The sequence below is a fragment of the Leuresthes tenuis genome, unplaced genomic scaffold (genome assembly GCF_036924035.1).
Source record: "Leuresthes tenuis unplaced genomic scaffold, fLeuTen1.0.hap1 SCAF_22, whole genome shotgun sequence".
Classification (NCBI taxonomy): domain Eukaryota; kingdom Metazoa; phylum Chordata; class Actinopteri; order Atheriniformes; family Atherinopsidae; genus Leuresthes; species Leuresthes tenuis.
The window spans coordinates 16,010,081-16,071,028 of record NW_027325376.1 but is presented as its reverse complement, the minus strand read 5'-3'; the positions used below and the strand labels follow the sequence as shown (position 1 = coordinate 16,071,028).

Sequence of the window (60,948 nt, the reverse complement as noted above, 5' to 3'; positions counted from 1 at the left end):
GTCACCACTGGACTCTAGAGCAGTGGAGACGCGTTCTCTGGAGTGACGAATCACACTTCTCCATCTGACAATCTGATGGATGAGTCTGGGTTTGGCAGTTGCCAGGAGAACGGTATTTATCTGACTGCATTGTGCCAAGTGTAAAGTTTGGTGGAGGGGGAATTATGGCGTGGGGTTGTTTTTCAGGACCTGGGTTTGGCTCCTTAGTTCTAGTGAAAGGAACTCTGAATGCTTCAGCATACCAAGATATTTTGGACAATTTCATGCTCTCAACGTTGTGGAAACAGTTTTGAGATGGCTCCTTCCTGTTCCAACATGACTGAGCACCAGTACACAAAGCAAGGTCCATAAAGACATGGATGAGGCACTTTGGTGTACAAGAACTTGACTGGCCTGCACAGAGTCCGGATCTGAACCTGATAGAACACCTTTGGGATGAATTAGGTCAGAGACTGTGAGCCAGGCCTTCTCGTCTGACCTCACAAAAAATTGCCATAAACAAACTCCCAAAGCTTGTGGAAAGCTTTTCCAGAAGAGTTGAAGCTGATATAGCTACAAAAGGTGGGCCAATATCATATTAAAGCCTATAGATTAAGAATGGGATGTCACTTAAATTCATATGCATGTAAAGGCAGATGGGTGAATACTTCTGGCAATATAGTGTATACATAGATATATTTATGTATGTATGTGTATATATATGTATATATATATGTATACATGTATATATATATATATGTATATATATATATATATATATATATATACTTTTTTAATGAACTTTTAATTAAAATTTTATTGATTTTATATTTTTTATATGTTTTGAAAAAAATACGAGAGGAATGCCCTCTGTCCCCAGGAGAAATTACGTTTATGCCTGTCTGAACGGACTACATTTCCTATACACCTTGTTGTCATCATCGCGCATGCGCAGACCGTTGCAGCGACGGCAAGTACATTAGGACTGGACACGCACGGTCGCATGTTTTTTGTTGGGTCGGGTCGGTAGGACTGGAAAGTGCCGACAAAAATCCCGGGAGGGGAGCTAAGTGTTCTTGGATGTAACTGAAGACACTCGGGCTTTGGAGGGATTCTGTAAAAGAAACTTGAGACAGGTATGAGTTGTACGAGTTTAATTAGTAAAATGTGATATTTTCAGTGGGCAGAATTGTTGCCGTACAGATCTAGCTGGCGGTCCGTGGAGTTGACAGTATATCGGCGGCGTGGCTAGCTCCTGGCTAATGTTAGCTTCGGTTAGCTGTATCGTCTGGAGCGACCGCCCGAGTCCACCTCTTCCGATACTACCATAGTATGCCTGCTGCTACCTGAGCAGAGGCTCAGTGCTTCGCACGTTTTTCTCCCTTATGTGATGATAAAAGAAAACAACTGCTCTCTTAGAAAAGGCCAATTACACGCACAGTTTATCCTGAATTAACCGCGCGCCTCTTAAGATTTTAACCAGTTTGTGTGCGTTAAACTCAACGTTCAAATTACAGCTTCATACAGATGCCGCAGTCCTTTTGTTTTAAAAAAATGCGATATAAGGCCAGGTTTGACACATTACTTATAATGGCATTATAACCAGTTCTTTATATGTAATAACACTGGGATGTGGTCACCGACCGGTTCAAGCCAGAATTATTATAGCTAGCTTAATTGGCTTAGAATGTCAACTATGTGGCGGTTTGCATGCGACCATCGTTATCATCATCATGATCAGCTGAGCTTTTCTTGAGTTTATGGTCCGGACTAATTAGATTATTGGTGTCTTATTTGATAGAGATATATATAGATATGACTATGTTCTTGTCCCAGCAGCATATAGTTTACATCCACACTCCATTGAATCAGAGTAAGACGACACGGTCTCCTTAGTTTGATCTAAATAATTATTGGATAATCCAATAATGATAACGTTTGGGGAATGAGCTTTGATGTTTCGATGTCAAGTTTTAAATAAGATCTCAAATAATGAATTCAGAATGTCCTTAAAATGTGGGAAAGATGGCTTAAACAAAGAGGGAGCTGTTCAGGGAGACCAGTCTCGTATTGAGACAGGGTTGAGTTTTATTTGTTTCAGGTGCTTGACTAGTTCATGTGGATTCGGGGTATTTTTGTCATTATTTATCTTTGATACGCAATATAGCAAAGAAGTTATTGTTTTTACTATTTCTGTGAAAATGAAATGGCATGGAAAGTTGTTCAGTGCTAGAAAAGGCAGGAGAGGGAAAAAAATCAGAGCTCAGTGGTCAAAAAGAAGAACAAAATTTCCTGTTTTCATGTGTCACGTTGTGGCATCATTGCTTGGAGTTGAACTTTTGTAGCTTCTGTTTGCTCTATGCCTCTGTTAGTTTTTGTCTGTACCTTTCATGGCTGCATTTTAGCAGCAAATCCAAGAAAATTGCCACCTCCAAGTTATCTGGGTGGTCCGTGTTTCAGGAGGTAGAGCAGATTCCCATCCGTCCGAAGGGTATGGGTTTCATTCCCGGCTTCTGCCGTCCATAGTGGTTCTTGTGTGGGATTGTGCACCCCACATTGCCCCTGATGTGTGTGAAGGAGGGTAATGAGCTGGATGTAAAGAATAAAAAGATGCTGTGGACTAAGGCTTGTTCTTTGAAAGGCTCAGGGTCGACCAGACTAGAAAAAGCAGCATGTGAATGCAGACTGTTTGCCGTTTATTCTTTTTCACTCGGCCTCAAAACGAAGCACCCTGGAAAATCCTGACTAGTCACTGTGGCTTTTCCAATGAGTTTGCCAAATGAAGCTGGAAGTGTTCGTAACGAACCACACGCTCTCTTCCCTCGGTGTCTCTTTATTTTCGTGTAACCCGGCCTTGTTGTCTCCCCCTCATCCACCTCTGGATTTTGAAGGACTAGACTGTGAGGCCGGCAACAGAAAAAAAAAAGAAAAAAGAATGCTTTGCCTCTGCATGCAGGGGAGCCAGTATTCACTGGCACAACCGGTTGGAACCGCTCTCCTTTAATAATTAAATTATAAGCCAAGTTGAAAGAAAGAAAAAACGTGTGGTTATATGCAGCTGTACTGTCACTTTTCTCCCAGGATGAGAAGTGTAAACTGGTCCACTTAGAAGGACAACGGGGAGGTTTACGCGGGTGATTGTTTGACTAAGCTTTTATTTAAAGAGCTGCCGTGTTGTTTTAAAAGGATTATACTCAGGAAATAAACCATCCACAACAAGACATTCGTGTTTTGTGACATACTTAAGAACACAAGTAGGTGGAAATAAAAAATAATGTGTAAACATTTCGTTATGAGGCAACACGGGGTCGACTTGGGACAAACGGCGAAGCTTTTACCGTGCAGCTGGTGTCGACGCGCCCCTTTAAGAGCGCATGAATATGTTGTATGAAATGACAAAGGAAGTTTTGTAGAGCTGTTAAACTGAGAATGCACATGACACTGCTGTTTGGTGCTAACTGTTACAAGCTACTACTGAAAAGATCTTCTGAAAAGGGCAAATCAGAACGCAGACAGTCTGTGTGACATAGATGGAGCTTTGTGCAAATGTAGCGTTCTTTTATTTAATTCCAAGGTGCACCTTTTTATTGAATTGAATTTTTACAAACTTCTTTTTGTCTTTTTGTCTCTCTGTCTGTCTCTCCCTGGTTTCCTCTCCCTCACCCTGAACAGAGGCATTCCTTCACACCATTTTACCCTCTTCCCTGACTACGACCACCAATGAGCTCTAAAGCTGTGACGGGCATTTTTAGACCCACGGTGCTTGTCAGACAAACTTTAGTTCCGTTTACTCGAGTACCAGCAGGTACAAAGATGAGGTTAGTGCAGGCTGTGAGTGCAGAGATATAACTTCAATACGTTTTTAAAGGTTTTATGTGAAATCGCAAGAAGAGACGACTCTTATTATCTCGTGTGGCAGCTTGAAACTGTTTTGCTGTCTTTTGAAAGAATACAGTCTCTTTCATATGCTAGGTGCACAGCAACCACTTTGCTTTAATGGAGAATTTCAGCACCGAAAAAAGAAATTGTAGAGGCCGCTGTTACCTCGGCATCAACTGGGAGATAGCCTAGCTCGGCTCGGGTCTGCACAGCCCTGAAAGTTAGTCTGTGACTCCTCCTACCCCATCCCTCCTCTCCAGCATCCCACACAGTACCCCTCTCCACCCCTACTGACTTTTCCAAGTGAGCTGCCATGGCATCGGTGCGCTTCACTGTGACGCCTACCAAGGCGGAGGACCTGCCGGGGGTGTCCGACACGTCGCCTGACATCAGCTCTCGGTCGGGTGCCCGTGTGCGCTTCGGTTCCAGGGAGAGCGTCAATCGAAGCGACCCGCTCAGCGAGGCGTCCGCAGGAGTGGCGAATACAGGAGGAGGAGGGGCTGAGACGCCGGAGCACTTCAGCATGGACCAAGGTGAAAAACTCTCTCGTACACACAGACACAACATGCCAATGCGTCACGTGATGCCAAACCTTACTGAACACTGTGGTAACCCTCACAAAAATGATTAGGGTTTGTTTCAAACTGAAACAGACTTCCAAAAGTTTCAAACTTCAGGTGTGTTAGATAGCTGTGATGATTAAGTTCCTCCGGGAGGCATCACTGAAGGATAAAGTCTTTGGTCTGGACATTAAATGAGCATGAGTTTGTGTTTCTTTTTAATTTTACGTCACATCATTGTTTGTGGGTTTTTCAGGCACCTGTTGCCGTTTGAAGCTCTTGGCACCGTTTATTTTAAATGGGGATTATGAAGTTATGAATGGGGAAAAGTTCATTCATCTTTTATGAATCAGCTCTGCTATAGTAAATATGGGATTAACATGACTGATTAGCTGTTTTTCTTCCTAGAAAATAGTCTTGAGCCAACCCTCATGTCTTTTCATATTACAAGTAAATTAATTTTCAGTTCACTCCTGTAATATTTAATTGATCCCCAAAGGGGGGATTATATATCAGCTGTATAGATTAATGTTATAGATCTATTATTGCTGGAGATTGGTAACTGAATAAAATAGAATTAGAATCAGTTGACAAACTTTTGTCAAGTGAAAGTTTAGCAGTAAAAGAGCGAAGTGTGATTTAAATCTTCAGAGATCACCAGGAATGGGTTGCGGTGTTTTGTTTTTGTATCTTAGCAACAACCCAGCTGATGATGCCACAGAGTAGCAACGGTTAACACAGGTGAACTCTCTCAGTTGACAACATGGACAGCAACTCGCAGCCAACAGTTCAGCCTCCATAGTGCAGCGAGGCACCCTCCCAGCTACATACCTGGGCTTCCACCATCTGTTGTTAACAAGCTCCACAATCCCTCCTCCTTTACTGTTAAACTCCTGCTGCTTGTGTTATCTGAAAGCTGGGGAGAGAGGAGTTAGAATTGGTCCAAAAGGATGACACTGCCTTCTCTGTTGTCGCCAGGGCTCCTTTTCATTGGAAATGGAAAGCTCAGTTCGCTGCTCCCACGTGCAAATAACTTCCTTTTTGTCATGGTTCTGCATTAAAATAGACTTCAACCAGTGACAGAATGCGGTGCTGTTCATTAGTCAGTCGTAACATAGAAATATGAGCGTCCAGAGTAGAACCGGTGAGTTATGCTTTGCTCGGATGTCGGTGCTTCACTGGAACAGGTAATCAGCTGTGCTGGCTCAGGGTTTTCTAATCACTTGAGAGTGTTATTAAATGTTAATGACCGCCCGCTTATATTTTTGTGTCTGTACGACAAATTCCTATTAGTGAATATATATGTGAGTTCCCATTTGACAGGCTGATAAAATATCCAGAGGACAGCGCGTCAAAAACGTCGATTTAATGGAAACTGAAAGGAGAAGTGCTGTTTTAGAGCATTTCTTACGCGTTAGTGCAGCTGCAAAGTGCACTTTAAATGTGCGGCTCTCCGGGTCATGAAATTCTCGATTTGTTTTCGAAGTTGGAGCCCGAATCCGCGAGTGAGCAACAACTCAACTTCTCCATTATTACCGCGAGCAGATGCTGCAGACAGTGTTGATCTGAGCGTAGTGCAGGTTCCACTTCCCCCACAGCTGTTCTCTTCCCACCTACAGAACAGATGCAGTGATTCACTGCTTCAGTTGATGCTAGCTGACAGCAGAAACCTTTTCTCATGGACTCGTTCCAACAGGTACAGATGACTTGATAGTTAATGTAGTTTGAGATGCGACTGCCTGAGAGTCACGGTGGTTAAACAGAGGAGAATGGTTGACCGTTACCTTGTGACTAATTGAATTGTGCAGTTGTCATGTAGAGTGCAATAATCCACTTTCTGAAAGTATATAAGAATGGCTGTGTGGGTTCACAGGTTCAAAGGAGCAGTAAGTATGGTGAGCTGTAACTGTATTAGCTGCACTGATCCTCTTAAGCAGTCGCATAGTAGTAAGAACGCCCCACGTTCTTTAATAGGTTTCCATAAATAGAAATGGAGATGGTAAATCCGATTGAGTTTCATTCAGGCCGTTGTGGTGCTTTAGTTGTCTTTCCAGTGTGACCACCCCCCTCCTTAAAAAGTGATCCCTGCTTCTTTACACCATTAATGTTTCAATCTGAAGCCGTCGTGCATAAAGCCCACAGTCAGACACATCTGGTCCGGCAGCTTTCCGCTTCACCGATGCAGAAGCAGCCACACAGAGAAACACGGTGCTCAGGTGTGGCAGTCTCGGGCTCCGGTTTGACGGCTCACGCCCCGGACAGACAGCTGCGTTCCCTCGGGTTACGCGAGGTGGGAATATTTTCTTTCAGCAGCTGAGACACAGAGAGGACCACGGTGAGAACTCACAGGCGACTGTTGGAACCGTTGCCGAACTGACTGTGGGCTTCTGATAAGAGTTTTGTTGATACCAGCATGGGTATTTAAAGAATAATGCAGACTTTCTGTGTTTATCACTCGTGTCTGTTGACAGTGTTGCGGTGAATTACGTAACACTGCGGTTCATTGGCCCTGTGTTCTAACCTGTCTGGCCTGGACGCTTTTCAGCCAGACAGATGCCGAAAGATAAAACACTTCTGTATTTCTTCTTGGAAGTTCAGGCCCTGAAAGAATCCATTTTTTTATTTCTGCACGAATACATTTATATATAAACATATGTGGAACCTTTTCTTCACAACACACTATGAGCCTTACTCTTTAAACATGGCACTAGTTTGTGGTGAAGCAGTCGCTCTGTGGGTAAATGAATCACTAACCTCACGACCGATGCTTAATGTTTAAAATAAAAGAAAACACAGTTTTTTACAGCTTATAAAAAAGCATTAACTGATGTACCACAAGAGTTTGACTGTGTTTGTTGTAGAATGTCCCCCAAAAAAAGAGGAAATTCAGTCAATATTTGAAGAAGAAGAAACCATTTTGAGACTTAGATTCTAATTAGTTTCAGATGCAGAAAATCCCAAAACTGCCAGAATTCTGTATTTTGGAGCCGTGTAAGAGGTCAAGTCATGGAATGTTTTCTTAAGGAGTCATCAAGATTCCTTTGACCTTTGACCGGCTCTCCAGCAACTAACAAATAAAGCGCTAATGTGCCGACAGTGGTGTTATCAGACAGCCGAGTCCGCCCGGCCGAACAGAGAGCGCCTGAGCACTCGTGAACTCTGTGCATCTTGGCCGTCCTGTTCAGCGGGTTGAGTTACCTGGGGAGGTCCCACAGCTCAGCGTGCGGACACGTTTGTTTTCATGCTCCGAAACACGTGTCCTTATCGGCTTAGCTTTTCCCACCATGTTTCCACGGTCTGGAGTCAGTTTCACACTCGCTATCTTTGGCCAAGTGAAGTCAAGGACTCAACAGGTCGGGAAGCTACTATCTACCAGTTTTAACCCTTTGTTTCAGAGACTCTCATAACTACAGCTTTTGAGCCCGAACCCCCCCCATTTCAAAGTCAGATTTCAGTGCTAAATGAGTGATTCATCAAAGGAAATGTTTATAGTGCTGAACGAACAGAATGCCCTCTTTCTTCCTCATTTCTTGAGGCTCGTGCTCTGTGGGTCTGAAGTCATGTCGGCTTGTGTGCATTTAAAGCTGCGGGGAGTTTGCTGCCGTTAGCGTGGTGAAGCAGGAGGGGAAGTGATGTTGCTGACTCGGGTGCTGCTGATGCAGTGGTCTGTGCTGACTAAGCCCGAGCCGAACTGGTGACATGGTGGCGGTTTTATTACACTGCCTGTGTGTGTGTGTCTGTCTGTGATTAATAGTGAATATGTGCCGCCCAACACCATGATAACAATGTGCCCCTCTTTGAGCAGCCACGTTTCTTGCTCCATCAGTCTTTGCCATTGCTGCTCTCTTTCTTGCCTTTTGATTTTTTATTTTTTTTTCTCCCTGCAGGTGATGGAAATTCTAAAATCTCCAGCGTATACATCAACAACACCCATGGGATGGATGATGATGACTTCTACGACAGAAACTTGGCCTTGTTTGAGGTGCGAAATGATGCGGTCGAAGCACATTTCTAGTCACATAATTTTGTCTTATATGCTGAATTTGCTTCACTATTACTGTTCTTTAGGACAATATAAAAAAAAAAGTGGGGGGGGGGTCTGTTTAAACTGGCAAACAAACAGACAGCTCCAAATGCTCCAAATTATTTTCCAAATGGTCTGTGTCAAAAATAAGCTGCTATAGGCTTGTGGGTGCAGCTAATTTCAGCTTGAGTGTAGATTACGAAGTTCTCTGAAAATAGCGCCGTCTCTCCCCCCCCCCCCCCCCCCCCCCCCCCCCCCCCACTTCTTTATGGAGTAGCTGTTTGGTTCTTTGTCTTCTCAGTTTCCTCTTCTTTTACCCCCTCCATCGCCTCTTTCTGGCTGTCAGCGCTTTGACACCCACTTATTCTCAGCCTTTAGGTCTTTTTCTGTACCCTGTTTGTGCTCTTTATCTTCTTTCTATTCTTCCTCTCTGTTCCTTTCTTTGTTCCTGTGTCACCCTCTCCCTCCTTCCTTCTTCTCGACGGTTTCTTTTGCCTGCCGCTTGCCTCTGGTTTTCCTTAATGCTTTCCCAACTTGCTACAGTCCTGAACAATCATCCACCCCCCCCTCTCTTCTCACTCTGTTCTCTCCCCTCTTCCTCCTTCAACCAACAGGAGGAGATGGACACCCGACCAAAGGTGTCTTCTCTTCTCAGCCGCCTGGCCAACTACACCAACCTGACGCAGGGGGCCAAAGAGCACGAGGAGGCTGAGAACATCGGTGAGAAGAAGAAAGCCAGCAAGGTGTGCACGACTGCGTTTTTCCACATATTGCAATCTTAAAACTCCTCAGAGGAATTTGATGTGCAGTAAAAACCCATTTAAAAGAGTAGAAGCTCCCTAAAAACACACAAAAAGCAGAATATTTGTTTAGAATAAGGAGATTTCCAGTTAATCTATGACCGCAAATGTACTTTGTCTTGTTCCTCCTTCTGTAATCATAACCAAGATGATGTAATGGTGGTGCAGCAGCTGCAGAGCTGAAATGATGTGACTGAGATGACATGAAAGACTGCAGAGAGGAAATCACCACGCCTCTCTTTTTAGAAATAAGCACATCTGCTCATCAATCAACGATCATTGAGTTCCTGTCTAGACGAATCATATCTGCAACTCAAAGTACGTTAGGATGTGACCCCGGCGTGCACTGCAGCGCTCTGTGATAAAGCGCCTGCAGGCCTAGATAAGACAGTCTGTTGTGGTGGTTGAGAGTAATTCAGCCTTTCCACCCTGCTCTGCTGGTGCACCCACTGACACATTTGCCAGCAGACGGCAGAGAAAGTAAAAGCAAAGCATTTTTAATCTTCCCTTCTGGTCCCACAGTGTGTTCAGTGTAAGCATCACGGAATGACTCCCATGTGGTACCTGCTTAGAAAGATTAGGCTGAAACTAAAATAAATGTTTAAAAAAACAAACAAAAAAACAGCCGAACAGGGTTAGAAATGTTTGAAATGCACATCAGCAGCTACTGTAGGCTAACGTCACAGATACCCTCACGCTGCAGTATAATCTGTGCTCCTATGAGTGTGAATTATAGAAACAATAAAGAATAACCTGTGATTTTGTTCTCTTTTATATTTTGAACAAGGTAAACAGGGTTCTATCATGTAGGAAACATTGGGAAGCACTGCTTTGGTGTCTGTAATATGCACTTTGTTTAAATGAAAGATGGCGCTTGAATACACGTACGTAGATAATCAGAATCTCCAAGGGGAGACTTCTCATGGAAAGCAGAATGTACCGTGCTTTCGTCGGCCAATAAGTTGTGCTCTGTTCCCCTTTCCAGTCGCCACAGATGGGGACGTTCATGGGCGTTTACCTGCCTTGTCTGCAGAACATCTTCGGGATCATCCTGTTCCTGCGCTTGACCTGGGTGGTTGGAACTGCGGGGGTGCTGCAGGCCCTCTGCATCGTCTTCATCTGCTGCTGCTGCGTGAGTGTTGGTGTGTCAGCAGACGGGCACCATGACACAGAAAATGAAAGCTCTCTAAACATGGCTGCTTGTGTGCCTGTCTCTTCTTTCCAGACAATATTGACTGCAATATCGATGAGTGCAATCGCCACTAATGGAGTTGTACCAGGTATTGCTTCATCTCTACACCTGTCCTCAACATTCTCTCCATACATGTGGATTAAGGCTGGGTGATGTGGCCAAAAAAAAAGTAGATCTCGGTAGAATCGGCAGTCCGTGATATATGCATGTTCTTTTCTACCACCATTTGCTGTCATGATATCGATAATAGTACCACAGATTTGTAAGTATTTGCATTCTGCCTAATGTTGAGGGGTGTCGGCTGTTCTTCTCACAATCAGCCCATTTACACGACAGAAAACTGGACCTTAGAAATGCATGTTAGTCCTACCAGTATCGTGCTAAATCGAGCGTCTCAAAACTGGACTCACACACCCAGATGGGGTTGGAATCTGCATGTATACTCTTAGCTGAACTCAAAAGGAAAAACTAGCCCCTACAGAACCGCCATTCAAGTAGCTTAAAGACAATGTGTGCGCATTGAATTAGGATATATTTACATGTATGATGATCTGTCACAGAGAAGGTTATAGATGTAGTAGAATGTCTTAAATGTGTTCTCACAAATCTCACATACCTGGGTTTATAATCGAGACCGGAATGACGGCCGTTAAAGGCACACGCTGAGCGCGTTTTACGGTGCGACGACGTTAACTCGGACAGCATCTGTGCTTGGGGCACATGTGCACATCTCAGCCAGGCTGCTGCTCTACAGAGGAGGGGCGAAGAGGGGGTGTTTGTCAGGCAAAGTAGGCTTTCTTTGACACGTTTGCTCGAAACGCCATTGGCAATAACTTTGCTGGGCTTGAGCGGGATCTTAGAGGAAATCGATGGTGAAGAAGGAGAAGCTTCCCGGTCACGGGAGAATAAAGCAGCTCTGGGAGCAGTCGTACCGTCACAAATGTGCTCAGTGACACACTAATTTCTGCCACCAACCTGCGTTAGCTGTAGCATATCATCACAGCAGGAAAGATTTCCCCGTTATTCCCCCAGTTTCTAAAACTGAAACTGAGAAAGCAATTCGGACATTATTCCACCCTTACGTGCCTTAATAAAGTCCAGATTTATTTATTTTTCATGTAAGCACATCAGAGACGGTCTCTGCTGCCCCACTTCCTCCTCACCTTCACGCTTTTGGCTCCGCGAGAGCGAATCCGCCCGCGGCGGCTCACGATGCACACCCAGCAGACAGCTGGAGCCTTTTTCACGAAATACTAAAACGCAGCCGGCGAATACAAAGGCTGAGGACGTATACCGGTTCAGTTTGGGACGTCTGCATCCCGTCTTATTTCTCAGATGATCCACATTTTTATGGTGACCATTTTGAGTTCACCCCTCTGCAGATATACAGTGTGATTTGACAGGCTGCCCTCCCAGCTTCCCCATCTCATCTCCCAGCTGTAGCAGCACTGATAAAGTACATGTTTTCTTTTTCTTTCTTTTTTTTTTGGTTCTAACTAGTGTTATTTCTGTTTGTCCTGTCTCTCCCTCTGTCTCCCTCCTCTCTGCATGTCCACACATTTAAAAACCCAGGATGTTTATCTGCCATTGACCTTACCTTTCACAGCAATGTGTATAGATGGATATCACAAATGTGAAAGTAGTGTGATTCACTTATTTACTTATTTATTTCCCCCCATTTTTTCTTTTGCCTCTAGCATGTGACATTTTGAAAAATTAAACGTAGACTGAAAACGAGCGCTGTAACATAGAAAATGACTGTCTAACATGTGCTCTGGCACCTCATTCATTCCATGCTCTCTGTTTCTCACCTGAGAAGCTCCCGGCGCTCATGCTCTCACCATCTTGTCTCAGATGGTAGTGGATATTTTATGTCTGTGGTCTACTGTGGGTGGTGGAAAGAAAAAGGAAAAAGAAAGCGTTTGGTTTCTCAAATGCAGCTGGAGATCGTTCAACCAGTCAGATCTCTTCTTTTAAGCCACTGCAGCAGCTTTAGCGCGCCGGCTCAGGATTGGAGCCACATTTAAACCCACAATGTGACATTCTTGTGCCCATTCAAATGTTTTACCGAGTGGTTGCATTTTGGAAACCAAACACTGGATTCTGAGCTTTCAGTCGGTTAAAAAAGTCCTAATAAGCGAGTCCCTCATGTTCTCTGTTTCTCACTGTTTCACATAGTATCGGCAAAGTGAACGCTGTTGGGGTCTGCTCACTGCTGGACGTGTCTGAGCAAGTCTGCAAGAGGATCTTGAGCTCACTTTAGACTGGGTTTTGTTTGAAATTTGGCACGTGGGACCATTCTGAAACAACGATTTGACAAAAGTACACTTTTGCATAAACTTGACTCTCCCCCCCCCCCTAGCAAGCTGGGGACACAGAGAGATGACTCCACGCAGCCAGCGGGATGGGGGGGAAGTCATCTCTCTGTGTCCCCAGCTTGCTAGCTGGATTTGTAACTGTCGTGTGCGGACAAGCCGTGACGCAGGTTGAGAAATGCACCCAGACACTGTTGGAAGGGGTGAAATAGCTGCTACGCTGTGAGAGCAACCAGCCCTGATCACGCTCAGATTGCTTTGTACGCAGTGAGCACAGCCTAATCCAGTTCTCTGTGCCAGACAAAAACCAGCTGTCATGTGCCATTTGCTGATACCGTTTGAGAAAAGTTGTGCTCTATCTTCTGACTTCAGTGTGTCACGTAGAAGGTTGCTTACTTCTACAAGCATAGGATGAGTTCTCTCATCAGCTGTCCTCCTCTCTCTCCCTTTACCTCCAATATCATGTTACTAACCATCCACCCCCCTCTCTCTGTGTTTTTATGTCCCGTCGGCTCTTACCATATTCCTTTTCTTTTTACAATCTGTTTCTCCCCCTTCTACTGTCAAATTGTTCTCTTTTCTTCTCTCCCTCTGCAACTCCACTTCTTCCATCCCTTGTGAACCACCTTCCCTCCTCTTTCTCTTTCTCTCTTTTTTTTTTCCTCCCCCCCTATTCCCTTTCCAGCGGGTGGCTCATACTTCATGATCAGTCGCTCTCTGGGCCCAGAGTTTGGGGGAGCAGTGGGCATTTGTTTCTACTTGGGAACCACCTTCGCTGGAGCCATGTACACCCTGGGAGCCATCGAGATCTTTTTGGTAGGTTCCCGCTTTGTTGCTTTGGACAACACGGCCATCTTTGGCTTCAATCACTGCCCACCTTTTTGTTGTTGTTTTCTCAACAGCCTTCTCATGAGTTTGATGCACTTCCATGATTATTCTGCTTTAGATTAGCAGTAACAGTAGTAGGTTTCACTCTCCTCTCCTTTCTCTTCCAGCTGTACATCGTCCCTGAAGCTGCCATTTTTACAGATGGCGGGGCGGCCATGTTGAACAACATGAGGGTGTACGGCAGCATCTGTCTCCTCCTGATGTCCTTGCTGGTCTTTGTGGGCGTGAAGTACGTGAACAAGCTGGCATCCATCTTCTTGGCCTGCGTCATTGTCTCCATCGTTTCCATCTACGTCGGCGGGCTGGTCTCTGCCTTCCACAAGCCGCATTTTCCGTAAGTGTAGATCACACATGTCCAAAGATATCGCCCTGGCTAATCCTTTAGGTCTCACAGTTTTGATTGACTGCTGTTTTATTTTATTTTTGCAGCGTGTGCATGCTGGGAAATAGAACTGTCAACGGCCATAATGTTGATAGCCAGTGTCGGAAAACGGTGCTGCTGCCTATCAAAGAAACAGAAGAGAGATTTGACGGCAACGTCACGGTTAACTATGGTGGGTTGGTATTTTTTACTGTCAGAAACCAGGAGCCTGTTCCTGTCAAGTTACACGTTGGAGTTTCCTAACAAACACGATTCCACCTCTTAGAAAACGACACAGTGGAGCCAACCATCATCCCAACCCTCGCCCCTGTGGTGCTGGAGAAGGCCACGTCGCTTTGGGTGGCTTTCTGCCATTCTGACGAACTCAACGCCACCTGCGACGCATACTTCGCCGCCAACAATTTCACCGAGATTCAGGGGATCCCTGGTCTGGCCAGTGGGATAATTACAGGTAGAGTTACTGTTTCCAGTCGTTTTATCTCAGCTGTAATAATGACTGGTAGTTATGACACCATACTGGCCCCATATAGACACAAAACTCTCATCATAAATAGATAAAGAATGGTTTTATTTTGGTATATGTGCTATAATGTGCTCCTCACATGTATGCCTAAAAAAATGAATGCAGTGCTTGTTCTGCCTCTGCTTTGACAAACGTTGAGTTGTAGCTGGAAATAAAAGCAGACAGCCTGCTCTGAGCGCTGTGATAGAGGAGCCGAGTGTCGAGATGATGGTCGGGTTGGGTTTAGGAAGGCTTTAAACCACCGGCACCAGGGTTGCTCCCCACTTCTCACACACTTGTCAGGTGGGATGCGCTTCAGGCTGCCAGCAACCCCCTGAAGGATGCGTGGGTGTAGCTCACAGATAAATGCGTACTCCGATTAACTCTTGCCGACTCTTCACCTGATAGAGAATCTGTGGAGCTCCTATCTCAGCAAAGGGGACGTGGTGGAGAAAAGCTCGCTCAAGTCCTCTCAGGTCGCACAGCCGGTGCCTGGAGATAACCCGTACGTGTTTGCTGACATCACAACCTCCTTCACACTGCTGGTGGGCATCTTCTTCCCCTCTGTAACAGGTACAGACTTGTGTCTCTTTTGTCCTGCTCTTCTTTAAATTCAAATTCTCTTGTTTTAAAGGGCGACTGACAAACAGGCATATTGTCGTTTTTCTTAATTCTGTAAGGTATAATTTACTCAAAGCGGTTTCGGGATGACATTATTCCATTCCTCCTGCCTCTAACGACCGTCTTCTCTCCCACAGGAATAATGGCTGGCTCCAACAGGTCGGGAGATTTAAAAGACGCTCAGCGCTCCATCCCCATAGGAACCATCCTTGCTATCCTCACCACCTCCATCGTCTGTATCCTTTCATGACATCCAATTCCATTTCCCAGCAGCCTAATTGAAATAAAACACCGCTCACCAGCGGACAACACATTTGTGATCATGGCTACCTTCAAAACAAACCCCCTTCTGTCAGCTGAACAATACTTAAACCTAAATCCAGTTTTCCAAATGTTTTTTTTAATGGCATTTTATTGTTGAATTATTGGGCATTTTTTATCTGTTATTATCCAGGCTGTTGCTTTTTCTCATCATAGCTTTGACTCTTCATTTTCTGACTTGTTTTCCTGAGTGTTGTCCCTCTAGACCTGAGCAGCGTTGTGTTGTTTGGTGCCTGCATCGACGGGGTCGTCCTCAGAGACAAGTCAGTACATCTCTGTGTCTGTGTGGACCAGAGGGAGACCGGTTTTACTCAACGGTCTCGTGTAAAACAAACCAAAAGCTTGAAAATTATCATTTCCTCTGTAGGTTTGGAGATTCAGTGAAAGGCAACCTGGTGGTTGGGACACTGGCTTGGCCTAGTCCTTGGGTCATTGTGATTGGCTCCTTCTTCTCAACATGCGGTGCAGGCCTGCAGTCGCTGACCGGTGCGCCCCGACTCCTGCAGGCCATCGCCAAGGACAACGTCATCCCCTTCCTCCGGGTTAGAGATGCAGATAATCAGTAACTCGAACTTTAGAGAAATAAAATGGGGAATTTCTCTTAAAATAAGGGACAAGCCCATGTTGAGCCTTACAAATACATCTTCTTACTTCTATGTTCTACAGCAGCTTGTCCTGTGTAGATTTAACTAAGATACAAGGTCAAATCATTCTGTATATGAGCTTATGAGATAAAAAAAAAAAAAGTCTTGATCATTTAATGCCAGAATTAGTTTTAATTATTGCTATTGGTGCCTTTTAACCACCTCTTTCTGCTGCAGATCTGAAAAATGGCTTCCTTCAAGATCAAAAACCAAAATGCACCCACGCTTTGGCTTAATAGTAACATTAATGTCGATGAATTGAATTTTAGAAGTGAAATGAACTACACAGATGGTGCCAGTCACTCAGATGGTAGAGGACCATGTGGAAATAATGACAGCTCCACTGGTTTTATCCTGCCTTATTCACCCAGATGATTGGAAATTAGTCCCGCACAATCATCACAGTCAGCTCAAATAATTATGAACAAACGATAATTTAATCATTGCGACATGCCTGTGTTGCCTTTGACGTGCAGGATATTTATTTCATTCGAGTGGCTTCGGTTTAGTTTTTAGTTTACGCCGAGGTGATGGGCCCTCTGCTTTTTTTTTTGTGTATTTCCTGTTATTATATAATGACCCTGCTAATTATAACCGGTATCCGTTTGTCTCTGCTGTGTGTACAGACAGTTTGTCAATGCCAGCATCTTGGTTGGTGTGAGCTAGAGCCAAGAGGCCAGCATTGAAACTATTTGAACAGACAATTAGCACTCTGGAGTGATTTAGAGGGAATGGTTGCTTTACCTGTGGGTAAACTGCTCCTTAAAGTCGATGTTTTCACTCTCCCTGACTGCGTGTGTCTGCCAGGTGTTTGGCCACGGGAAGGCTAACGGGGAACCCACCTGGGCTCTGCTGCTAACGGCGCTGATAGCCGAACTTGGGATTCTCATCGCCTCTCTGGACATGGTTGCTCCCATTCTTACAATGTAAGACCCTGCTGCATACATGCGTATGAGAATAAGAAAGGAGGCGTCTTCTCCCTCCTGATGGGTCATTTTCTGTCTCTTCAGGTTCTTCCTGATGTGTTACTTGTTCGTGAACCTGGCCTGTGCCCTCCAGACCCTCCTCAGGACGCCCAACTGGAGGCCACGCTTTTCTTACTACCACTGGTACTAGCAAACACACACACACACACACACACACACGTTCAAACACGAACATACCCATGAATACACACACTGACGTGAACCTTTGGTGCTTGTCTGTCCAGGACTCTGTCATTTTTGGGGATGATCATCTGCCTGGCACTAATGTTCATATCCTCTTGGTACTACGCAATTGTTGCCATGGTGATTGCAGGCATGATCTACAAATACATTGAGTATCACGGGTATGTTGCCATGGAAATGTACTCTGTCCACATGACTGTACATTTACAGCACAATCTATAATTGCTTGAGTGTTGTACTTTCAGTTGAGTTTGTTTCCACTTTAAACTGTTTTGAATATATGTCGCGTCATGACATGTTTGACCATTCTGTTTGTTCACGTATGTGCACCAGAGCAGAGAAGGAGTGGGGGGATGGGATCCGTGGTTTATCACTCAGCGCTGCTCGTTATGCGCTCCTGAGATTGGAGGAGGGACCTCCACACACCAAAAACTGGAGGTACTGAGCTCTTGCTACAAAGTTTCTATTGGTAGTTGTTTCCAGAATCCCAAATGAACAGACTTTATGGCTTCAAAGAATAAAGAATATTCTGTTGTTCTTATTCTTAAAGAATAAGAACAGCAACTGTACGGTCCAAGATGTGCTAAATACATTAATGAATGGAGAATAAATGACAAAATCTGCTGAGCTAATCACTAAAAAACAAAACGCCTTCTGTTTGTGTGCAGTAATTTCCTAACGTGGAAACCACATCTCATCGATTCACACTTACACACACGCTCGTTTTCCATCCCTTTATTCCCAAGACCGCAGGTGTTGGTGTTACTAAAACTGGACGAAGACGCCCACGTCAAGTCTCCGCGCCTGCTGACATTCGCCAGCCAGCTGAAGGCAGGGAAGGGCCTGACCATCGTCGGCACCGTCGTCTCCGGCAACTTTCTGCAGAGCTACGGAGAGGCTCTTGCTGCTGAACAGGTTTGTCTTTGAAGTGGTCAGAAATTACTGAAAGGCTTTCTCATTCTGTTGATCTTTGGGTGAGGAAATGCCGACACCCGTAGCCCACGTTAACATTCAAAGCCTTTTTAACTTCTCTGTCAGACTCTAAAGCACCTGATGGATAAGGAGCGCGTGAAGGGCTTCTGTCAGTGCATAGTTGCTCAGAAGTCACGTGAGGGTATCAGCCACATGATCCAGTCCAGCGGACTGGGAGGAATGAAGCCCAACACCGTAGTGATGGGCTGGCCTCACGCCTGGAGGCAAAGCGAGGACCCGCAGTCCTGGAAGACCTTCATCAGTGAGTTAGAGGATGGAAAAGAATCTTTTTCTTCATAGGTTTTTGTTTATGAGCCAGCGGGCTAACTGCACTCCTCCTTTACCTTTCAGACACAGTGCGGGTGACCACCGCAGCTCATTTGGCCTTGCTGGTCCCCAAGAACATCTCTCTGTTCCCCAGTAACAGCGAGCCCTGCACAGAGGGCTACATCGACGTCTGGTGGATTGTCCATGACGGTGGGATGCTGATGCTGCTGCCTTTCCTCTTACGTCAACACAAGGTACTAAAATAACATCTTATTTTTTAAAAAAAGAAGAAGGGGGGGAAAACCCGGCCACGTTTTTTGTCGAATTCGTTTGAGCTCCTCTGTCTCTCCTCAGGTGTGGCGTAAGTGCAATATGCGAATTTTCACAGTGGCACAGATGGAGGATAATTCCATTCAAATGAAGAAGGATCTGGCAACTTTCCTTTATCATTTACGCATTGAGGCGGACGTGGAAGTAGTTGAGATGGTAAGCCTGCGAGGTCGACCAGTTCTTCCTGTCGCCTTAGTTGTAAAATCATGAGAACATGAGCTTTCTGCTCTCAGCTGCGTGTATCCTTTCAAATCTCTGAATCTGCTTTACTCTCCCTTTAAAGCACGAAGGGACCATTTTGAACATGAGTGTTTTTCTGCAGCGATAATAGAAAATTCTGAATCCTCCTGTCCTGTCCTCTCTCCAGCATGACAGCGATATCAGCGCCTACACCTATGAAAGGACTCTGATGATGGAGCAGAGGTCTCAGATGCTCAGACAGATGCGACTTTCTAAATCAGATCGGGAGAAAGAGGTAAGTTTAAGCTGAAAACTAGAAACAGCCAACATGTAGCTGAGAATCAAGGTATTTTCTGTGGATCTGTGCTTTTGGCTCTAGAACCCTAAATGCTCATTAATGGTAGCCAAAGAATGGCCAAAAAAAGAATGTACCCTAGTATTTTTTGAATCTTTGCATTTGGGGTTTGCCTCGCCAACACTATCCATGCATGAGTGTGTAATCCGTCTGCAGTACGCTGTAAATGTGTGGATAACAGCAATTGTTATTTTCCTCAAAACAAGCATCTGTGTTGTTCTTCTGCCTCTCGCCCATTTTGTCTGGTGTGTTTTTGAATGAGAGATAGAAACAAGCATGTGTGTTGTTGGTGCGCTAAAACCCACACGGGGTCAAATTGTTTGGGCTTCCTTCGGCTGAAGGGGGGGGGGTGTCCTAACGGACCTTTCGCACAGATAACAAAATTTACCAAAAGCCTTGCATACAAGCGGGTGCAGAAACCATAAATTGACCTCAGCTATCTGGCTATCAGGTTGTCCACCACTGGGATTTATAGCAGCCTCAAATTACTTTTGGAGTTCCTGTGGTGGCTTATCGTTTTACTCTATGACCCCTCCGCAATGTTTAGGGAATTATTAACCCACTAGGACTCCTTCTGCGCCGGTCACGTTTGGTCTTACTGGGTTAATTGAATCAACAGTCGTATGCAAGATTAGCCATAACACACACACATCTTGTTTGTGAATGTCGTGCATCATTTTTATTAGGGAAACCCTGGTAGCAGCAGCAGTAGGCCAGAGGCAGGTGGAGCTGCAAGAACTCAGGTGAGGTTTGTGGTTACAGTAAGATGGGAGGTCACAATCTTACACTTTGCTATTTGTAAATCATAGATGATGTTTTTAATATATTTATATTTTTCTGTCAAAAAGGTTTGGATAATTGCTCTGCCACAATACTGAAATGAAACTTCCCAAAAATGGGGAAGTTTTAATTTGATTGAAAATTAAATGGGAAAAAAAAAATCTATCCAAGTCTTAATTGAGGCAAATTGTCTAAATTGCAAAGTGGCACAATGATGCATCTGAGGTGCGAGCAGAGCAGAAAAGATAAGAGGTTATTTTTCCTTAAATCATCTGTAAATTGGCTCCTAAATCCTTGCCCACCCCCCATGGTTTCCACATAACATCAGTTTGGGTTCTGTCATCAGTCAGAGACACACAACAGAAAGCGACTGACATTGCAAGGTGTTCTTGTGTAACTAACAATTAAATCCAAGGACTTTATACCCACTTGGGACAATCTCCTTGAAGACACAAAATACTGACATGAAAAGATGTTTTCTGTTTTATGAAACTCAAACCCCCCCCCCATCTAAACAAAAAAAAGAAAAAAAAGCTGAACACGAGGACAGCAAGTCCTATTCAGCTTTTTTTCCCCTTTTCTTTCTTTAATTCAAATCCATGTCATCTCCTTTTGCCGCTGGTCCCCTCAGAGGGTACGCTGGAGTTTTGACGACGTAAGTTTACTTTGTATCGCTGCAAAGTAGTGTGAAGTAGAACAGCTTTGGCCCGAGTGCTCACCTCTGACCTTCTGTGGGAGTAGTGGAACCTTTCAGAAAAAGAGTGGATCGTGACAATAATCATCTCTATTCTATGATTGCATATTATAGAAATGATGGATGGACTCGTTCATTTTTGCAGTTTGACGGTCGACTTTTTTTCTTCTTTTTTTCCCCCATGAAGCTGCACATTCATTACAAGTGAGCGGCAGATCTGTCCGAGAACCACAGAAAGTACACCGAGAGAATTGAATCGTCTTTCATTGGAAGATTTCAGTTCTTTATATGAAGGATTCAATGAAAAGATAAAGAATCTCATTCAGTACTTTTTATATACAGACCCGGGTCAAATATGCTTCTTGATCACACATCTGTCTTCCACTAAAGTGGCTGACCTGAAAGAGCAGTTATCCTTCACTCTAAATAAATTTCAGGCAATCTTCCTTTTCCTTCTCCAACCCCCGGACTCTCGGACGCAGGTCTTGCTTCTTTTTTTTCTTTTCTTTTCTTTTTTTTATAGGAAATTTAGCTCCGACACTCCTGTGCCCCTTTAGTTCTTCCAGTCTTTATTCTAGAGTAGATGCAGAGTAGATGTGATCTTCTTTTTTTTAGTAAGTTAGGTGACCTTGTGTTGTCTGTAGGTGTATCTCTCCCCCAGGTACGGGAGTGCCGGAGTCCACACATCAAACATCAAAGGAGACAGAGACAGACAGGTACAAAGAGATAGACAAACAAGTGTGAGAGTCGGCAGGTCGTTGTTAAGAGGAGGGGGAGACCGCATAAGGTAGAAAAAAAGAGAGAGCAGGGTGGGACTGAGGTGGAGATGAGATGAAAGAGAGCTCTTTTGTGTGTCCGTGTGCAAACCAGGCTCAGCTGGTGAAGGACCGGAACTCGATGCTGCGTTTGACGAGCATCGGCTCAGACGACGACGACGACACAGATGGCGGAGAGCGAGACAGAGTTGTGAGCGGCGGCGGCGGCGGCAGCACCGAGCACCACCGGCGCGTTCAGATGACTTGGACCAAAGAGAAGACCTCGCAGTACAGAGCAACGCACTCTGGCTGCTCCACACCGGAAGGCTTCAGAGACATGCTGAGCATCAGGCCGTGAGGGGGAATAACACAAATGTCTCTAAGCTCACAGCGTAGTTGTGTCTTAGTTGGGGGGGTTAAATGTGTCTTGTGCTCTTTCAGGGACCACTCCAACGTCAGGCGGATGCACACTGCTGTCAAACTCAATGAAGTCATCGTCAACAAATCCCACGATGCCCGGCTCGTTCTGCTCAACATGCCAGGACCTCCCAAGAACTCTGAGGGAGATGAGAACTGTATCCTAATCACTGAAGCTGTTACAAGTTGTCTGTTCTAAAAAGTAACGCTCATAACTGGTATACATCTGCAAACACGCTTTTTATGACCTTCTCTTGTCAACAAGCACAGGTGTTCTTCCCCATTCAAAGCACTGGTGTGTCATATGGCTTTGAGATTGCATTTCTACCTGTTGTAGCAGGTTTCTACCACTTGGGGGCAGTATCAAAAGTAGGTGGAATAGTTGGAGGTGTGGGCAGCTTTGGCTTTTGTTGATGCAGTTGGTCCTTTAGCTTTGCCCTGCAACATGACATACAGAAGTGGGACTGGGTAAAGATCTGCTATGTGGTGGAGTGAAACTACTTGCTTTGTGATGAAACGTTGTTGTCAAAGGTCCCCTTCCTGTTAAAGCTAATTTTAGCCAGTCAACATTCTGCTTAGGTAGCATAGTCTCTGATGCGTACATGCTTCTGAGGGTCCATGACTGCGTTTACACTGACACTGCACAATTTACACTGCACTAGGCTATTTCAAATGCTTTAATTTTGAAACACTAAACTCTCGACTTTAGGAAAAGGTAAAGAAAAGCATGTATCAGTTTTCTAGCACTAAGAAGAAATACTTCAGTGTTGTTTTTAAACCTGCAGCATGATGGAAATGTTCGTTAACCCACTCACCAGACATGGAGTTCTTGGAAGTTCTAACTGAAGGATTGGAGCGCGTCCTGTTAGTCCGAGGTGGGGGAAGTGAAGTCATCACTATCTACTCCTGATTGGACAATCGCAGGAAGCCGGCGTTAAACAAGCAGCCAATCAATCGTCCAATACTGGGAGCAGGGAGATGATTGGATCTGGGGGAGGGGCGTTGGCCCACGAACAGAGACTGTCACTGACTGCAGCATCAGTCGTCACGCCCAACACCCCACACAGCCCTTCTCTTGTCATCTTTACACTTTTCTGTCATAACAATGATTTCCATTCCACAAATGCCTAGCTGGAATAATGCCAACACAATTCCACGATTGTGCAACAAAAAAAAACAGTGATCAGCTGTGTGTGTGTTTGTTTGTGTTCGTTTGTCTTTCTGTGAGTGTCATCATGAAGGATCTTTGATCCGTTGAAGAGACCAGCATTGGGTTGGCAGAAGGTGTGTTTGGGTGGTGGACTAGTTAATGTGGGGGGGGTGGGTATGAGAAGGGTCCCAGAACAGAGCAGTTCAGCTCCACTGACAAGACTCAGGGTTGCTTTTTTTGTACAGAATGTATTTTGGAAGCAGGTGTGAGCTTTTGATGTGAGGCCTGAGTGTCTGAATTTGTCCTTGAAGGCAAAGAGGAGCTATTTTTTATTTTTTTCTTCCCCCGAACAACCTATAAAGACTGGAAAAGTAAGGTCTAATTTAAAACCCACTTAGGCGAAAATGAATATCAGTGTCCTGACTTAAGATTTTAACAATTTAGGGGAACTCTAATTGATAAGAAGTTGGTTCGTTGCACATCACAGTTGTGTTGGGTCAGTGTTTCTGTCCCAGGATGTTTGCTGCGACCTCGGAATATGTTTTATCCGCATTTAAATTGAAGGAGCAGCCCCTTTTGAATTATTACCTCGCATTTGCCTGGATTTGCTGCTGTTTCTTAGAATCTGATGTCTCATGTAGAAGCCCAATTTAGGATTTTATTTCACTGGTTTTTATTTGTTGTTTACTCCCAGGAGAAAATAGGCTACCCATTACTCCGCAAACATGAAAAATGACTTACCGAGAGGCACATATCTTTAACTATTAAACCATCGCGTGGCAGCGGCCTGCTCCGACAGTGTGTGGTGTCAGCTGTGCGAAGGGAAATGGGTGAAACGAGGAGGAAGGGGTATCTTTCACTACGTTTTTTTTTGTTTGTTTGTTTGTTGTTGTTGACGTTGTTCAGTTCCTGAAAAACCAAAATTATATCAATGCAAATGAGTGCATCGGAGGTCGTCCTCGTGTCGTGCTGTCAGCTGGCCTGTGTCAGACTACGTTTGAATAGTTTTTGTTATTTCCTGACGGGGTTCTATCAACCTAAAGTACGTTTGTAAACTTGAGGTTCCACCTTTTTGGCTGTCGTTGTGAAGCCCTCGGAAAGGGACGAGCTTGGAAGTTGTGGACAGACTGGAAACTTGTGGAGTGGATAACTGCACTGCATGTGTGTCAATGTTTGTATGTGGATGTATGAATGTTACTTATGCATTTTGCATTCCTTCTCAAGAGAGCATTGGCAGTTTTGTGTGGTGTGAGCTTTTCCCCTTAAAAATCACTTTCACTGTACACCTGAAATAAACATGACATCCTGTGCGCTGTATGTGTATGTGTGTGTGTGTGTGTGTGTGTGTGAATGTTGAGCTTATCGCTGAAGTAAATGAGCATGTCCAAACTAGATGAGTTTGATTCCACTCTTCTGCTTTGTTGTCGTTGTTTTTTACGGTATTGTTCGAGGATTATTTTATGTTTTTACTTTCTACACATTGTTTTCTTGCTTGTACAGAAGAACAAAAAGGATCTTGAGTTTTATCTTCTTTTTTTTATGACATTAATATAAAAGTGAATCATAAAAAGTTTTTGCTTGAAAAAATTAGAATAAAAAGGCAATTTTGATTAAACGTATGAAGATTGTGTTGCTTTGAAAAGAATATGTCTGTTAGAAGTAGTAACAGATGAACTAAGCTTCTTTTGTTTAGTTCCTTGTTTTCTTCTAACTTTTTCTTTTCTTTTTATAATCAAGATGTTTTTTTTTTATATATAAATCTTTATAATTTATACCAATTTTGATTAAGAATACATTCTGGGGTCATTGCATTTTGCATCAGCAGCCAAGAACTTCTTCACTCTACCATCACTGGACCCAATGTTTTATTTATGGACAAAGGGCAGAACAGTTTCTAACAGATAGAATACGTTAACACAAAGATGAAACAATAGAGGTACACAAATGCATTTAAATCTGTTTCCACCCATATTTTTTTTTCATTGCTATGGGGTAATGTATCAAGTACTCATGAAAGACAAATAAGGAAACATTTTTAAATGACTCATTTATGACAAGTATACAATGACATACAGAAACAAGTCACACTGCCAGAAACCATTTCTGATTTATTTAAAGTAGCTTTTTTTTTTATTTCTGTGTAAAATAAGTATTGACAAAAGTCGTGATTTCCTACCATTTAATGACACGTTATTGCAATCGTTTCATTCAGTAATAATGAATACAGCTGCCACGCTATCTGACTTTTATTTTGGAAGGCTGGCTTTTTCATGAGTGACGTTACTTCCACACGCGCGAGCAATCCGGAAGCCGGTGCCATGTTGTGATATTTGAGGAAATATTTGAGCGAAGTTCACACTAGCAAAAGTGGGATTTAAAAACAAAACGTGAATCAGATTTCGGGGGTGAGCATGGAGGTAAGAGTAGTTGGTATTAGAAACTTTTGACACAATAAAATAATGATGTTGGTCAACTACAACACACGATCTTTGGTTGTCACAAACACAACAATGATGGCCTTGTTGGGAGCGGATGATCCGTTCTGACCTGATTAATTATTATCCCTTGATTTAATTGATCTATTGAACTTGATTTTATCCACTCTCCCATTTAGAGACAGACTGTAAACCCTGCACAGTAAAGATCCAAGTGTAAACAAGTTGTTCTAAGTGTGAGACGGTGTTTTGCGATGGTTTACCTTCACCACCATTCACCGAACCAAGCTGACGTTAAATGTCTGCCCACAAGTTAAGAGTTAAATCGTTAAATCGGCAACGGCACACAATTTCCACCTCAGCTTTAAGGATTGGTTTGGACGGAATTAAGGGACAGAACTTGGGAGGTGGGGGGGGGGATGTTCTACGTCAAAAGCTAAAATCAGTCGGTCTCCTAAACTCTGTTTGTTTAAGCATAATTAATGAGCCCTTTTGACTTTATGAAACTGTATGTTGTCGAATGTCGTACCCGGAAATTGTTAGTGCAAACAGTAAGAATATAGCTAAATTAATTCCGGCTTCGAGCGAATAGCTTAAGCACAGCGACGGGCAGCTTCCTGCCTTAGCTTTCAAAATAAAAGTAAGCGCTCGTCAAACTTTGTCAAAAGTTGTACTTCGGAGAGTTGGGGTGTTGTAAGAGGTATATATGTTTGAGCTTGAATGATTGAAAGCTTTTATTTAGTTTAATTGTACTTAGGAATTGTAACACAGATATAATCCAATTATGGTTCAATTTGAATAGTCATAAACAAACTGAAAATATTCAGATAAAATGATATGCCTTTTGTACCGAGCCATTAAAATTAAAAACCCTAATAGCGTGAGCAAGCCCGGATTAGTCATTTGCAGTTTAATTGCTACTCATGAAATGTAGTTTATATGACCTGAAATACAGTAAAAATCTAGTTACCCATTAACTGGTCAACATACTGTACACAAATTTGGACACAACTAACCATCTATTTTGAATAAGTAGGCAGGTCCAAACTTTAGACTGATACCATATGCTCTGTATAACTTGGGTAAGCTAATAGTGTTGGTTTTACCCATTGAGCTCTAGTTCAAAACTGGCTGAGCAACACAGGTAACTATTCAGAGGCCCTAGACTTTCCAAAGCCCCTGAAATGTCAGACAGTATACCAACTATAGTTGTCTGCCTCCTTCTCTTGCCATCCCCTCATCCCAACTGGTAGAAGCAGAGAGCCGAACACTCAGAATCTAAAGCTGTTTTTCCTGCTTGTTCGGCGTCTTACTTTTTTCTTCCTTTTGTCATCAAGTGATTGCTCCAAGGTAGTTGTTGGGTTTCTCGCATCATATTGCTGTTAAGAGCCTGCAACATGACCCTTAGTTATCATGATTTTTAATGCAGTTTGGTAAAGTATTAATGGAGGTGAATTGCAAAGTCCTAAATTACCCAGACAGCTCTGCAGCGTTAGCCACTCTTTGAGCGCCGTTGTGACGCTTCTGGATTCTTGCAAAATTTTGCAAACTCACGACCACAAGAGAACCCGTCTGTGTTTTAAGTGTACTAATCATCACCAGTGTCTGTCTGCTTTCACAGTCATCCATCTAATGGTAATCTCACATGAGTAAACCAAAGGCTGATTGGTTCAACATTGCTTGTGATAGCATAAACTCTGACCCTTCAGTTTGTAGTCTGAGGCTCTTATACACCCATCCAATGTGAAGAGCCAGGAGTGACATCATGCCGCTATCATTTAAACCAAAAAAAATTAAAAAATAGCGCTTGAACACACTGAAAAGAGGACTTCATACTGCTTGCCAGGACAATCTGCACCTGAGCAAGGGTATACAGCTCGCCATTGCTGATAGGGGCAGTAGTATATACGTTATGCAATAATGTGAAAAGTGTCGCTTGTTTTTCAGTAATGAAGACAAAATGAGAAGAGATTATGTGTAACATTATAAGGTGGTCATTAGCCTCCACTTGTCACTGCTGCCTCCTCTTGTGCACTCTGCGATCTGAGTGAGCTCTAGTGACAGCTGCAAGGGCGATTCTAAAAGTTGAATGGGCTGAAAAGAAGATGCCAGTGAAGGTGACAGGGCGCAAACACCAAAAATACAAGGGAGACAGTCGTTCACTGACGCTCCGCACACAATCAATAGCGGAATGTCGGCTTTTATCGATGATCCTTCAGTCTTTGCGATCAATACCAAAACGTATGGATTGTTAATGTTTTTTTGGAAGAGAAGAAAACCAGTACAATTGTTGCGAGTGGGGATCGCTTTTGTTCAGATTGAAGATATAGCGTTGGTCTTCGTTGGTTGTGGATGGGCTCTTTGAGCACGCGCTTTACCTCTTATGTGTGTGTCAGAGTTGAAGGCCAAAGGGGAACCCCTGCAATTAGGTTTTCCTGCTCGTGATGATGCACTCCGTTTTATCTTCAGCAATTATTACAATTCATTTTTCGTTTTTTTTTCCCCCATCTTGCCTTGTGTAAGAAAAGAAAAAAAAATATGGCGATGTTGTTTTATTTTGAAACCTCCATCGCTCCACATCCGGCATTTGCTCCGTTGAACATGACAGCTCCCATGTAGCCCATCCATGATCCGTGTATCGGGATCCATTGAGCGTCCTGATCCGGGCCAAGACCGATCAGAAACGGGAATTCGCTCCGTTTTCCTCCACCGTCAGACACCTTGAACCGATTACGGTCGTTTTCCACGTTCCGACGGTCATTAGCAGCCCTCCCGTTAAACGTCCACGGATGAGTTCGCTCGATGCGGCCACTGACTGAATGCTACGTTCGAGGACCGGCAGACAATCGGGCGCCAGGCTGGTGTTGTAGTGAGCACCGCAGCTTTGCGTCAAAGCCAGCTAAAGCTAAACCGTTGTAGGACAAGTCAGCAAGAAAGACGGTTAATAGCCACGTTGCCCCACCAGCTCGCCAGACGGCGGGCAGGATATTTTTGGCACGGGAGCCGGTCAACACATGTCTACTTCTTCCATTATTTGTGCCGAGACTGCTGTCGTTGACAGCTTTTGCTTAAGAAATACCACTAACCTTGTCACGGTGTTTAAGGGTTGGTTCTAAAAGCTATGCGAAACGGGTTCAACGTCACCTTAGGAATTCCAGGCAACACCAGAGGGAGGGAATTTCGGCTAATTGCATGACTTAAAACAGAGCTTGACAGCACACACATGAGGCCCAGTTGAAAAGATGGACCTGAATTTTTATTCGGATTTGACGGACGGTACCGGACAGCACGGCGGGGATCCAGAGTTTCTGGATCCGCAGACCTTCAATGGATTTGACTCTGACAACAAGGTGACTATCAGGTGGTGACGAGGCGCGGCGGACATTCTCTTAAGTGCTTAAGTTCAACGTCAGTGCACTTGTCGCTCGTGTTTTTATTTTATGCTACTTATGAAATACATATTTTTCTAAACAAAGCACCTTTACCGCCGAACGTCCAAGAAATCCATGAACATCTGTGTCTCATTAATCATCACTTAAGCCCCCCCTCCCATCTCCTCTATTCCAACGTCCTACTCCAGTTGCTTAAAAATGCAATGAACGTTTATTGAACAATGTCTTGCATAGTCTCTACAGGAAGAGCATTTTGAATTCAATGAAACAGGCAATGTGTTCTGGCTCTTCTGCTCTCCTCGCCTCTCATTCACTTCGCATGGGTCGACGTGCACTGCCGAACTGAATTGTGGGTCCACCGCTTCCCTTTGCAAGTGTCGCCGGAATGAGAGAGTTGAGATGAGTTCAGGTTCAGGAGAGCCTGAGTACAAAACGCAAATATTACTGAGGAACTCGCTACTTCCCTCTAACTTGTACACCTGTGTGTTTCAGTTCCCCGGAGGCAGTGACAACTACCTGACAATTCCTGGGTCCGGCCATCCCTTCCTCTCTTCTTCCGAGGTAGGGCCAACCTTGTGTGATGGCATTAGGTTTTGTTTGTCACTACAGAGCCCCCTTTGTTTCTTGATATTATGTTGATAAGCCTTAAAACCAAACAAATGCAGGTCCGTGAAGTGGTGTCTTAGTAGGGAAACTTTGGGTTCTTTTCGAGGTTTTGGTTGTTACAGGAGTGTTTGGCCTACTACCAGGGTATATATCGCCATGGTGACCTGGGCTGGAGACCTAACCCGCTTTGGAGACGGTAATGTTCGAAATGAGAGATCATACATAAAAGCGGCGCCCGATGACTGATCCGTTCTCTTGATGAATGGATACAGCCTGTCTTCACTTGGTTTTACTGCATTCAAGACATCCAGGTGATGAAGTTAAAAGGTGGTTAGAATTAGCCTCGTTGGAAATCTTTTTGGCCCTGTAAAATGTCCTACTTTTTCTACGATAGCCAGAAATGTCTGGAATATTAATTGTACAGTCACCTACACGGAGGCCCGCTTACCTGTTTGAACAGTTGTTTTTTTTTTTTAAGTGTGATCGTTACTTGGTGTGTAGAACATTTAAAAGCAGCCAGGATCTCATCTCATCTCGCTGCCGGATCTACCGTGGGGATTGCGGAATTCACGCTGGCACAGTCGGTCATTTCTTTCGTTTTTTTCTGTGCAGTTTTCTGCGTTGCTTTCAGTGTGCGTTCTACTCTCACTTTCCTTGTTTTTGTTTAGACAGTCTGGGTTTTTTTTTCTTTGTGATAAATATGCAGCTCCGGGTCTGTGTTTGTAAGTGATGAGCTGGTGCCAGCACCGCCCCCTTCATAGAGCCAGAAACCTGGGTTGGCTTCGCTGCATTGGGTGGTCTTGATTGTGAGGGTTTGTACAGCTGTCTAACCAAATGCTAGCCTCTTATTGCTGGATGATTTAAAGATTAGACCTCGCTGGACTGGTGACAGCTTAGCATGCTGAAGTGTGGCATGTAACAATAATCCCAGACGTTCATTCAGTGTCCTTACAGAGCAAATATGCTGACTGAAGGGTTTTTTCTTTTACTGTCTTACTTTTTCCTCCTGCAGTTTTGCACTGGTGCCGTTTTTACACCAGCAGTGTGGTTAAGCATAGCTACACCAGTTAACACGAGCCGACTGAAGCCTACCTCATCGCTTGTATCGATCAATGCCCTGAAGTCCGTTTCAGAGGCTCCACGTGAGACGTTACGGTTGGCAAACTTTTGTCTCTGTGAGGAATAAGTGAGCCGTGCCCACGCATTACATCGAGTAGACCAAGCGACCAGTTATTCAAAGTTACCGTTTCTCCCCCTGAGAAGCTCATGCTTACTTATGCTGTCTGAATATCAGACCTTCCACACTCCTTTCCACTGAATGCGTTTCAGTGTCGTGAGAGCATATAAAAACAACTGTAAAATCAAACTATTGACCTTTCTACCCTCGCTGGATCTGATTATTAAATATGAGCTATTTATGAAGGCATTTCACACACTTCCCACTCCACTTCAGACACCTGTTATAGAGTGAGTCATCAAACACCGTGTCAGACTACGCGGTGAAAAAGCTGCAACTCTGAGTCATCCGAAGTATTAGACAAAATTATGGTCGGGGGGGGGGCTTTTATTAGTAGCCTTAGAAGTGTGTGGGCGGCAAAAAAATGGAGGTTGTCATCGAGGATCGAATCCGCCATCTCATGGTTGAGAAACGAGGGCTCTTTTTCGACTCATCTCTGACCTCGTCACGGCAACGAGCAAACGCTTCCCTACAGTTATGTAACGATCCAAAAAATATCTTTATTTACGCCGTGTCGTTTCTGCATCTGCGGGGTCACGCAGTGGGTCCGCCCGACACGGTCCGGTGTTGCTACACAGACGCTCTGTGATAGAGGAAGTTTGAACAATTGACTGATCCCTAGGAGACCCTTCGTAAAGGTCCCCGCTGTCGCTCTTGCGCAAACATCTGTGAATAATTGATCTTTTTTTGGTCTTTTGAGTTGTTTTTAGATGGGGGGGAAAATGTGCTCCTCTGGTGTAGCGTCAGACCGCCTGTCGGTAAAGCTTCTGATTCTAAAATGTAGGAGTGGGTCTGACTGGCAGGACACCGGTTACTCATAAGTGCTACACACAACCTAAAGATCCCTTTTAGAAAATCTGTTGACCAACTTTTGTCCAAAAGGATAAAACGTGCATGTAGAAAAGCACCTGATTTCTCACAATAATCATTTGACGTGGTTCAGCTCTTTAAACGTTTTTTTTTTCCCTAACTTTTTGTCTCCCCCTGCTCCCCTGCTGTCTTTCGGCTCCACCTGCTCTCCAGACGTTCCACACTCCCAGCCTCGGCGATGAGGAGTTTGAGATCCCTCCCATCTCTTTGGACCCAGACTCGGCGCTCACCGTCTCCGATGTGGTGTCTCATTTCGGGGAGCTGTCGGACGCCGGCCCCTCGGACAGCGTGGTGGTTCCGGGGAACGCCGTGGTCGAAGGGGACGACCCATCCTTTGCTTCCACTTATGTCAGTGCCCCCTCGCAGGGGCTGGAGCACCTGAGTCTGGGAGTCATGAACCAGTCAGGAGGAAGCGCTCTGTTGGGCTCTTCTCTGGGAATGGTGAGGAATACAAGATGTTTTAACGATCTCAACAATTCTCACCGCTTTATTTCACTCCTGCCGTCTTTCCGTCCCTAGGATCTCGGTCATCCCATCGGCTCCCAGTTCAGCAGCTCGTCCCCGGTTACCATTGACGTCCCTCTGGGTGACATGGGCCAAGGTTTACTGGGGTCCAACCAGCTGACTACTATCGACCAGTCAGAGCTCAACGCTCAACTGGGGCTTGGCCTGGGAGGTGGAAACATATTGCAGCGACCCCAGTCACCCGAAAACCCTTTGTCGGCCACGGCGTCACCCACCAGCTCGCTCCAGGATGATGACATGGATGACTTCAGAAGGGTGAGCCTCCAAAGTCTTTCATAGAATGTTTTCATAAACAGTTTAACTGTTCCGTACTCTAACCTGAAGTATCGTCTCCCCCTTCCAATCAGAGCGTCCTAGTTGAATCTCCCGTCTCTTTGGCCGTCTCCCCTGGAGTCATCTCTCTTGATCCATCGCTGTCCGAGTCGCCTCTTTCTGCCCCGACCTCCAGCGTCTCGTCGGCAGCGGGACGGAAAGGAGGGGCAGGAGGAGGGAAGAAGGGGAAGAAGAAGAAAGACCCCAATGAGCCTCAGAAACCCGTGTCAGCCTACGCTTTGTTCTTCAGGGACACACAAGCAGCTATAAAGGGACAAAACCCCAACGCTACGTTTGGAGAAGTGTCTAAGATAGTGGCCTCCATGTGGGACAGTCTGGGGGAGGAACAGAAACAAGTAAGAGGGGTTCCAGCTGGCCTGGGAGATGTAGATTTTCACATCTCGCTAAGACTAACACTTTTAGAGATGGTGCCTGTGTGGAAAAAAGGATTCGACACACTTTTTATGTCAGTCAATGATTTTCCCCTTTTTTTTCTTTTTTTTCCAGGTTTACAAACGGAAAAATGAAGCAGCAAAGAAGGAATATTTGAAAGCTCTGGCAGAGTACAGGGGGAGCCGGTTTTCACAGGTGAGTGGTGCTCGACAGTAGCTGTTTTGTAATTATACGTCTGCCTTCGGATGGTAATATCGCAAAACTCTCCGTTGTGATTTTACCGCGTCGTTTTATGTGCGCGTGCTTTGTTTGTCAGTTTGCTTTGTTTTCCTGCAGTTTTCCTTAATACCACAAGGTAAACCCTGCTTTCTTTGCACTGCATTGAACTGGATTTGAGTGTCGCAGACACGCATACATATATACTGTTATACAGCAGTATGAACCACATAATGAGGACCGTTAACAGGAAATCAACTTTTCTTTGAAGTGTCAACTTGCACAGCACATTATTTCATTATTCTGAATCTCTGAAGGACCTTCACACCTGGAACAATAACAGTGGCTGCGTATGGATAGTTGTAGATATTGTACTAAATGGATAACTGTGACAGCAGTGATGGAGGTAAAACAAACAACTGACGGCCAATGAAAACATGTTGGGGATCACGTCCTCTCCTCTGTGAGGCTGAAAGATGTAGAGTTCCCCGTCTGTACTGAAACACTGATCTCTTATAACAGTTTCTGATTGGTGTTTTTCATGCTAACTAATTAATGCCCATAATGAACATTAGTGTTGGTGTCAGTCACTGTGGACACTCCTCCAGCCTCCCTTTTACTATATACCACCTTCCCGGTGGGCCAGTAGGACTTTTATCCATTTTCTACTCCGCAACTGAGTCCAAGGAAACTCCTCCAAAGCAGGATGTTGCTATTATTTATTTGTTCACACTAAAGCATCTCACTTACTGCCAAGAAACTTTAAAAGTTCTGCGTCTGGCTGCGAAAGAAGCGACAGAAGTCTCCAGCATTATTTATTGATGTGTTTTTGTAAGCGGGGTTGTGCAAAGTACTTCTGGACAATATTGTATATGTGGCAAAAAAATATTGAATGATCGTTTTAGTCTCACTAAAACTAGACTTTCAAAATCGATGTGAAGATTTTAATCCAACTCAGTTAACAAATGTTGCTAAGAGATAATCAATCAAACTCCCGTCGTACATGTATTCTTCTGTTGAACACTGGAGCAAGGGTGAGAACGACACCTTTTTAAAGCTGTTCTTCTTCATTGCGTCCTCTTCTGCGCCCCTCAGGCCGCCATTGAAGTCATGGACACCGAACCATCGCCCCCACCTCCGGCTCCCGCCCCCGTTCCTATAGTCACAACCGCACCTGCCGCCACAGCGGCCAGTCGCCCCACCAGGTCCCAGCAATACAACCCCGAGGAGAACACCATCACCAACATCTGTACCTCCAACATCATCCTGGACCTGCCTCAGGTCACCACGCGCTCCCGCACCGGCGCCATCAAACCCCAGCCTCCGCCCGCTAGCTCTACTCCGAACCTTCCGACCGTCACCAAGATCATCATCAAGCAGACGCCGCTGCCTTCTGGCGGGGTATCTGTCACCGCCACTACTGCGTCGTCGCCACGCCAGCCGCCGCCTCTGCAGCAGATGCAGAGCACCCCGCCTCCGCCTCGGCTGCAGCAGATGGTGCACGCCCAGGCTCCTCCGCCTCTGCAGGCCAAACCGCGGGGTGCTGCCACGGCTCCTCCTCCACTGCAGATCAAGATCGTCCCTTCATTGCGGCAGTCGGACTCAACCGTGCCCATCGTTGTGACGTCATCGGGGGAAACGCCCACATCCGGGGCGACCTCAGCAAGTCTGACGGTGGAGGTGGGGCACACGGATGGCGTGGTGTCGGCTGGAGAGGAAGTGGCAGAAGCAGAGGAGGGGGTGAGTTGAGCTTGTTTTTTGGACGTTTTCTTGCCTGGTCGCGACGTAATTTGACGATAAATTTAGCGCAAATGCCTGAATTTGTCTGTTTGCCTCCTCACTCAGATGGAGGTGGAGCTGAACGTGGCCCCTGGTCCAAGTGTGACACCCACATCCAGCCCAATTATTTGCGTGCGGGCGGGCTGCACAAACCCCGCCGTGGAGAGCAAAGACTGGGACAAGGAGTACTGTAGCAACGAGTGTGTCGCCACACACTGCAGGTGTGAACGCGCAAAGACTTTTCACTTTGTTTGTTTTTGTTTTCTTCTTTCTAATGTTTTCCCCTTTCTCCTCCACAGAGATGTTTTCATGGCCTGGTGTGCCATCCGAGGGCAGAGCTCCACCACGGTCACATAGGGAATAGACACACCTGATAGGGCGGGGGAGCGATACAAAGAGACAAAAGGACAACGCACGAAATGCAAACAAACACGAATAACTTAAATTATAGACTCAGGTTTGGGCACATTACGTTTTTTGTTTTTTTTCCTTTCTTTTAATCATGCTCACGTCATCTCGGGGACACGAACAAAGACGGCAGAGTCGCAGGAAGGTATTTGAAAGCCGCCGCAGCGCAGTTTCCTGCAGCAGTCTCATGTCTGCGGGTGCTGTCGAGAAAAGATGGCGCACACACGGAGAGAAAGGTGCTGCTCCAAATGTTTCCTTTTGATCATGTTGTGAATTTAATCTATGGACGATATGTATAAAAAAAGAAAAAAAAGGAACATTTTTTTTATGGACTTTTGCTGGGTTTTTTTTTTTTTTTTTGAGTAGCAAAAGAAAAGCAGGAAGAATCCTGCTGATTAATTCATTTTATTCCAATGATTTCAGAACAACTACTTCATATGTGTGTGCTCTTCCCTTTATTGAGGTCTGAGGTCAAAGTGGACAAAGTATGAGTTGTGTTTGTCTGGGCTTCAGTACTGCATTGCTGCGTTTGTGCCGACTGGTCAGCGGTAGCTTCGGAGCGTTCAGACCAACGGCTGCGCAGAGCACAAACAGTCTTTAAAGTTACATTGAAGGCACATAAGAGGGTTAAATAATAAGAGAAGTGGTAGTGAATCTACCACCAAATAAATCCAGTTTATCAACCTAAAAAGCCACAAATGAGTGTTGCGATGGGGAGGCCTCCTTAGGTCAGAGGTCGTTACTTTCAAACGTTTAACACAGGTGCTAATATTCTTTGTCCTCAGTTGTTCCTGCGACATTAAAGCTTTTTAAGTCTGTGGTGTATATTTTGCTTCATGAGAAAGATTTGGCATCAACTACTCTGTTTGAGGAAGAGAAAACTTATTAAGAAGTAACCTCACCAGCTCTGATGACACTACTTACTGCAAAGGGATATAGGGTACGCTGCAAGAGGAATATCTTCTTACTTAACTTTGTTTCAACCTACCAGCAAATGTTGAGTATGGAATAATCATGGAAGAGATGTTTCCAAAAAGCTGTTCCCCGTCAGATGGAATGATGCAATTTTTGATTTGGGTCATTGTGGGTATCCTGGAAATGTTTTTAATTATGGAATAAAAGTATTTTATGTTGTAATATACATTTAGTGATACGCATTATGGAAAAGTAAACCCTTTTCTGTTTGAAGGTGTTACATATCGGGGCAGGATTTAAGGGGCTCAAGTGAAATGCCAAACACTTCACTGTGTTACATTGAAACCAAGCCACAGTGCAAGGAGGTGAGACGTCGGCAACGATCTTTGAAAAGCAATTGTTGCCGCTCATCGGTCTGGGAAAGCTCATAAGGTCGGATCCAAACAATTTTGAGTCCATCATTCTACAGCCAGAAGGATTATGCACAAGTGGAAAACACTCAAGACCGCTGCCAACCTTCTCTTGAATGGATGTTGATGCAGGTTCACCCCGAGGTCAGACTGTAATGGGAAAGAAGGAAAAAAAAGCTAAATCTCAGACTCCACAGGTCTCAGTTAGCATGTTGAACGTTCAAGTTCATGACAGAAATATTAGAAAAAGATCAAACAAGTGGGACTTGTTTTTAAGGGTTGCCAGTAGAAAGCCTCGCTTAAAAAAAAGAAGATGGCTGAATGGTCGTAAGTTTGCAAGGTTACAGTTAAACACACCTCAAGACTTCTGGAACAATGTCCTTTGGACAGACGAGGCCAAAGTGGAGAGATTTGGTCAAAACGGACATAAGAAATGCTGCATATCAGCACAAACGCCTCATACCAACTGTCAAGCACGGTGGTGGAGGACTGATGATTTGGGCTTGTTTCGCAGCCACAGGACCTGAACAGCTTGTAGTCACTGAGTCAATCATGAACTGACAAGAAAATGACCCAAAACACAGCAGCTAATCTCCAACAGAGAGGCTGAAAAAGAAAAGAACCAAGATGTTGCAGTGGTATAGTCAAATCAAAGGATCCCAACCTGCCTTTAAGGCCTGTGGTGCGACCTTAAGAGACCTGCGAACAAACAAATATCCAAAAATCTCAATGAACTGAAGCAACGCTGTAAGTACAATGTTAGAGACTGATAATGTCACAGAGAAAATGATTGCTTAATATCATTGCTGCCGAAGGAGGTTCACACCTGGCTTCTACATTTTTCTTTAGTTTTTGATAAATAATGACGTGTTGCTGTTCATTTTAGGTTGTATTAAACTAAATTTAAAACCTAGTAAGGACCAGGTGATTTTTATGTGCTGATTTGTTCAACTTTTAATTAGATAGAGGCTTTACTTTCTTTCTCACATGACTGTATGTTCAAATATAAACCCTATTTCTTAGGGATACATCTGCTATTCCCCCAAATATCTAAAATAAAATAAATAAAAAATAAATAAAAAATCTAAATAAAAATCTCAGTCGGTACACATCATATACTATATAGTTTAAATATATAACCGGGAAATTGGTAAACAAAGGACAGGTACAAAAACAAACTGATTTTCACAGATGATTTATCTGTAAATTTACATATGGAATTTGTTTGTTCAGGATACTACATTTTAACAATCGGATAAGAACAATTTTTCACTATCGTTTCTGTTTATTAAACTAAAATAAAGAAAAACAGAAATTTCAGATATTTTTTGCAGACGTGTTACTATAGGAGCAGTTTCTATCGCGAGACTGACGTGGGAAGAAACGTTTGATGACGGTGGCGGGAAAACCCACCGTGGCGGGAAAATGCAGCGTGGTCAACACAAGGCAGGTGGCGCTGTTGCACAAACGCAACAAATTACCTCCAAATGCGCCACAAAACATAGGATTACAAAATGACAAAAAGAAAAATAATTTCTCCCGGCTTTTAACAGTTTCACTTCTTCTTTTGTGAAACAATTAAGGCAGTATTACGCAAGGAAGTGGGGTCAGAGGGTATTAGGTTTTTTAAGTGATGTTTATTATCAAATATGATATGTAAAGATTCGGCGGGGGAGGGAGGGGGAGAAAGGAGCACAGGAGGAGGGGGTGCTTAATTGTAACAGATTGGTGTATGTGTGCCTGTGTGTGGCGACGACACAGAGAGACACTATTTTACGTTTTAATAATTTTCATCACGTCCATGTTTCGTGCACATTAGCGTATGGTCTGGTTTTACATGATTTCACAATTGAAACATCCTCGGTAGTGAAATAATAAGGCAGGCAGCAGCAGCATCTCGTAGTGGTGTTTGGATCCCAGCAGGCGTGGAAGGAAAGTGCGTTGTTGTTAGTTGACACACATCACCATCATTATCCGGCCTGCTGAGAGGCGAAGCCGGGAGCTGGAGTTTGAAACAGAGGTCTCACCATGGCGGTAAACCTGGACAAGGAAGCGTACTACCGCCGCATCAAGAGATTGTACAGCAACTGGAAGGTACATTTTCCCAATACGAGGCGTGTGTCGGATTCATTGAGTCTGGTGGAGGTTATTTTGACGCAGAAAAAGTGTGCTGCTTGAACTGCTAAGTTAGCCGCGTTTTTCCTCAGAGAGAGTTGAGTGTTGTCGGTGTGAGCGATGATGTCTCCCGGCGCTCATTTACTGTGGACAACCAGAGCGAACAGACGGCGCCCTGCACATTTGCAATCCTTAATTTTCACAGAAAACCCATCTTTAACTTTTTATTTTTATTTCCCCATAAGTATCTTCATCAAACAGGCTAGCTACCTCATGTTAGCCCTGCAGTCATTCCATTCACCACGTTAGCTAGCCTGCTAGCATGTTAACTTTACCTCCGAGCTAACTTACTAGCCAATCGCCAAAAGCTGTAATTATTATGTGCGTGTTTATTTGATAAACTGTTTTTAAAATGTCTCGAGAAGGCCGTTATTCACGTAGGCTAGCGTGACATTTAGCTAACTGCAAAGGTGGTCACACATTGGCAATTTGCAGCTCAAGTGCTCGCTCCATGATAATGTTAGCTGGTTAGTTAGCATCAGAATAACGCCAGCATCCATGTAACATGTGCAGCATGTCTACAGTTCTTAGGAATACATTTTCGAAACGTTACAGGGCTTTATGTGACCGTTTGTCAACTTTTTTTGGTGGGTGAGGTTGTTTTCAGAAGTTGTAGCATGTTGCTTGCTTTAGTTTTCATCTTCGGATCAACCCCCGTAAATAACATGGAATTGGTCTCGCTTAGCTTTACGCTAGGTGTACGTGTATCTCGTGTTGCATTTTTAGCTGGGAGCCTTTAAATGACCTTTTAATGACACTGGTACGCCTTGATATGGCACCAGGTGATGTAGCATCAGGTGCAGATGCTGCTAATAAATCCCCTCTGTGCTGCACATGGATTGGAAGCATTGCTAACACAACGAGCTTCTCGGCGGCAACTTACAAGAGTGGCATGAAATGTGTTTCCTGCGCAGAGAGTGGCCTCGGCCGTCTAAAGTTGTACTTTGGTGTGTCATACATCGCATCACAGTGCTTGTCTATGTGTGATTTCCAGAAAGGAGAAGACGAGTTTGGTAAAGTCGATGCCATTGTGGTGTCCGTGGGAGTGGATGAGGAAATCGTTTATGCCAAGTCCACAGCAATTCAGGTAAGTGTTTGCATGATAACCTCCCAGATGATGCCAAGTGCAGGCCTCTGCCTTCTGGATGATATGATCTGATTTGCAACAATTTACTGCTGTTAGAAAATGTTCTACACACAATGTTTTGGGGGAATTAACTATTAATAGCATTATCATTAAGGTATAGTTGGATTGAACAATTTCCACAAGCTGTAGTGGGACTCGCTTGTTCTGTGTCTGTTGGTTATAATGTGCAGCTTTATGTGGATGGTTAACCAAATGCATGCCTTTGATCTGTCCCCTCAGACATGGCTGTTTGGCTACGAGTTGACGGACACCATCATGGTCTTTTGCGACACCAAAATCCTCTTTCTCGCCAGCAAGAAGAAGGTGGACTTCCTCAAACAGGTGGCCGTGACCAAAGGCAATGAGAATGCAAACGGTGTACCGCCCATCACCCTGCTCACCAGAGAAAAGGTACCAGAGGCAGTTGAGTTATGGCCAGACACGTGCACAGTTATCCTCAGTTGAGTGAAAGCTATAAGGGTGAGATTTCTTAGTTACAAATGGGTTCAAAATAGGGATTTGATTTGTTGTCAGGAGTTTGAGAAAGCAGGCTAAAAGCTTCCTTGTTGTAAAATGTAACAAGTTACAGCTCATAAAGTTCCTCAACCTGATGGCTGACTAAAAATTCATGCTTCTATGTGGCGTTTTTGCCAGAGAAGTTTCAATGAAACTTCTTTGATGCATTTGTTTTTCTTGTTTCATCTGCTCTCTGCTTTGAAGGAGACTTGGTTTGCTTCTCTCTGTAGAACATCAGCATTGTTACAGACATTAGGACAGAATTATTATTTTTTTCCCCACCTGATTTAAACTTCAGTTTAAAAACTTTTCTCCTAACAAACTTTGTTAGAAACATTTTAAAACCTGATTCGCTGTCAAGTTATGAATGCAGTCTGTGGTTGGTAGATGGACTCTGAACAAAGCATCATGGACGGCTAACAAAAACAACAGATTACCATGTGGAAGAACTCAATCAGAGCTAAAGAGACCTTCCACAGAGTTGATACAGAGTTTAGTCTCCTAGCTGATAACGTCGAGCCCTGATTAGTGCGTCATAATTTGTCTCTTGGTGTGTGTTTATAACTTATGTTGTCTGTTGTGCGTTTTTTTTTTTTGTTTGTTTTTAGAATGAAAGCAATAAGGCCAACTTTGATAAGATGATCGAGGCGATCAGGGGCAGCAAAGAGGGCAAGACGGTAGGCGTGTTCAGCAAGGATAAGTTCCCCGGAGAGTACATGAAGAGCTGGAACGACACAATCACAGCAGAGGGACTGGAGAAGGTGAGACGGTCCGGCATGACCACTCAAACTGGATTTAAGACTCCTCTGTTTGTGTTTTGAGTTGTGATGAGCACTTCTCTGGTGTCGTGCAGGTGGACATCAGCGCTGTGGTCGCCTACACGATGGCAGTGAAGGAGGACGGCGAGCTCAGCCTGATGAAGAAGGCGGCGGCCATCACCAGCGAGGTTTACTCCAAGTTCTTCAAGGAGCGGGTCATGGAGATCGTCGACGCAGACGAGGTGAGAAGGACCGCTGGTTTGTAAATGAAATTAGGTCCACGTTGAGTCGTGAACTTTAGAACACGCCCAGTAAAACGTAACATGCCGGCCGTCGCCCTCCCCAACAGAAAGTGCGGCACAGCAAGCTGGCAGAGTCGGTGGAGAAGGCTATCGAGGAGAAGAAGTACCTGGGCGGCGCGGATCCGTCCACAGTGGAGATGTGTTATCCCCCCATCATCCAGAGCGGCGGCAACTACAGCCTAAAGTTCAGCGTCGTCAGGTAGCTCCCCTCTTCTCCGCAGAAACGCACTGGCATGTGTTGAATAGAGAAAAAAAAGTGGAGCTGCTCTTTGATATTCATCAGCGTTGAGCTGCGATGTTACTACAGCAGTCCCTGAGGGACAAATGAAACACAGAGCAGGCCTGGTGAATGTTTTAATGTTACTCTGCTTCATTTTGTCCAGTCGTGGAAGGGGAGAGGGAGATGAAGGATATTATACCCAACACTAAAAAGGCAGGGGAATGGGAGTTAATTAACTGCTGGTTGTAGCGGCATATTTAGCACACGGAGGTCAAAGAGGTTCTAGCAGTAATCAACTGAATTTGCTCCAAACCGAAGTCCCAGTTAGAGACGTCACGTTTGTGTTCCGGCTCAGTCAGAAAGGACCAAGTGCTTTAATCCCGAATTACATTGTTCTTGCTCTGTTCCAGCGACAAGAACCACATGCACTTCGGTGCCATCACGTGCGCCATGGGGATCCGCTACAAGTCGTACTGCTCCAACCTGGTGCGCACCCTCATGGTGGACCCCTCTCAGGAGATGCAGGACAACTACAACTTCCTGCTGCTGGTGGAGGAGGAGCTGCTCAAGGAGCTCAAGCACGGTGAGTTCAAGGGCCCGCTGGGAGTGTGCGGAGCTTTGAGCGCGCAGAGGAGTGCTTTGTATTTTTGTTCGTGTCTGTTCTGGTTTTGTTGTTTTGAGCAGCAGAGATTATTTGTACTGCAGCTGCTGTGAACTCTCCTGAGCGTTGTGGATTCTAGGAAATGTTTCTTGCTCTCTTTGAGCAAAACTCGCGTCTCGGCTCACGTTTCCTCTCTCTCCTTCACAGGTGTAAAAATCTGCGACGCCTACAACAAAGTTCTAGAGTACGTGAAGAAAGAGAAGTCGGACCTGGTGGCAAAGCTGACGAAAAACCTGGGGTAAATAGACAAACACGTGGCATGTTTTCAGCGGCGTACCCGCACATTCCAACCCCCTGCTCTTCGTTTTGTTTCCAGCTTTGCGATGGGAATCGAGTTCAGGGAAGGCTCCTTGGTTTTGAACGCTAAAAACCAGTACAAACTGAAAAAGGGTGAGGTCGCCTTCCTTTCTGCTTCACGTTGATGCTTTAAAGTAGCGTCCGATCAAATAATGGTGATTGTTTCGTTGCTCTTAACAAGGCCTTGTGTCTCACCAGGTATGGTGTTAAGTATCAGCCTGGGTCTTTCTGACCTGTTGAATAAAGATGGCAAGAAAGAGGAGCAGAAGTACGCCTTGTTTATCGGTGACACAGTTCAGATCAATGAGGTGAGCTGCTTTTTCTTACCGACGAGTGTCGGTCCCGCTCTCAGAAACAGTGGTTTCTGTTTCTTAACACCCCCAAATGTTTTCTGTGACAGGAAGAGGTCGCCACGATACTGACGCCAGCTAAGAAAAAGATCAAAAACGTGGGGATCTTCTTGAAGGTGGGTGTCAGGTGCTCGCCGCCGCCGCCACTTTACGTCAGTCACGACCCAGCCTGGAGCCACCAGCTGAAGCTGAACAGTTGCCGTGTTTCTCTGTATTTTCTCGTTTTGTCAGAACGACGACGAGGAGGATGAGGAGGAGGACGGCGACGATGCCGAGGAGCTGCTGGGGAAGGGAGCCCGGAGCGCCGCCCTGCTGGCGGACAGAACCAGAGTACGTGTCGATGTCTGTGCCGGTACACATTGCGACCGGTGATTAGTGTTTTCTCTGCTTTTGGTGGAGTGTCGATGACTAAGAGTGTGAATGTCTTTGTACTCTTATTAGCTACTCGGGAGGGTAAGTATTTGTTGTTGTTTTTTTTCCCCTTAATTCTCATCGGCTGAATTTAATCAGTTGCAAAACTACTGATGGGAAAAGTTGTCATTTTAATTTGTGATTCTTTATTTTCATAATTACTTCTGTGTTTCTTATTTATTTTCTCCATCTAAAGCCGTAACACGTCTGCTTTCTGCATGTATGTTTTTCTTTGTTTAGTTTTTTTTTGGGGGGGGGGGGATCTGGACTTTCTTTTCGCCACTTGGTCACATTTGTTTGAAATCCAATTTTAGAACGAGATGACGGCAGAGGAGAAGAGGCGGGCTCACCAGAAGGAGTTGGCCAACAGTCTGAACGAAGAAGCCCGGCGCCGACTGACAGAGCAGAAAGGAGAGCAGCAGATCCAGAAGTGAGTGTTGAAGGTTTATAAGCAGTCGGGTTTCTCATAATTTTCCCCTTAAGTTCTGTGTAATTGATTTTTCTGCTGTCGTAGAACGACTTAATTGCTCACTTCAGGTGTAGCATGTAATGAAGTCTCTGCTCATTACTCACGGTCTTTTTTTTTTTTGTCACCTCTCAGGGCCAGAAAATCTAACGTGTCCTATAAGAACGTGTCTCAGATGCCCAGAGAAAAGGACATCAGGGACATGAAGATCTTCATCGACAAGAAGTACGAAACTGTCGTCATGCCTGTTTTCGGCATCGCCACGCCGTTCCACATCGCCACCATTAAGGTACGCTGAAGATTTAAGCCGCCACCGGCCTGATTGAGGTCTGCAGGTGGAGAGGCTAGATCAGTGGTTCCCGGGCCTTTTCTGTTTTCTTTTTTTTTTCCCTAGAAGCTTGTATGCCAGTGATCTACAAAGACAGAAACCTGTTACGTCCGTCCCGATCCGAGCTCTTAGCTGAGCCTTTACAGATCTGTCAGCCACACTTTGTCTTAAAACAAGTGCAACTTCTGCTGGCTTTTGTTTTTATCTTGAAGGATGCAGACGCTGAATAAGAGAATAATCTGGAACTGTGTGTTTGGGTTCAACATTTTCTGCTGTTTGACAGTCCAAAACACTTTTTGCACGATTATTTTTACAGTGAATTTATTTATTTTGGCTCCGTACCTGCTTGTTGGGCTCATTTAAATTAATATCCTGCACTTCTGCAGAGCAAACCGACCAGCGTACCTCAGTGTGTAATGAACTTCATCCTCACGCTGACTTTTCTTTAATCAATACCACTTCAGAACTGCACTGTTTAGCCTTTCTGTAATTTTTTGTGGGCTGTTAATGGCGTCTTTTTCTTTTCTTTTTTTTTTTTACCTCTACCACTTGACGACCAATTCATGTGCATCTCTGTGCGTGTACAGGGCTCACACATTTGTCTTTGAGGCAGTAGTGTTACATCTCCATACTGTAGGGGGAGCCAAAGAGCAGAAAAATGGGCCAAATTCACTTAAATCCAGTGAATGTGTTATTAGACTGGTCGTGTGCAAATCTAATTTAGACTAAATCGATACAGTTTTTAAATCGACAAATGTTTTTCTTTGCACTCCAGAACATCAGTATGTCTGTAGAAGGAGACTACACCTACCTGAGGATCAACTTCTACGTCCCCGGAAGCTCTCTGGGACGGCAGGAAGGAAATATCTTCCCCAACCCCGATGCTACTTTTGTCAAAGAAATGTGAGTATTTCCCCTGCTCCTCTTACATTTATTTTCAAACCCTCCCTTTCATGGGTACCGTTTTCTGCGTCCGCTCTCAGCACGTACCGGGCGTCAAACCTGAAGGCCCCCGGCGACACGTCCGTGCCCTCCACCAACCTGCAGAACGCCTTCCGCATCATCAAGGAGGTCCAGAAGCGCTACAAAACGCGAGAGGCTGAAGAGAAGGAGAAGGAGGGCATCGTCAAGCAAGACTCGCTGGTCATCAATCTAAACCGCAGCAACCCCAAACTCAAAGACCTCTACATCAGACCCAACATCGCACAGAAGAGGATGCAGGGCTCGCTGGAGGCGCATACTAATGGTGGGTAAAGGGAAATGGTTTCGGATCAAAATAAATGGAAGTGAAGGGCCAGATTTGAAATGGTTTCTCTCGTCCCTGCACAGGTTTCCGCTTCACGTCAGTCCGCGGCGATAAAGTGGACATTCTTTACAACAATATCAAACACGCCATCTTCCAGCCGTGTGACGGCGAGATGATCATTGTACTCCACTTCCATCTGAAGGTATGTTCCTTCGCTGGTCTATGACACTTCTTCATGTTTCGCTTCCACGGATCCAGACTTTCTTGGGACCTTTTAAAGTGGTTTTGAGCAGTGGGTCTCACTTCTGGTTTTCACTTAGACTCTGGCCGCCTTTTCACCCGTTTTTGGTGCAGGCCTTAACCTGGTTAGTTTGTTCCCTTACGCATGAACTCAAGGTGTGAACCAATATGGTATCTCCACATAACGGCAAACTTAGAAGAGATCCACTTTTAAAGGATATTTTAGGCTCAAAGACGCATCATTTGTTGCATTTTCTTTAGGGGAGATAAGTCTGACAGACAGATCAGTATTTCTGCACCAACAAGACTGTATTTAGGGATTATATTAAAAAATGATGGACTTTTGCATGGTATTGTAAAAGTACTCGGTTTTGCACACTTTTGCAACCAGAAAAGCTTTTTATTGTCCACATTTAACAAGGAGCTTAATGGAGCTGGTCAGTTTAGTCCTTTATTTTCCTGTTCTTCGTGTCAGCAGACTGCAGCTGTGCAGAAAAGACTGACGTAAAGACCCTTTACGTAAGGCCTACGTCTGAAAGTGGCCTTCTCTGGCAGTCTTTTTTAAAAAAAAACACAAAAAAACCCCACTTCTTTCCCTCCAGAACGCCATAATGTTTGGCAAGAGGCGCCACACGGACGTGCAGTTCTACACGGAGGTGGGGGAGATCACCACAGACTTGGGCAAACACCAACACATGCACGACCGCGACGACCTGTACGCCGAGCAGATGGAGCGGGAGATGAGGCACAAGCTCAAGTCTGCATTCAAGAACTTCATCGAGAAGGTGGAGACGCTGACTAAAGAGGAGCTGGAGTTCGAGGTTCCCTTCAGAGACCTGGGGTGAGTCGGCGAGGATGTTCATGTTCTGAGGAGTAAGCGGTGTTGGAGAGCAGCTGTTAAAGCAGATGGTGCCTGACTGTTTGGCCTTCATTCCAGGTTCCAGGGTGCCCCCTACAGGAGTACATGCCTCCTACAACCCACGTCCAGTTCTCTTGTCAATGTTACTGAATGGGTGAGTAAACACACACAGATGCTTGGTAAACCGATGATGCAGGTTCCAGGAAAGTTGGATCAAGAAAGATGGACACGTGATTTGGTTTTATATTCTCCAGCCGCCGTTCGTGGTGACTCTGGACGAGGTGGAGTTGGTCCACTTTGAGCGCGTGCAGTTCCACCTGAAGAACTTCGACGTGGTCATCGTCTACAAGGACTACAACAAAAAGGTCACCATGATCAACGCCGTGCCCGTCAACTCGCTGGACCCCATCAAGGAGTGGCTCAAGTAAGGTCCCGTCCAAACGCGACAGACAGCGGACCCAAGGGAAGAAAAGCAGGCAGAAGTGAATGCAGAGTTCTCTGTTTTCTGTGTCTCTCAGCTCCTGTGACATCAAGTACACGGAAGGAGTCCAGTCTCTGAATTGGACCAAGATCATGAAGACCATCGTTGACGATCCAGAAGGCTTCTTCGAGCAGGGAGGCTGGTCTTTCCTGGACCCAGACAGTGAGGTGTGTGCTTTATCTCTTATTTTAAACCTGTGCGATTTATTTATTCATTTATTTATTTGTATCTCTCTTGACGTGACTCATTTTGTGTCGCAGGGAAGCGGTGCAGAGGAAGACTCCGAGTCAGAAATGGAGGATGAAACCTTTAACCCATCTGCAGATGAAGAAGAGGAGGAAGAGGAAGACAGCGACGAGGATTACAGCTCAGAAACAGAGGACTCTGGTATGATTCGTGTATTTTTTTTTTAGTAAACTTGCATGTGATATGTGATGATATGATTTTAAATGCTCGGACTCTTTGGAGTGTAATTCGACAGCATCAACTCTTTCGGTGGCGTAATGAGCTGATTTCTTCCTGCCTGTAGATTACAGTGCGTCTCTGGGCAGCGAGGAGGAGAGCGGTAAAGACTGGGACGAGCTGGAGGAGGAAGCCAGGAAAGGTTAGTATCTGCGGCAGGGAAATACACGCGTAGAAATCTATCCAAGGTGTTTGTGTGTTTGGTTCTTCTTCTCCGACTCTGACTCGTGTGGAAAATGTTTCGGTGTCATTTCAACTAAATTTCCTGCGTATTAACGTCGGCGCAGGTGGGAATAGTTTGCATTCTAAGGCAGTGCCACTAACCCACTGCAGGCAGATCGGATTTGTTTTGTGTACACTGTTATTTGCAAGTAGCCATACGGCTTCTCGGCATAGGTTGCTGTGGTAACGACAGAGTAGCAGCCAGTCGTTTGGACGCCTTAATCAGCAGGCAGTCGATCTGTGGACCCGTTTTAACGGTATTCTGCAGGAGCGTTTGATATTCTCGCTCTTATCCTTTCTCCTCTTTCTGTGTCCATCCTCCAGCTGACAGAGAGAGCCACTACGAGGATGAGGACACCTCAAACAGGAAGAGGAAGGTCCCGCCACCGGCCCCACCCAGCAAGAAGAAGCGACGGGCCTAAACTGCATCCACACACACACACACACTCATACTGCCAAACCTAGTTTACCCTCGAGCTTTCCTTCTACCCCAACTGGCTCTTTTGACGCTCACACTTCACAGACGCACATGCTCAGACAAACGATGTGTATATAGACGTAGAAGCCCCCCTCGTTTTTGTGTTGGTCAGTGAAGTGTCTTGTTGTGAAGGTGAAAGAACCAGCAGGACAGTCGCACTTCATGCAGCAGTTTCTCTTCTTCATTCCTTAGTTTTTTTTCTTTTCCCGTCCCTCTGCCCATCGGGGTTTCTTGTTTTGTCCGTGCGAGTGTGTGTGTGCATGTGTGTCTAAATGGGTTTTTATTGCAAGCATTGTTTTTTTCCTGTTTAAAAAAAAAGAGAGAAAAGAAAAAGGAAAAAAAAATGATTTGTTTCTTAATTGATGGATAATAAAAGATGACTTGACATATCCTCTGCCAAGTGTTTTATATAAAAATTAAAAAAACGAAACGGAAAAAACTTATGATTCCTCCACCCGCTCTTCTACTTTTCACTTCCATCCCATGTATTTCTCAGTGATTGTTAAGGTGGAGCATTTGCCTTTTTTGGGGGGGGAGCAGATGCTGATTTCATGACTTTTTTTTTTTTTTTTTTTTTTTTTTTTTTTTTTTTAAATGGGGTTTGTAAACTTCTGCATACAAACACACACTCACACATCGTCTCCCCTCACACGTGTCCTCTGTTTCCTCTTTTGTTCTACTGGAGTAGATATGATGTACTGTTAATTCTGAAAATCCTGTTTTTGTTTTTGTAATAAAACTAAAAGGAACTGTAGCTTGCTCTCGTTCTTTCGGGGAGGAGTTGATGCGACGGTCACAGGAACACCCGAGCCCCACTCATGGGTTTTAAGCTGTATCGGTATGTGGTTAGGGGCATGTCGTACTTTCGAGAATACTCGGTTTGTCAGAGATTGCTCTTGCCGCCCAGGGTACTTCTGATTGGTCGAGTATTGCCATCAACTTACAGCCAGCACACACAGCCCTGCGTGGGACGGTTCTTTATCCGCCAGTGGAATCGATGAAAACGACCCCCTAACTTTCCGCTGTTTGTCTTTCAGAGCTATGCGTTTATACTACAAAGTCCTGCTTTAGCCTCCCTTGCAACTTCATTTAATTCCAACACTTTAGTTAAAGCTATCTAAGTAAAGAAGTCATTGGACCTGCAGTTTTTTGTTTTATTTTTGCTCTCTATACTGTGAAATTTGCATCCGATTCTACGAGATCTGTGGGTTCCCAGTCCTAATGCAGCCTCTTGCAGTTGGTCTCTGCTAATGACAGTTTCGCAACATTGACCACCACCAGCTCCGATTGAATCCTGAAACTTTTCAGCTGATATCCTTACAAAGATGCAAAGGTGACGACAATGAAGGAGAAATGGCTGTGAAGATGCACAAAGTTAAGTCACACAAAAGACTGAACATGGGGGCATCGGATGACCACAAAGACAAAACAACTACGCAGTGGTGTAAAATTGGAGGGTAAGCAGTCGCAATGACAAATATCTTACAATGAGATCTTTAAGATATGATGGAGCTCGGTCATTAACAGCTTTATATGTGAGGAGAAGAATCCTAAAGAGGAGCTAAAACTGGAGAAATATGATCTCTCCTGTTAGTTCTCATCAGAACTCCGGCTGCAGCATTTTGGATCAGCTGGAGGCTTTTCAGAGAACATGTGGGACAGCCCAATAATAAAGAATTACAGTAGTCCAATCTTGAAGTAACAAATGCATGAAGCAGTTTTTCTGCAATAGTTTTTAGCAATATTACCAAGGTGTTGAATCTAGAGAACAATTTTAAATTCTTCTTCATATACATATAAAGCCCTTAATGAGTACATCGTATTTTAAACATAGTTTGATATTTTGAATAATGCTGGAAAATCACCAGAGGTGATAAAAGGCATTTGTTTGTCCTTTATGCCTGAGCAGTCTTATTTAAATGGAAACATTTACATCTGTTCTGTAGCAAATGTGCTTTAATTAGTTTAAATTCAAGTTTAATGCGGCTGAATTTGAATAAGTCAACCTGTTGCTGCAGGACTGGATTACAGGTCTTTGTCAAATGTCAATGATGTCAAAGGTATGTGCCCGTCTTGGCGTTGGCTGTAAGTCTGACCCTCTTAAACACACTTTTTGGTGGCGAAAGAAAAGTGCGTTTGTGTGTGTTGCAGAAATGTGTGACATCAGTCAAAAACAGCTGCTCTGCATCGAAAGAGAATGTGAGAAAGGACAGATGGTGGAGCCGTGACCAAATCTAAAGGTTGATGCTTTTTATTTATTCATTTTTCTCTGTAACACTGAACTTTGTTGACATGCATCGTTACAGAACTGGTGGTTTTATGTATTTCTCAACAGCTAAGCAGCTTTTTATCTCTGGCAGTGGATCGAGCTGAAGGTTTTTTTCTTTGAATATTTGAAAAATGGCCCCGATGCGATTAGTTCAGCGTCATGCAAGATTAAGAAGCTCATGTAGTGACCCCTGAAGACGGCCATGTATAAATTGACTGAAAGAAGAATTTGGTAATACTTCAAGTCTTCAAAGTGGAAAAATAATCAGTTTGTAATATTCTGCATGTTTTCCTGGCCCAGATCCGGGCCACACATGGGCCAGCACAGGGCCGAACAGTGTGTCCGCAGCAGGCCCAGTGCTGGCCCATGTGTGGACCAGTGCTGGCCCATGTGTGGCCCAGTGCTGGCCCAGTGCTGGCCCAGTGCTGGCCCAGTGCTGGCCCATGTGTGGCCCAGTGCTGGCCCAGTGCTGGCCCATGTGTGGCCCAGTGCTGGCCCAGTGCTGGCCCAGTGCTGGCCCATGTGTGGACCAGCTCCAGCAAACCGGATACGGGCCAGTAAAGGGCCGTAATTCTTTGCTTTATGTGGGCCAGATGTAAGTGCATCATCTGGGCCAGAAGTGGGCCAGACCATTTTTTGCTATGTGAAGTGTGTGTGTATGAAACCAAAAATATTCAGTTTGTCTCATAGTGTTAGAATTCCTCCATATCTTTGTTTTGTATTTAAGGCTACATACACATCACAGTGAACCACCAAAGCTGAGAAAAAAGAGGTTACTTTACCTGAGCGCCTGTCAGACCCAAAAATGAATCAAAGCGAGCCTTGACTGTAACCAGTCTTCTAAAAGTCTCCTTTGAATTTAGTAGTAAAACAATAATGCAAAGTTTGTTCCCCATTTGTTTTCTCGGGCGCACATGTAAATTGCTTTGTTGGAGACGGCATCCATTCTCAGTGAGGAAAGAAAATATAAGCACTCTGGTGTTCTTGTTAGAGCAGCAGCTACAATGTGACTCGTGTCACGGGTTTATTTGTCTTTTTTTAAACCAACCGTTTAGAAAATTAGTCCGATTAAACATTTCTTGATAAAATGTTATCTCAACCTGGCTAGAAAGGAACAACGACAGCACTAACACAACCAAGAGCAGCCCACAGCTCGAATATTTATGAGACTGCCTCCAAATAACAGTTAAACGGAGTTAAACATGTAGACATGCGTCAGTGGGGCCAGACTACAGAGATGTACATATGTTCAGGACTTAACCTTGAAATCCGCCTCGAGCTGGTTAGAACTCAATAAGCCTTTTGGATGAGAGAAGAAGTGTCTTCAAGAACCAAGAAAAGAAGTTCAGGTGCCTTTATCGAATGTCTTAGGACTGTTAAACACTGAAGACGGGATGGATAGATGAAATATGCAAAGGGGAATATTATTGGATGTTTCATTTGTCAAACATACCTCTTAGTAGCAATGTTGACTTTCAGATAAAGCAAATACTGGAATATTTCTAAATGCAGGCATGGTTAATTTAGTAAGTACTGTATAAACTAAAGTATAATGAATGAATGGATCTGGCAATTATACAATAACAGCTGCTGGAAGCATGCCTTCGATGTAAGTTTAGGTCTTAATTTTTTCTTTTGACAGTAGGAAGTGAAGTGGATATAACCACACCAGCTTTTGACTAATGCATATACTTAGATATGTAGGGATTACTACTACAGCAGTGATGAAAATAGAGTTTTAAGGCTTCAATTCAAGGCTGGGAAAGGGTAGGGAAGAGTCACACGAGGACAAACGAGCAGCTCACCTGGTCTTCTAAAAACAATCATCTTGATTCGTCCTCCCCAATGCTCACACAAACAGTAAGCAAATATCCTTTCCATATGTCTTGTACACAGTGAAGAGGATGACTGCAAACCAAAACATATGAAATGACGTCACATTTACACGTACGTGCCCTAAATACATACATTTCTTCCTACACCTGGAAGGATAGATACAATTGATACAATTCTTTCCCCAGCCCCTCTAATCCCAGATCAATGCTCAAAGAGGTAGCCATAAAGTAAGCATAATCCCACCCATAACCCTGAAACTTTCTTTTTTACTCTGCTCAGAAAGTTTTTCCCTACCACAAACATTCCCTTTTATGAATATGTAAAACTCAGATGGTTTTGACCAAGATGGAGGTGGACAACAAAAACACAAGCCCTGGCATGTGATCAGGGACGATTTAGCATCCAAACTCTGAGACGGGAGTGAAGTTGCTCAAGAATACTTTCTTTCCAGAGAGACGAGGAGGTAAGACGAGACTTACGTGAACGCGAGGCCATTTTAGGCACCCTTTTCTGTTTTCTGCAGGTTCTTAGCAGTATTTGTTTCGCCTGCGTGTTGATTTTGTGTCCTCACTGCAGATAATGGAAGGAACTTTGAAACTGCTCTTCTTTGGTTTGTACTTGGCTCTGATTGAAAAAAAAAAAACAAGCTGAAAGTTTTCATTCTTTATTAAGAATGTTCATGCTTCTGTGTTTTTGTGTGTGTTTATTTTGATGGATTTCCTTCTTATTGACAGGGACATTTTTCATTAATGTGGAAGTCTCACAACGGGCAGGTAATAAAATAATAATAATAATATATATAAAGCCTATCATGTCATTTTTAGCACCACTATTCATGCATGTAAAGTTGATGCAGATAGTCCTTATTCTATATTCTATAGTCTATTTTCATTTTATATGGCAGACTGCAAGCTAATGGTTAAGCTACCACTACAACCCCAGTTAAAAAGAAAATGGGGAGGCTGTAAATTTACATAAGAAAATAACACAATGATCTGCAAGTCACATAAACCCAATTAACAATAGACCATATTAACTATGTCAAATGTTGAAAGTCAGACACTTTATTTAATGAAAAATATCAACTTCTGTTAAAAAAGTCTCAAAAAAGTTTTTTGTAGCACCCCTTTTAACAGCAGCTGGTAAACATCTGGGGACTGAGGAGACCAGTCGCTGGACCTTTGGAAGAGGAATGTTGTCCCATTCTTTGCTGATATCGGACTCTACCTGCTCAACAGTTCTGGGTCTTTGTCATATGTTCAGTTCAATTTTATTTATACAGCACCAATTAAAATGGACTGAGGCAAAGCGGAAAACTGTTTTGAGATCAGATTTGTCGAAATGTAACATTTCTTTTGGAATTCATGGCTGCCACATCCTCTGGACAAGAGAGGAGAGATGATCCATTTAAAAAAAAGAAACGTAAGTCTATTGATATGTGGGTGCATTAGAGCAACACATGTTCCTATTCAGGCCGCGTCTTTTTGAGGGACGGCCTTGAAAGCTTCAGCAAGACAAAGCTAGGCCGCATACTGCATCTATTTAGAACGGCATGGCTTTGCTGGAGAAGAGTCCGGGTGCTGGACTGGCCATCCTGCAGTCCAGGCCTTTCACCAACTGAAAACATTTGGTCCATGAAGAAATGCAAAATACAATGGAGCGAGAATCCTACCACAGTCAACATTCCACTCCCAAAGTTCCACCAACTGGTCTCCTCAGTTCCACATATTTACAGACTGCTGTTAAAAGAAGAGGGGATTACAAAGATTGCCCTATTCCAACTTTTTTGAGACGTGTTGCTGACATCAAAGTCAGGATGAGCTACTCTTTTTTTCACGAAGCAATAAAATGTGTCACTTCCTATATTCTACTGGGAATGAGATATTGATTTATAAGATTTTCAGATCATTGCCTCCTGTTTTTAAATTGACATTTTACTCCGCGTCCCATTTTCTTTTGATTTGGGGTTGTATTCGGAGGACAAATTTGAAGTGAAGTGTTATCCAACTGTTCACAATCTAGATACAGCAAACTACATCCATGATTTCGTTTTTGTCACAAATGAAACAATCACTTGGAGCGAGGCCCAGAAGCTCTGCAGAGCGAAATACGATGACCTGGCAACCATCGCTAATGAGGAGGACTTAAGCAAGATCACTGGCATGCCAGAAAGCTTGAACCGCAACGTATGGATCGGTCTGTACCGTGACTACAAGCGTTGGAAATGGTCAGATCAACAGCTCAATGAAGAATTAGGTGAATTCAGGCTTTGGGGGACAGGTCAGCCAGACAACGTTGGAGCAGTTGAGTTCTGTGTCTCCATGACGGCAGAGGGCTACTGGAATGACAAAACTTGCGATGATGAGACAATGCCGTTCATTTGTTTTAATGGTGAGCTGTACCAGACAACGTGAATATCAAACTACAGCAAAGAAGTGATAATACTTGTAACAGTTTTTACATTTTTACATGTAGAGCGTGATGAGTATGTGCTGGTGACTGAAGTGAAGACATGGCTGAAGGCTCAGAGCTACTGCAGGATGAACTACAAAGACCTAATCAGCGTCCGGAGTACAGACGATAGAGATAAAGTGGTGCAAAAACTGCAGACTGACGGTTCTGTGCAGGAGGCCTGGATCGGTCTCTCCAGACAGGGCTGGACGTGGTCAGATGGCAGCGGTGTCTCAATTACGAAGTGGATGATTAAGCAGCCCAACAACTACGGAGGATCCCAGCAGTGTGTCTATATGCACAATGGAAAATGGAATGACTATTACTGTGACAGCAGATTCCACGTTCTCTGCCAAAGTAAGCCAAAATACAACATAGCATGTTCTTTTATACCAGTCTATTGTAATTCAATTCTAAACTGAATTTCTGATGAGTGCATCCTTACTGCTCTATTAGCCAAAACTCAAATAACCACAAGTGCACTGCAATTGTGTGTAATAAAATGGAACTCCACGAATGACTGCTTTTGCTTTGGGCTTTAGAAGTGATACCGAGAAAAAAGAGGTTCGTGGTGAAAGTGAAAATCAGCTCTGATGTGAATCTGAATCTGCCCGCTGAGAGAGACTCGCTCCTGCAGCAGGTGAGAGAAAAGTCAAAAAGACGAACACACTGACATGACAAATCAGCCTTCACATGTTCACATGTGCCTTCAGTTTCAGTCCCAGCTGGAGAAGCAGGGTGTGACCCATGTGAAAATCAGCTGGCGTGCTGACAACAACGAACCAGTCTTTCAGTGCCAAAAAGACAAGGAAGATGCAAGCAAATTAACAGGTGAGTAAGATTTAAATCATGTGAACTGATGCAGTAAACCAGCTCCACCTGTTTAATCACCTTTGCTTTCTGTATAACAAGCCAGTGATTAGAACATGAAAATAGGCTTTCTATGTGTCCTTAATTCATCCAAAAATAACTGATTTGTGGATTAACTCTTTATTTTCCAAAACAGGCTGTTGAATAGAGGTCATTCACTGACTCTTGCTTGGAGAGGTTGTGGAGAACCAGAAGTTCACTGGAGACAAATACATTCATGTGCTGTCATGTCGATGGAAGGAGTGGTTTTAGTTTGTGGTGTGTTTTTGTGAGACAGGTAGTACATTCTGTGACTGATTTCAAATCTACAGAAAGTATAGACATCTGTTTTTACTTGAGGTGCACTTTCTAGCTTTTTCAGAACTTTTAACCTCCCTGTAGTGTTCTTCAATGGGTGGAGTTTGTATAGTTGTCATGGTAATCGCTCACCTCCATCTCTCCCGCACCACCAAAAGTACCCACCAGTTCAGGGTTGTAAAAACCGGGTCAAATAGCCGAAATACAGCAAATCACATAGAGCTGGACTGAACTAAAGAGTTGTGTAATGATTCTTAGTGGAATAGTGTAGGCTAGGGTCATAACATTATAACATATCACATAATGAGTGGCTGTCTGCTATGTAGTGCAGCAAATTATTGGATAAGATGTATTTCGGATCTTAATTGTTATTCTACAATAAAGTTCACTCTGCTCTTATTTTGATGCTGTAATCATTGAACTGAAATGTTAAAATATGCAAGCAACTGAAGGCTTTTATTTTTTTGTATGAAGAGGAGTGACATTAAGTTTGCCGTGTGAAAAAACAAGATTCTTGCTTCTTGCTTCTAGTCAAGTCAAGGACAGAAGTTACACACTGACGGTGTTCCCCAAGCACAGCAACAAATCGGAAGACAAAGTCATGATTGAATGAAACATTTCAATGACTCCTCTTACTATGTTTACTTGTAAATGCTCTAAAAAGGCCAGATTCAGCACAAATGTAGCAAGAGGAGTGCAACAAGACTTTGTGGGAGTACTTTGCCTGGTACAATAAGATGTTGGAAACATAAATTCAAGAGAAGTCTAAAGCCTGAGTTCTTGGCTCATCCAGATTAATTTGACCCATATTTATCATGTTTGTTGAAACTTTGGTCATATTTAATGTGAATATATTCAACTGTAATTTTATAGGCAAGACTAGAAGCGCTATACAGTCCATTTACTTATTTGCATAGGGGCCAGGAGACTTCTTTCACTTTCATGTCTGACTGCTAAATATAGTAATTCAGTTTTTAAAAAATAATGCCATGAACAGTTTTAACCGACCATTTTACACAAAGTAGAGTAAACACAAAATAAACCTGAATTAAATAGTGTATTCTTTTTCGTGACCACACAATTCTTCTTGGTGGACTTCTTCACAGGTCTTAAAAGTACTTAACTGATTGTCTCAAGGATCAGGGAGAGCTCGCCCAGGATCTTGTGTGAATTTTACGTGTCTCGATGCCTTTATGTATTCCCAGGCCGACTCATCGATTTTGACATCTCAGAGCCCTCTTTTTGTTCGTTATGTGGCTAAATATAGTACTTTATAATTGTTTATTGTTTAATTAATTAAAATCATCCTTTCTTTTCGCGGGTCTCCTGAGTTTTATTGGCGGAGTCGGGAAATGACACATGCTTACCCTCCACTTTCAGCCAATGATATGCCTGAAACTGTTATGGCGTTTGCCTGGGTGTGTAAGTTGGATCAGAGCTATGACCTGCTTTCTATCTATTGTTTTATATTAATTTATACAGTTTTAAGTTAAGCAGGACAGGTTTCTGTTGAAGAAAGGTACTTATTTTATTCAGTTCATTTTGTTATTTTGTATTAAAGCGAATTGCTGGATAATAATTTGTTTTCCACGGGTTCATGTCACTCAAAAATATGCATCTAATTCAATTCAGGTTCGAGTCATATAGTTAAAAAAATGTTTCACTCACAACAAAAGGGGCTAAAAAAATTCACCACGCCAGGAAGGGTGAAGGCAATCGGGTCAGCTGGCCCTGCCAATGAGGTGTCCTATATTTATTTCTCAGAGAGTTGGCAACCCTAATAAACCCTAATTGAGGCCACTGGTAATTAATTCTCGGTATTTTCTCAGTAATTGTTTTTACCAAAGGACAAATGTTTTTTTTCTGGGTTTAACACGTACTTGGATGTTGTAGGATGGAAACTGCTTCAGTTATACTCTCATTAAAATAACATTTATTCATACAATTTCATTCACGATGTCAAGATTTAAAAATGGAACTTATAATGTTTGAAATATATAAAGCAGAAAGTTATGTTGCACCCCCTGTGTTTGTGCATTTACATTAACAGACCCTGCAGGAACCTTTTGGCATTTGTCTCTTTTGTCTCTTTTTTACTTTTTTGTTGTGTCTTGTCCTATAGCTTAGTTATAGTTATAGTTTTTGGATTATTATTTATCTTTTTTTGTATTTTGTATTTGTTTATTTGTATGAAAACATTTTTCCTGCTTCTTTCATTCACATAATGTGGTTGTTTTAGGTGGAGCTATCTGCTAATTTGACCTGAAGGTTGATGCTAATTTTTTTGGGTGGAGTACTGATGGTTCAGGTGGTTGTTTTAAGCTCTCTGTGTACACATGTATTGTTTTACTGTTTGATTGGTTTGTTCTTCCATTGTCTACTTCTACATGCAGTAATAAGGTGCTGTATAAATCTGAATAAAGCCACTCCCATATGATCACAACTTGTTTCCATTGTAAAGGAATGTCCATGTCCATCTAAATAAAATGAAGCCCAAGTTCCAAATTCAAATTAAGACAATCACCTGTTTTTGTAACCAATATGTTCTGAACATTTATGATAACACCGTTTTCACTTTTCACTGTTGCCAATAACACTTTCTTCTTCACATCTTATACATGTTGTAAATGCCAATTGAAACCCAGCTTGAAGACCACAAGGTGCAATGATTAAATAATCTTTGCGTTCTGTCTCCACCTAGTGGATTCCGGTGGTACTGCTGTGTAAGGCTACCACAAAAACATGAACTCTGTACATTGCTCTGTTTTAGTGGGAAAAATTAAAAATGAATTCCATGTTTGCATAAATGGCTTTGGATGAAAAGTTGAAAGTAAGACAGAGAAGATAGATTCAATTATTCATGAGATAAAATAGCTTTATTTATCATGCAAAGTGTCCGTTTGAGGACACAGATTAATAACATTGATAACAATCGAACTATAAAGAGCACACAAACATTTCAATTTTAAGGTAAATAAAAATCATCCTGAGCAGTGAGAGCCTCCATGACTGAACAGACACAGGAAGGAGCGCCACCCAAACAAAGTCCAACATCAACAAAACAACAACCTATAAGAGGTCAAAGTATCACCCATAAAGTATGACTGACAGCTGATCTCTGTGCAGTGAAGAAATGACTCAACAATGATAGAGACTTAATAAAGTAGAAACTAAAATAACACATTTTAGCCAACTGTTCCTGAAATGACTCCTGTCTATTTCAGTTTAATGAACTCAGCAGTGTCTCATCGTCTCATTATCTATAAGCCAAACTCCAGCATAAAACAGCCGAGTGAATGAGGTCTGGACTCTGTGGAGGAGGGTCATGGTTTTAGAGACTCTGTAGAAAGACAGAGGACCTGACACTTTATTACCGAATTTGTTGTGGTAAAATATGTAACTCTTTGTGTCACAATATAATGACCAAGATTTATTATTTAATCCAAATACACATTCATGTGTCCTGCTCTGCTGATATTAATTTATGTGACTGCTACAGCAACTACTTCTCCTCCTCCTGGCAGTTTCTGATTATGCGTCGATTATGTGATAAAAGCCGTCGTTGATGTGTGACTATTCTTGAATATGTTAAGAATCCAGCTCTGGTCTTTGGTTCTAACAGTAAAACATCCGCTTCAGTCTGTGAGATGTTTCTCCACATCATTGTCAGGATGTGCAGTATTTTATCTCTGGTTTCTGACACAGCTGCTGTCACATCCTCAAAGTACCTCAGAGGACGAACTTTGATGCTGGATGAGTGTGTAGACTCCCTGAGTGCAGACAGTGAGGGGTAGCTGTGTAGAAACTGGTTGTGATCCTCTGTGTGTGAGAGCTGCTCCAGCTCGGTGTCTTTCCTCTTCAGCTCAGAGATCTCCTGCTCCAGCTTCACCTGAAGCTCTTTGACTCGACTCACTTCAGTTTGCTGCTGGGATCTGAGCTGCTGTTTCACAGCAGAGCTTATTTGCTGGATGAAACGGATCAGCTCAGTGAAGCTCTTCTCACTGTCCTCCACTGCTTTATCAGCAGAGCCGTCGATGGCCTCCACCTCCTGTTGGAGCAGCTTCACATCTTTCTCTCGGTCCTGGATTCTCTGCTGGATTTGTTGTCGACTCCCCTCCAGCTCCTTCTGCTTCTCAGTCCTTTCTGCTGCAGCTGAGACTGTTTCATGGCCTTTATGTTCATCCATTAAGCAGAGATAACAGATACTCTGCTGATCAGTACGACAGAAAATCTTCATCACCTCATCATGACGAGAGCAGATGTGCTGCTGGAGCTTCTCAGAGGGGTCGACCAGCTTGTGTTTCTGTAATGGTGGAGCATCATAGTGAGGTTGAAGGTGTTTCTCACAGTAAGAGGCCAGACAGACTAGACAGGACTTGATGGCTTTCAGCTTCCTCCCAGTGCAGACATCACAGGCCACATCTTCAGGTCCAGCATAGTAGGGATCAGCTGGAGCAGCTTGGAGTCCAGTCTTCTTCATCTCCTCCACTAAAACTGCTAACATGGTGCTTTTCTTCAGGACAGGCCTCAGTGTGAAAGTTTCTCTACACTGAGGACAGCTGTGGATTCCCTTCTGATCCTCTCCATCCCAGTGGGTTTTAATACAGCTCATGCAGTAGCTGTGTCCACAGGGAATAGTCACCGGATCCTTCAGTAGATCCAGACAGATCAAACAAGAAAAGGTTTCCTGATCCAGCTGAACTTCTTTCTGCGCCATTTCACCTCTCAGTAACAATGACTGTGTGAGTTTCACTTCCTTACAACAGAAACAGGCGTGAGCTCTGATCTAAACATCATGCGCCTCTGCAGTGAATTGAACCAATCAGCTCTGACCGCTCAGCACAGGTTGGTTACGCCCATCAGCAGGTTTTTAGATCTGAAGGGGAGGGAACGAGCAAATATGTGGACAAAGTGTAGCTCTTTATATAACAGGAAGAAGGAGGAGTTATCAGA

The 60,948-nt window shown here is 43.9% G+C and overlaps 4 protein-coding genes across 7 annotated transcripts; 3 read left to right on the top strand and 1 right to left on the bottom strand.

Annotated features, from left to right (window-relative positions):
- The first annotated feature begins 954 nt into the window (after positions 1-954).
- Positions 955-24,791, top strand: LOC140282274 (solute carrier family 12 member 6-like). 2 transcript variants are annotated; one of them, XM_072376864.1, is made up of 27 exons: positions 955-1,115; positions 3,652-4,391; positions 8,306-8,400; positions 9,057-9,185; positions 10,228-10,374; positions 10,468-10,522; positions 13,435-13,565; positions 13,745-13,971; positions 14,067-14,191; positions 14,285-14,470; positions 14,930-15,094; positions 15,280-15,378; positions 15,669-15,726; positions 15,831-16,005; positions 16,915-17,033; positions 17,118-17,216; positions 17,318-17,437; positions 17,610-17,714; positions 18,023-18,191; positions 18,315-18,510; positions 18,600-18,769; positions 18,870-19,001; positions 19,213-19,320; positions 20,067-20,123; positions 21,725-21,963; positions 22,051-22,184; positions 22,845-24,791. In XM_072376864.1, exons 2-27 carry the CDS (start codon positions 4,172-4,174, stop codon positions 22,934-22,936), a joined length of 3,552 nt encoding a protein of 1,183 aa, XP_072232965.1. In that variant the 5' UTR covers positions 955-1,115; positions 3,652-4,171; the 3' UTR covers positions 22,937-24,791. The 2 variants fall into 2 exon arrangements, with proteins under 2 accessions (XP_072232965.1, XP_072232966.1); XM_072376865.1 differs by lacking the exon at positions 20,067-20,123.
- Positions 24,792-25,463: 672 nt separating this feature from the next.
- On the top strand, positions 25,464-36,490 carry tox4b (TOX high mobility group box family member 4 b). 2 transcript variants are annotated; one of them, XM_072375990.1, is made up of 9 exons: positions 25,464-25,593; positions 29,496-29,564; positions 31,870-32,157; positions 32,236-32,496; positions 32,589-32,909; positions 33,061-33,141; positions 34,258-34,902; positions 35,008-35,162; positions 35,241-36,490. In XM_072375990.1, the coding sequence occupies exons 1-9, from the start codon at positions 25,588-25,590 to the stop codon at positions 35,296-35,298; spliced, it is 1,884 nt and encodes a 627-aa protein (XP_072232091.1). In that variant the 5' UTR covers positions 25,464-25,587; the 3' UTR covers positions 35,299-36,490. The 2 variants fall into 2 exon arrangements, with proteins under 2 accessions (XP_072232091.1, XP_072232090.1); XM_072375989.1 differs by lacking the exon at positions 25,464-25,593 and adding an exon at positions 28,146-28,961.
- Positions 36,491-38,377: 1,887 nt separating this feature from the next.
- supt16h (SPT16 homolog, facilitates chromatin remodeling subunit) lies at positions 38,378-49,026 on the top strand. 2 transcript variants are annotated; one of them, XM_072375901.1, is made up of 24 exons: positions 38,378-38,768; positions 39,844-39,936; positions 40,216-40,386; positions 41,100-41,252; positions 41,345-41,491; positions 41,599-41,750; positions 42,182-42,354; positions 42,580-42,670; positions 42,749-42,822; positions 42,928-43,037; positions 43,130-43,195; positions 43,311-43,421; positions 43,805-43,920; positions 44,092-44,245; positions 45,060-45,187; positions 45,268-45,530; positions 45,614-45,732; positions 46,373-46,611; positions 46,708-46,783; positions 46,884-47,053; positions 47,148-47,277; positions 47,371-47,497; positions 47,640-47,714; positions 48,119-49,026. In XM_072375901.1, exons 1-24 carry the CDS (start codon positions 38,703-38,705, stop codon positions 48,214-48,216), a joined length of 3,102 nt encoding a protein of 1,033 aa, XP_072232002.1. In that variant the 5' UTR covers positions 38,378-38,702; the 3' UTR covers positions 48,217-49,026. The 2 variants fall into 2 exon arrangements, with proteins under 2 accessions (XP_072232002.1, XP_072232003.1); XM_072375902.1 differs by having other exon boundaries at positions 38,379-38,768; positions 43,311-43,409.
- Positions 49,027-59,229: 10,203 nt separating this feature from the next.
- Positions 59,230-60,915, bottom strand: LOC140281717 (tripartite motif-containing protein 29-like). Its single transcript, XM_072376208.1, has 2 exons — positions 59,616-60,915; positions 59,230-59,335 (listed from the first exon to the last, which is right to left on the bottom strand). The coding sequence occupies exons 1-2, from the start codon at positions 60,710-60,712 to the stop codon at positions 59,230-59,232; spliced, it is 1,203 nt and encodes a 400-aa protein (XP_072232309.1). The 5' UTR covers positions 60,713-60,915.
- Positions 60,916-60,948: the final 33 nt, after the last annotated feature.

Coding starts and splice junctions, on each gene's coding strand:
- LOC140281717 (XM_072376208.1), bottom strand. CDS start 60,712: ATGGCGCAGAAAGAAGTTCAGCTGGATCAGGAAACCTTTTCTTGTTTG. Junction 59,336..59,615: donor ACTGAAGCGGATGTTTTACT/GTTAGAACCAAA, acceptor GTCTTTCTACAG/AGTCTCTAAAACCATGACCC.
- supt16h (XM_072375901.1), top strand. CDS start 38,703: ATGGCGGTAAACCTGGACAAGGAAGCGTACTACCGCCGCATCAAGAGA. Junction 40,387..41,099: donor CCCTGCTCACCAGAGAAAAG/GTACCAGAGGCA, acceptor GTTTGTTTTTAG/AATGAAAGCAATAAGGCCAA. Junction 43,422..43,804: donor GAACCAGAGTACGTGTCGAT/GTCTGTGCCGGT, acceptor ATCCAATTTTAG/AACGAGATGACGGCAGAGGA.
- tox4b (XM_072375989.1), top strand. CDS start 28,854: ATGGACCTGAATTTTTATTCGGATTTGACGGACGGTACCGGACAGCAC. Junction 32,158..32,235: donor TGGGCTCTTCTCTGGGAATG/GTGAGGAATACA, acceptor TTCCGTCCCTAG/GATCTCGGTCATCCCATCGG. Junction 32,910..33,060: donor TGGGGGAGGAACAGAAACAA/GTAAGAGGGGTT, acceptor TTTTTTTTCCAG/GTTTACAAACGGAAAAATGA.
- LOC140282274 (XM_072376864.1), top strand. CDS start 4,172: ATGGCATCGGTGCGCTTCACTGTGACGCCTACCAAGGCGGAGGACCTG. Junction 19,321..20,066: donor AATCAGATCGGGAGAAAGAG/GTAAGTTTAAGC, acceptor CATTTTTATTAG/GGAAACCCTGGTAGCAGCAG. Junction 22,185..22,844: donor CTCTGAGGGAGATGAGAACT/GTATCCTAATCA, acceptor CCCACTCACCAG/ACATGGAGTTCTTGGAAGTT.